General features: G+C 36.4%; 1 protein-coding gene across 1 annotated transcript; it reads left to right on the forward strand.

Moving 5' to 3' along the window:
- Positions 1 to 2,091: 2,091 nt before the first annotated feature.
- On the forward strand, positions 2,092 to 59,988 carry LOC145673857 (uncharacterized). Its single transcript, XM_081743635.1, has 4 exons — positions 2,092 to 2,223; positions 34,432 to 34,493; positions 50,868 to 52,795; positions 59,725 to 59,988. The coding sequence occupies exons 1-3, from the start codon at positions 2,206 to 2,208 to the stop codon at positions 52,774 to 52,776; spliced, it is 1,989 nt and encodes a 662-aa protein (XP_081599761.1). The 5' UTR covers positions 2,092 to 2,205; the 3' UTR covers positions 52,777 to 52,795; positions 59,725 to 59,988.
- The last annotated feature ends 12,101 nt before the right edge of the window (positions 59,989 to 72,089 follow it).

Here is a 72,089-nt window from a genome sequence, read left to right on the forward strand (position 1 = left end):
GATCATACAAATTATAAGATTGCATTTTCTCATTCTTTTTTTTCCTTTAGGGCACACCAAAGTACGTTTCAAACTTTCGCTTAACAGCCGAATTTTTTTTTTTTTTTTTTTTTTTTTTTTTTTTTTTTTTTTTAGTAAATGCAGAAAAGCAAACACAAAAATACATACAATACATTTTGTAATTGTTATGGAACGACTATGATATACAAATCCCACGAGCAAATTACGTAAGACTCTTGAATAGAAACATATTAACATGAAAGAAACTTATGACCCTTAAGTAGAAATATGAGAAATAAATATTACCATAGGAACTATAAGAAGACATTAAATTTAAAAGTAGTCAGATGTTTTTCCCTGGCGATTTTTGCAAAACATATCTATCCTGCTGAAAACCTCTTGATAGACATTATCTCATGTTCAGTGTTTCTGTCCAAAGAAGATGAACAGTGCTAAAAGCAAATTTTCCAGCTTTGAACTTGGAACACAAGGGTGAAATCAAATCGATTGGTGATAAATTTGTATTTTCTTTGCGGAAGATCTTAGAAAACAAAATAATCTGACGACACACCTAACATGTATTCGCGACACACCAGTGTGCATGCGCTGCAAAAAGATTGCCATCGCCAAAAACGAAATATGCGTGGGGGTGACGGAGAGGACGGTACAGGATAATAATAATAATAATAATAATAATAATAATAATAATAATAATAATAATAATAATAATAATAATATCAATAATATTAATACTAGGATTTAGGAATGAATTTCTGTGGTTTCGGCACCAATAACCATGTTAGCCCCTCACATATGAGGGATGACTCTCCCGGCGATTACATTATCCGATGAAAGGGAACGAAGAAAAGATTGGGGAAGGAAGGAAGCGGCCTAGGACTTATATGTTAGATATCATCCCGGCATTTGCCTGGTGTAAATGAGGAAAACCCAAGAAAACCTCGCTCAGGATGACTGACCCAAAGAAGCTATTTCACTTTCTCGACCGAGTGTCCCCACCGGGAATCGAACTCTGGGCCGCAATAATAGTAATAGTGTTGTAGGTTGGATATGAACCCGTGTTTATGGTGTCTTTTACTCAATAGCCCTGGGTTTAATACCTCTCAGTTATGCATATTAGCATTTGATTTAAATAGGTAACAGAGCTATACCCTTTGTGATAATTGGTTGGGCTGAAGATTAGCTCTGAAACTATAAGTCCTAACCACCGTAATACGTTTTAAAACATTTTTCAAGGTTTTACCACCCGAAATCAATTTCAAGACTCCATACGTCAAAGGTGTGCACGCTTGCTACAAGACCAGCATGAAAGCAAAAAGATATATGATGGATGAAAGTAAAATAATTGGAGGAAACCAGAGAACCACAAAGAAACCCACAGACACGGTGTTGTAAACCACAATCTCACATGAGCTGGGATCGAACCCGAAGCCTCTCACACTAGAGAAGATCCCTCGATTAATGAGCCACAGTGTTTCGTATTTTTTTAATTAAATACATTGGAATATTTACTACTGCGTTTTTGATTCTTGCGGAAGTATTTCTCAATACATTACATACTCTTATCTTCCAAATTTAAGACAAAACTTTCTTTTGCCATAATCACGCCATTTTTGAACTTCTCTCAAGATTTTCTTTGAGGTTACTGCGTAACCGTCAAATGCATTAACCTATAATAGGAGGGTCAAGGTTATTTACAATGCAACAATCTAATATTTCATACAAAGCCATTTTGAAGTCTTTTCTCCAGTCTCGGCTGAGATGAGATTAAAGAACACACGCCACTAAAGATGGCTGCCCATGATATAGTGTGTTGTCATGCTGTAATTGCTGGAGAGTAACAACATACAATGAATCTTCTCGTAGGCTCACTACGATTGTCCCTTTTGTTTACATGCCACACGCATCTCAAGGAATGTTGCAGTTTTATGGGTGGTTAATTGTTGTCTTGTCGACAACAATTTCACTGCCTGTTCGCTTCCAGCCGGGTGCCTTCAACTTGAACTTGTAGAGTGAAAGTGCGGATGCTCATCTCGGCGTGGCATCGTCAGCTGAATGTGTTCCATGTATAAAGCTGCATCCACGCTCTAAACCATACCATTTCGTTTCTTTCTTCAAAACTAACAAGTAGTTCGGGATTAGTTTAAGGAAACAATCAAAACGTTGTTAAAAATATCAGTGCCAGCAATGTCCTACAAACTCACGGTGAGTAGATTTTAGTTTTGGATACTTCATCAATACCTTATCCAAATTAATTGATAATCATCGATATTTGTCACAGTGTGATTATTTTCTTTTCTGGTGATGTTGTAATAGTGGTTGAAAATTAAGTGTCTTTGGTTCGATGTACAGTGGGTCCATAGTGAGCAGTCTCGTGACAACGTGGTTAGCATACATTCATTCCGTGCGGGAGACTTGAGTTTGATTCCCAGTTGGATCTCATGTGGTTCAGATTCCATATTATACAGTAAGTTCATGTCTCACACAGCTTCTGCTAAACAGAGACGTTAGTAAACCAATGGGTGTACATATGGTTATGATACCACATTTGATTCCAGCTCGTGCCAAGTAAGTTTTGTGGGGGTCAAACACTGTTTATGAGAGTTTTCTCGGGGTTCTCCCATTTTCTTCCTCTTTCTTCGTTCCATCATTTTGTCCATTTTCATCATCATCGTCTCCTAGCCTCTTAGTACAATCATGAAAAGCTGAACTGAAGATAGGAAAGATAAGTCGATCTTTCACACAACCTAGGTATAAATAATGCACGCTAAATCAAAACAAAAAAAAAAAAAAAAAAAAAAAAAAAAATCACGCGCAAAATCTGATTTATAGTAAAAATGCGTAATTTGAACTACATATCTGAATGTGAAAGCCTAATCTATATACAGGGTGTTAATGAACCGTGCCGACAAACTGTAAGAGGTGACTCCTCTCATCAAAATACGAGAAAAAGTTCATATGGACTTATGGCGAAAAGTGCATAGTTTCAGAGCTAGAGCTGTCCAAAATCTCTAAAATGCTAAATTTCAAGAGGTACTATTTCGAATTCTAGAAACTGTGGATCATGGTACTTATCATTTGCCCACTTTGGACAATTCATAAAGTCAGAGTATATCTCAAAATTCGGTTGATGGCATGTCTGGGAATTTCACCCTGCAAGGAATACTCTGAACGTCCATTGAACATAAATTAAATGTACAGTTTTGGACTGCGTATGCATGACTTCCTTTACGCTGATAAGGACACCATCCATAGTTTTTCGAATTCGAAATAGGACCTCTTGAAATTTTGTCTTTTCGCGATTTTGGACAACCCTAGCTCTGAAACTATGCACTTTATCCCAAAGGTCTATATTAACTTTTTCTCTTATTTTGATGTGAGGAATCACCTCTTACAATTTGTAGGTCAGGTTCATTAACACCCTGTAAATATATAAAAATGAAAGTGATTATGATTGTGACAATAACTCTTGAACCACCAGACCGATCTCAATCAAATCTTCAACATAGATGAGGCTCGATCCTGAGATGTTTTTTTTTTTTTTTTTTATCTTTATCATTTCACTTTGTTGGTACAATTTTGGAGAGGGGGATATACATAATAATGATGGAAAATGACCAATATTAGTGTCAAGTCCATAGTTTACGGGGTCGCTGAGACGAACAGAGACACTTCCAATGATGTTTAAATATAAATTTAGCCCCATTAGTACTCGTACTGGGAAATGGTGACATGTAAAAATAATTGAAAATGGCCGATATGAGTGTCGAATTCATAGTTTTTGGAGTCAGTGTCGGACATTGGTGACAGTGTCGGTGATCTTTATGTCTAAAATGAAGTGTATTCTCCCCGTAAAAGAAAAACACGCATTTTGCTGATCAATAATAATCATAAGCAACCGATCAATTCGTTGGTATTAAATTGTTCTTGTCTAACACATAGCTCGCTGGTGGATACATTGTTAGTGGAAACACTTTCGGCGTGAATGATTCAATCTCTTTCCTCGTAAATGCTCATGTGGTTCAGGTTCCAAGTTAGGCTGTAGATCCACGTCCCATTTAACCTCGGAGCTGAAAGGGTCGATAAACACCAGTTGAAATATACATGTATGATGCCAAACATAGATGTATTTAACCCTTAACGCACAAAGACTAAATCGTCAACGTAGTTTACCAAGCTGGGGTCTTCTAGGGACCCCAAGTATTATTTTCATCTTTCAACTTATTTTTTTGCACGTTTTTAACGAACGTATCAATGACCTGATTATGTAGCAGATATCTCAAAAGGATGCAGGGCACATATAAAAATCGAGAATGAATTGTTTTTTTTATAGTTGCAGCAGTATCACCAAATATCACATTCTGGGGTCCCTATAGGACCCCGCTTGGTGTGTTAATGGTTAAAGCACCACTGAGACAATTAAATTATAATTTGTTTGTAGTTATACTTAATAGCAAGAAAGCCTTCGGCCAGTTGGCGGATGCTTGGATTTTGGCTTCCTACGCTTGCACTTGAAACGCATGCTTTCATACAATCTTCCTTTTGTTGTACTTGCAAAGGGTGCATTAGACCCTTCGTAGAGTGTCATAGCATCACTGGCCGTTTATTGTTTGTTGACTTGACTTGTAAAAAGCTTGAGTCATGTTTGAATGGAACACTCAATGCAGAGTTGCCCCCATGTAACTTCGTTACTGGAATCCATCTTGCGGTACGTTTCCCAATCAAGCTGGATGCAAGCTTGGGCAACTTGCAATTCAGGCTTACAGCAAGTAGTTTCCAAGTTTCCTCTGCTAGTAGGGATCCATAATTAATGCAGTTTGAATTTGCGTTATTCAATTTTAAAAGCTTGAACTGGTCTTTGTCCAATCTTTGATGGAATTGCTTCAAAATTAACGTTAAAAAACAATTAATCGAAGGCACAAAACGTGTCCAATTTGAATTTTGTAATAGTGCTAAATTGAATTCTCAGTTAGAATCATATTATTGGAATAAAGCATTGATTTAAAACTGAACAGAACGTATGTATTGTTCTGGTGGAGTAATTGGACGGTGGTTCAGTACAAGTGAGCAGTATACTAGTGTGAATCAAGAATATTAACATAATTAGTTGCAGAATCAGGCCATTGTTTTATATGTATTTTGTTGTATAACCTAAAGGATAAGTCAAAATTCATAGTGCAAAATTCTAGTTTCAGCTCCCCTTCATTATGGTATTGTATATTGTGTAAGGGCACGGTTGCTTAGTGGTAAAGCTCTTACCACTGGTGTGTGAGGTCCCTGTTTCGATCCCCGCCCAAGTCGCTTTGTGGTGGACAATATCGTGTCCGTGAGTTTTCTTGCAGCACTCCCGTTTCCTCCCACTCTCTCATCCCACCAATTCTTCCATCATCATTCATTTGCCTTACTCCTGTTCTCCCTCAGCCTAAATGGCATAATTTTGGGACGTTAAACTCAAAGCTTTCCTTTCAAAGTTATCGTGTAATACGTAGCATCCTCTGAAACGTATGAGAGTTTACATGGCTCAGTGTTAGAACGTAGAGACCTGCACGGGCCGGGCTTGGGCGGGCCGACTCTGTTATTTCTTTAGGCCGGGCTGGGGCCGATTAATTGCAATAATTATTGACTTTCATTAAACGATAATTAGAATAAAGGCAAACGTTGAAGAAGTGTGCCCGTGAAAAATGTTACAAAATGAAACTTTTAAAATTTATCGGGCCCGGGCCGGGCTTGGGCCAATAATTTTAAAAAATCTATCGGGCTGGGCCGGGCTCGGGCCGAAAATCTCCAAAACTTTTCGGGCCAGGGCTGGACCGGGCCTAGGCACATTCGGGCTGGATTGGGCTCGAGCCGAAACATTCGGCCCGTGCAGGTCTCTATTAGAGCGTTCACCTCCGGTGTGTTGGATCACTGATTCGATTCCAGCTGATGGCAAACGGGTTTTGTAGTGGACAAACACTGTGTGCTTAGGTTTCCTTGGGGCTTTCCGGTTTCCTCTTACTTTCTTCATTGCACTATTCTCATCATCACAGTGTTTTTTTTAGCCTACACTGCACAAGTGTGGGACGTAAAACTAAAAGATTACAGTTAGTTTTATTTCCATGAAATGTTTTTATCAAGTTGATCGTTTTAAAATACAGTTTTTAAAGGTACAGTCTGCGACAAATTTTTTTTCTGTTCGGTAACATTTTGGAGGGAAATAATGGTTGTATGGCTGGAACGTACAGTAAATTACATTCTTTTTAATTTTCTGAAAACAGTACTCAAATTGTGCTTCTATTCTGAAGTTACTTACAGAACAAATTTCATCAAACGGAAATAACTCTTGTCGCTGACTGTACATTATTTTAAACGTGTAGTAGTTACATCACATATTCAATTCTTAAAGCGAGCATTGAATGTTGATCGGTGTTTTACAATGCTTTTCAGGTGCCTCTATTTTAAAATGTATTCTGAAAACGAAAGGTCGATTCAATGTAAAATAGTTAATGGCATCCTCGAAGTTACATGATTTTCTTTGAGTGAGAGTATTCATAAAAATATCGTGATCCAAGAATGAATAAACACTTTCTCAGTGTTTCTTCTTATTTAATATGACAACTTGCCATGAGTAAATAACTTGCGCTTGCATGGGTAATCTTACCCCAGTATTTTGTAGATGCGACTAAGAACATACTGCTTCAAACTCTCGGTTCATTAATCAGAACAAATAATTTTGATATGCCAACTTCGTTGGAGCTTGAGCTTGTTACTGGAAGAATGAAGCACTAATGTAAATACCCTCCTTACTGTAGGTATGTAAACTGCATGAAACTTCAATTCAGATTACAATATTCTCTCCAACAGCTTATTTCTAAAGTTTACGAGTAGTATCGCGTAAGTTATGTGTACTCTCGTTGTGGTTAATTAAAAAAAAAAAAAAAAAAAATGAAATGCATATGTTTGGTTTCTCCTGTCAAATGTACAGTGATCCTTCTTTTCCTTTTTCAACCCTTCACTGGTAAGGTAAAGCAGAGTAGAAAGCTTTCATTTTTACGTCCTACGATTATGCCGGCTAGGCTAAAGGAGACGGTGAAAATGAGAAATGAATGCAATGGTGGAATGAATAAAATTGGAGAAAACGGAAGAACCCCAAGGAAACCCACAAACGTGTTGCTTGTCCACAACAAAACAGGTAAAGCAGATTCTTAGTATGTATATTGTTAAGGGTAATAAATAGAAACTGATTTTTAAGAAAATAGAAATGAAATGAAATGAACTTAAAGTCATTTAGGCTAAGGGAGACGGATGATTAAGGCAAGTGAATGAAAGTGATGGAAGAATTATTGGAATGAAAATGTGGGAGGAAACGGAAGTACCACGAGAAAACCCAGAAAAACGATGTTGTCCACCATAAACTTATTTGGCTGGGGATCGAACCACAAACCCCACGTATCAAAGGTAAGAAATCTACCACTGAGCCACCATCCTCCTTTTAATAAATTAAGGCACAATCAAGTACTGATGTTACAAGTAGAATTTGCATCATGGCTACCGTTAGAAGAAAACTTTCAGTTTAACGTCCCACGATTAGGTCTTTTAGGCTAAGGAAGACGGTCATTAAGGTAAGCAAATGAAGATGAAAGAATTGGTGGAATGAGCAAGTAGAAGGATACCGAAGTACCCTGAGAAAACTCACTTACACGATGTTGCGTTGAAAGAAGAAGAACAGCGATATGATTTGCTAGGTAACAGTGTATTTTTTTTATTATTTTACTTGAAATTCATCGTAATATGGTCCATGATAAACAATTTAACCATTTTATATCGTAAACGTCAGATCTACCGGTATTGTAACACAGTAGCGTTTGAGTGATTGATCATAGAAATTCAAACTCCGACCACTGATAGTTTCACAGCCTTGTTTTATTACAAATGTAAACTCTTTATTCAGTGGAGAGGATGGCGTGGATCGTGGGTCAGAGTTGTTGACGATGGATTTTGATAGATGGGGGTCAGAGTGGGCCATGGTGGCTCTTGGGTCGGAGTGGGTCAGAATGGGTAATGATGGGTCGTGGTGGGCCACAGTGGGTCGCAGCTCAAGATAGGTGGTGGGTCAGTGGGTCATGGGTCAAGTTTTCATTATTGAGATATAAAATAAAATCTATATATGTATTCAAAAGAGGAAGAATGTATATCCTGTTAATATTATGTGTATCAGAATAAAGCTACTCTCCTCGATGTAAAACTATTTGCTTGTTTGCCATTTAATAATCATTAAGAAAAAGTAACTAACCAAACCAAATAACTTGGTATAACAGCCCTTTTTGGACCTGAACTTCTCCAACGCCATCTGTTAGCAACCAGCTTAACCACGTCCAGCCTAGCGAAGAAAGGATGACCAGTGGGCTGAAATGCCAAAAACTGTAGAAAATACAAAAAATTGTTCTTTTTGCATATTATGAATACATAGGTATTGAAGGTCACTGATAACGATTATAAAGTCAGAATTTCAACATTCAAAATGATTACGAAGTAAACTGCAATATAAGAAATTAGCATATTTTTATTATTGCTATTGGTCTGGTGTGAAATTACTAGTAATTGTTACAAACTGGCATTTTTGACATCTATTTGGAAATACGTGCATAAATTTTGCAAGGGCGCTTATTGGATGCTATATTATTATTATTATTATTATTATTATTATTATTATTATTATTATTATTATTATTATTATTATTATTATTAGCTATTTTAAAGTGAATTACGTTAGACTATTGTATTCAATATGTCGTAAAATCAATATATCGAGAAAATTATGTGTAATTCATATGCATAACTGTTTTTATCTGCTTTTTGTTCTTACTTCTTTTCTTTATTTTTCATTAATTGTAATGATAATAATATGTGATAAATTTAATTTCTTTCTCAACATATTTAAATGTCAATTCTGCAACCGTCATCTATTTTATCCATTTTGAGAATCCGAAGAAATGTTGAAAATTCACAAAGTTATGATACTTTAAACATTTATTTATTTATTTATTTATTTATTTATTTATTTATTTATTATGTTGGCATTGACTACATCCGAACGGCCAAATGAAACTTTTCCAATGGCTGCCTGCTCCGCAGGTATAACAAAGGAACGGATATTTTAACGAAATTTGATACTTCAAACGTTCTACTACACTTCCCAAGATTTAAAACTTCTCAAATTGATTTTTTTTTGTTTTAATGTCTAGCTTTTTGGTAATTCAGCCAACTGTCGATCGTGGTGAACACAGAAAGCAAATGGAAAATTAAATGAAATCAAGTTTTACGTTCCATGCTTATGCCGGCTAGGCTAAAGGAGACGGTGATAATGAGAAATAAATGGAAAGTGTGGAATGAAGAAAGTGAGAGGAAACGGGAGAATCCCGAAGAAACCCACGCACACGGTGTTTGTCCACTACAAGGTTTACTTGGAGCGAGTTGGGATCTAACCAAGGACCCCATGTACCACATGTGAACGGCTCTACTAGTGAGCCACCGCGGCCCAGAAAGCAAATGGAAAAGTGATTACTTTTCTTATGAAGTTGCTATAAAAGGTAATAATATCATTACTCTAATACGGTGATCTACAACTAGATGCTATGTGACGTCATAGTTTTTGTTCTCAATAAACTACAAAGACAGAATGAGGAGAAGACAGAAAAACTGGGTAAAAGACTGTGATAAGAAAAATCAAGGCGATATTGAATGTTCTACTGATACGCTTCTCTTAGACTCATGATTGATTGATTGTTCACTTCCAACACTTGTTTTATTCTATAAACCTACTTTGTTCCCTCCCCTTCTTTCGTCAACTTTTCTTCTTTGTCCTGTCTTTGATCGCAAAAGCGCACAAGTATTTTACATATAGGCCAATTGGAAGTGATTACTCTAGGCTATGTCCGAAAGATGCAGGTACAATTCATGGTTTGTATGTTAGTTAAAAACAATAATATCCTCACACGGTACGCACAGTCACTATGAAAATTATTTGTATCGCTCTTCATACTAAGAAATTGACTGATTTTGAATGCAGACAATTCTTTATTAATTAACGTAATTACATTGTCCTATGATTATACCTTTTAAGTTAAAGGACAGAGATGATTAATGAAACTGAATCATATGGAACAATTAGTCAAATCATATATATAACCACTGGCATGACAGCCCATAGAGGGGTGATCCGCTCCAACGCCATCTGTTAGTGACAGGATGAACTGCGTCCAGCCTAGCGACGAACACGTGATCAGCGAACTGCCCTGTCGTTAAGAGTCTTCATCCCGGCGAAATTAAAATACCGCTAATTTTACAGTAATTATGTGATATCTTCAAATAAATAAAAGATAATCGAAATGTGGAGCAAGAGCGCCCTAAACAATATTATTTTGCGTGAGATACCGTTATCACAAGTGACCTAGTGGCTTTCCGTTTTCAGGTGTTTAGAAACGCGAAGATAAATGCCGATTTTCAAAATGGCTCGAAATCGAAAGCAGATAAGTGAGTCGTGATAACAGTATCTCACGTAAAATAATGTTGTCTAGGGCGCTTTTGTTCCACATTTCGATTATCTTTTATCTATTTGAAGATATCACATAATTACTGTAGAATTAGCGGTATTTTAATTTCGCCGGGATGAAGACTCTTAAATGGCGTATCAGGAGCTTTCAACACCTAGTTTGCGGCACGTCGTTTATTCACGTGACTCTCCAATTTGCCTCACGACACTGGGTGAACCCCAAGAATTAAGTGCCGTAACCACTACACTATGGTGGAAATGAAATCTTTAAGTTTTACGTCCCACGATTATGCCGGTTAGGCCAAAGGAGACGGTGGTGATGATAAACGAACGAAATGGTGGAACGAAGAAACTGGGAGGAAACGGGAGAACCCCGAGAAGACCTACGAGCACGGTGTTTGTCCACCACAAAGTCCACACGGTGCAAGCTGGTATCGAACCAAGGACCGGAAGTGAACGCTCTACCACTGAGCCTCCGTGCCCCCTAGACTACGCCGTAAGAACAGGATAACCGTAATAAAAATTGACCATCACAAAATCACAGGTGTTGGAATTAATCTAGGAACCTCTTCTACTACTGCTACCATGGGTACTGCACAGTTCTTACTACGTCAATAATCTCAGATGTGCTAAATTGTTCCGAGTAAGTAACATACCTAGTAATATTTATAGACCTATATCAAGTATGTAGACGAAAATACTTGCTAGGTTGCTGGTACTTCTGCTTAGTGGTAAGTTGTTGCACCTTTCGTTTGCAATTTTGTTCGGAACGTTACAGAACGTTGCCTGATATCGTTACGTTCTTGGCCAAATTTTCATACCTACCACAGACCAGACTATACCTACAACATTGACTATTACAAACTAAAACAGAAATTTTGCGTTGCATTGACGCTAACCGCCACGGAATAAGGCCTCTCTTCATCTAAATTTGCAGATACGTAATTTCGAGTTAGATTTTTCTCGAAACGTAAAATGTGTGTTCATTGAAACAAACTGGCACGGAATGAGACCCCTCTTCTTGTGAATTTTCCGATACATAATTCCGAGTTTGAGTTCTGTCCGAACGCAAAATTTGCGTTGCATTGACACAAACCGCCACAGAATAAGGCCTCACTTCATATGAATTTGGCAGTACATAATTCCCAGTTAGGGTTTTCTCGGAACGCAAATTTTGTGTTGCATGAACACATCCGTCACGGAATAAGGCTCCTCTTCATGCGGATTTGCTGATACATAATTCCGTATCTATGAGTCTTCCTGGAGCTTATACCACTTAACATAAATTTTCCATATTAATTCACTTTCTTTAAATATTACTTTGTTTTGACCTAAAAGACCACATTTCCAAGTAAGATTACCTACAAAACAAGTTTTAAGCTGTTTCGTCTTGATAAGATGCCATGAAAATGATATGTTCTCTCGGAGATTGAATATGTTTCTAATTTAATACTGCCTTGTTTCTATACCTCGACACGAAAATTATTTTTCGTCTCTTGAGCGACTTTTAAGACGACATTTATTATCCGATTGATAAGCATTAATATTTTCAGTTACAGAAGGTTGATGTAAACGGACAAGTTTTGCCGATAGATGTCACTACTGACCTTGTATCTCTCTCATGTATTTCATGAAAATTTACAATTTCTCTTACAAATTTCAACCTACAGACTTAAAATTTTTACAGAAAGAACTTTATAACCTATCGAACGCAACAATCTGTGCCGTTTTTTAAAATTTTATTTAGAATTTCCTTCATTGTTGAAACAGTCCCATTACTAAAGATTTGGGTATTCATTTCAACAGTCAAGCCATTTCAACAATGAAGAAAATTCTAAATAAAATTTAAAAAACGGCACAGATTTTTGCCTTCGATAGGTTATGAAGTTCTTTCTCTAAACATTTGAAGTCTCGAGATTAAAATTTGTAAGAGAAATTGTAAATTTTCGTGAAAGGTTAAAACATACATGAGAGAGAGATAGGAAGAGTGTAATGACATTATCGGCAAAACTTGTCCCTTTAAACCAACCTTATTTCATATATACCCAACTCAACATATTTTGAAGTAAGAGTGTTCTGAATAGTAATTAATTTTGTCTAGAAAAAAATGTCTGAGAAAAATGTATGTAATTAGGAGGTAGAAAGAAGTGTCTTGTATTCTAGTAACCTTGTCTTGTTTCTAAGCTTTTCCGCTCTGATTTCTTTTTTAACGGTGTAATGATCACACCCAGATATTAACCATGCTCCTTTCCCTGTTTATGTCTTTCTATTTTCTCATATTGCAAGAAACTATACAACATGGGCTTGCAAATAACAATAATTCAATAAAATAGAAATACGATTATAATAAGATATAGATTCTCTTATACGTATTTAACTTTTAGCTGTCAGTGAAAATGTATCTTAAGACACTGCTGCTAAAAGAAAGAAAACATTAGTTGAAATCATTAAGTAGGATTTATTATTATTTTGCTTGAATGTGTAATAATGAACATTCTTACATATATTTCCCCTTTTGTTAGATCGTTTTCAAATCCGTACTTGATACCGTCACATGCAACGTCATTGTTACCCCAAAGTCACTCATTACGGCGAATTCAAGAACTTGAAACAATAGTGAAACAACATGTTAAGATACAGTTTATTTTTCCTATTTCACTCGATTGCAATTACGAATACTGTTACCAAATTATTTAGCGTTATCCATACAAATATTGTAGGGCGATGACCTTCCATCACTATCATAGCTAATGACAGGTCAGCTAACGAAAAGCTTATATGGACCATGGCTTTCAGCTAACCTCTTCGTCTTTACGTAGAAATTTACCGTTTATCAACTGTAGCCTCTTTCTCTCCTGGCTACAGTATACCCTCTATTACGATCCTCATGGTAATTTATTTCTCAACCAATGTCTCAACCATTTATGAGTTAGTTTTAAAAGGTAAACAATTCAGGGTTATATCTGAATCAAGGTCAAACTCACACACACACACACACACGCACATAATGTACAAACTCGAAAAATATAAGTAACAGCCCTTTGTGGGCCTGATTCGCTCTAATTCCATCTGTTGCCGGTCGACAGAACTACGTCTAGCCTAAGACAAACACGTGGTCAGTGAACTGCGTCGCCCTGTCTTTAGAATGTGTATCAGGATCTTTCTAAACGTAGCGTTCTTTTATTTACATGACCCCACCCAGTTTGCCTTAAGGCGTTGGGTCGATATCGAAAATTGGGAAGCACCAAAGTGGAATCGAACTTGGGACTACGCGGATTTGAGCTCAAGAAAAATGTTTTAAAAATATCAGAGGACTGGACATCAGAGGAGGACACAGCAATGCATTTGAGTAGACAAGGCAATTTGAAGCATCCTGTACTGTAATTGCTGAACTCCATAATCAAATTCCCTAAATTCTGATTTTAAGTTCTCTCGAAGAGAAACATTGAAATTAGGCTAGCCATCTTTAAAATCGTTAGATATATTAAATTGTCTAACCACTCCGGAATCTGCCCTGCCCTTCCAACCCTTGTTTAGATTCCTTTCAGTAAGACTTGTATATTCAATACCTAATCATGTGTTTCAAGTTATTTGAAAGGTATCTCGGTTGTTCCAACCTTCTAATTATTTCAAATCTCGTAACTTGGTATTGACGCCTATTACTGCCAGAGATTCCATCAGGGGGTTTCCTTTCTCTCTTTAAAGTAAAGGAAAACAAACGTTCGAGGGAAAGCGCTCCACGATAAAGACTTATTTTATGTATTTGAGATTAGATAGAAATACTGTTCTACAGGCTTTCCGTAGATTTTTCTCTATTAGTTGAATTGCACGGCATTCTTGGCTGTTTTGTTTATTCATTTTAAATATGATCATCTTTTAAAAGTAACACTTAATTTGCGATTGTTTTCAAATAATTGATTATTGTCAAATACGTATTGTTTGTCATTATGTTAAAAAAAAAAAAAAACAGTTTCTGCAGGAAAATAAAATAAAAATGAATTGAAATGTAATTTTTGAGTTTTACATCCCATGGTTGTGTCGGCTAGACTAAAGGAGGCGGTGAAGAGAAATGAATGAAATGGTGGAATGAAGAAAGAGGAAGGAAACAGGAGAACCCCGAGGAAACCCACGCACACGGTGTTGTCCACCACAAAGTTACTTATGCTTGCATAGTTAGGAAGTAATTTTCATGAATTACTGATTTTTGTTATTGCAGTAGTTTAACTTTAAACTGTAACTTTGACTCCATATTAATAGAACATTATTTAAATGAATTAGTTATTAATATTTTTGTATTACAATCTGTGACTGATTTTGCAACCTTGAGCAAGCTCATTTTTTTTTTTTTTTTTTAGATGAAAAGCCACATCTTTTTCTTAGGAAAAAAATTCTGATATTCACGAACGGGATATCATCACGAAGGGAAATAACCACAATGCCAAACAGTTAATTAGTTGAGAAAAAGTAACAAGTTTATTATTTATAATTCAATCTTGGCATTTTCAGTATTTAGAAATGAAGAAACATTATTTTTAAGACATTTTCATGACTGTGTATTATTAATATGTGAATTGGTTGTGTTGTGAATTGGATACCATCATTGATATATAAAGTCACGTTGGCTTAATTTAACTTATTTTAGGTATAAAATACTTAGGATAGGTTAGATTAGATACTTAACTTGATCATTAATCTTTCAAACTACTTTCGCATTAAACCTCTCAAGTTGACAGAACAACCCTGATTATAATTGCAAGTATTGTCTTCCTAAAAAAAAAAAAAAAAAAATGAAAACATGCATAATGTTTTAAGTAAAAACACGGGAACACGTGAAATAACTGTCGCATGTCCCATCTATACCACGCGTGTGTTTGTAGATCAAAAGACAAAATTATTTGTTATAGGAGTAGCTTTTAACAAGAGAAAGTAAATACTTTTTGTATGTGAGTGTTTGTAAATACATTTCGTACAGGATTTGTCATGCTTTCTACAAGAATTGTGGTCTCAATAAATTGGACATGTTGTTCCTATGGTAGAATTGCAGATATTTTCACGGAAATTTAGATGTTTCTCAATATATGTTTTTTCTGAGTATCTAACAATTAAACGAATATTTCCTGGTTCACTCTTCGGAACTTGTAAGAGCGTTATACTGATAAAAAGAAAATAACTGGTATATCTTCTTTATTTTCAGAAAGTCCATGTATCTTTCATTACGTTCCAATTGGCTTACAGAGAGCTGTTATAATCATAAATTTGCGGTGTAATGTTACGCAGGATAACTCTTGGCATCCTTTCAATTCTATGAATTAGAGTTTATAGTACTTAAAGTTTACAGTCCTGGAAACACAGTCCAATGTTGACCAAAGTTAACCGAGTTTGTGAAAACGCCAGGTTATTGGGAATGGGGTTAAAAAAGAAGTACGAGTGTTTCCTCAAAAAATACAATACTGTACTTGTATGTATTCGTTGATTGAAAACACAACAGAGTAAGGATGGCCACATTTTTTTCGAAAAATACTTTTTCGAAAAATGAATTTTTCGAAAACGAAAAATGAAAAAAATTTTTTTTCGAAAACCGAAAAAACGGAAAACGAAAAACGATTTTTTCGAAAAAACAAACAACGAATTTTTTTTTCGAAAAACGTAAAACGAAAAGCGAAAAAAAATCAAAAGACGAAAAACGAAAAATTTTTCGAAAAAGCGTAAAAGGAACAAAACGAAAAATGAAATTTCCGAAAATCGAAAAACAGATTTTTCGAAAAAGACCATCCCTACAACAGAGAATAAATTGCCCATTTACCCTTAAATAAAGGTAAAGTACGTACTTTATAAAGGCATAAATAATTTACTATACATTAAAACGAAAAGTAATGAATGTAAATTGTACAGTTATTTATCTCATAAGACGGACCTCAGAAAACTACTGGGCAATGACCTTGAACGGGTCTGAGCGAGGTTCTTTTTTGACCTGTCAGGGTGTGATCGAATTATTTGGACTACTGTATTATCGAGGGCCAAGTTTTAGGGACTCTGCTGTAAAATATTACAGTTTTTTTTTCGGGGGTTTAAGACTTATCTAAGTAAAACAGTGAAGCAATGAACGTTAAAAATTAAAAATCTATAGTAATCCAAAAATTGCTTTTTGAGTATTGTATGGTAAGTACTACAAGAGAAGCTTAATAAATTTTATTAGCTGACATATTTTGTGTTTCAAAAGTTATTTTTTTGCTGTTGTTGTAAATCTAAATGATTTGTAAGGAATGTCTGCATAGTCATGGAAAATACTTGTTCGTACTGGATGCCCTGATCATTCATCGTTCAATTAGGCCTATTCAACTTATAGATCATAGCTTGTAGCACACTGTAGCACCAGGATTGTAGCACCATTTGTTTCAAATATTCTGAAGAAGAGCCCACGAAGTATTGCAAACCACTACTATTCTTTTAGACTTCTGCTTATTTTTATGCCTATAAAAATATTAATGTTAGACTTTACAAAACAATTCATGCCGTGTATATAGCAATTTTCTTCTAAAACAATGTAACTGCTTTGTTTTCTTTTTTTTAAAAAAAAAAAACAAACAAGATGATGACATCATTGCGTAAAGAATTGCATTTTTGTTAGTAATGAGACCACAGACCACGAAGTGATACCTCAACAATTCAAACCAAATCTAAAACACACAAACACACAAATACATGTAGTAAAGAAACACTGACTTCTTTTCGAAAATTTTAAGTAATTAAGAGACAAAAACAATGCTCTTAAATCTTCAAAACTCCAAAACAAACTCAGAAAGAATTGTCAACAAAATATCTATACAGAAACAATGCGAAAGACTATTCGTCACTGATGCTTAAGGTGCACCAGATCATGTTTGGAATTTCCGGTAGGAGAGTACCGAACACAATACAGTGGTTTGTTTGTTTTATCTCGTTTCGTTTCTGACATAGGAACCAAAGACAAATCAGTCAAATACTCAAAATATAAATAAATAAATAAATAAATAAAATAATAAAATAAAGTAAAATAAAATACAGTAAAACAATGTAAGCTGATAAATCTTCAAGTTCTAATTGTTTATTAACAAAATACATTAACCGAAGTTGGTAATCATAGCTTTCTAAATATAATGTAATTTACTCTAATAAGGCATAAGCTTCGAACATCTCCACTACCAGGTACACTGTGCTTACGTTCAAAATCATCATAATATCCGCCATGTTAGTACGATTATTGTTCATGTACGTTACTATCTTTTACGAATGTATTAAGATTAATTTATTAAGAGGCTGTGTTACAGAATAGGATGATTTGTACTGAGTATTGGTAAAATGGTATAACCATAGAGAAATGACTTGGTAGACATTGAAATGGCTATCTAATGTGTAATTGATTTGACATGATTGTGTGTGCTATGTCTTTACAACCCCTTACACATGTGGACAATATCCGCCTTATGCAGAGTCCTTTTGACGTATGATTAGCGTCATACTAAAGGCATGACTACTGCAGGAAACATATGTTAGTAGAACACTTTAGCATGGCACTAATCGATCGTCACTAATCTGCATAAGGCCCTATGTTTTTAGTTTCTTACTTAATCGCTCTTTAATGTGATCGACCGAGCCGCACACGAGAAATCTGATTTGTCGTCTACTTACTCCAAACATTTTACTCCTCAAGGAACCTTGACCTCAAACTGCTTATGCCAAACACAAAAATTCTTCCATTTAGCATGCACGACTAATCTGGTTGGTCATCTACCTACTTATTTCCTTCATATTTGACTGACAATAGATTGACCTTGAACTCAAACTACGTATGAGGTGCATCAGAGAATCGCCCAGCTACTTCCTGATCACTTGTCTCAGGGAGTGTTGACCTCAAACTACCTATCAGAGATAAAGATTGTCGCAGGTCAACACACATGGGCAATCTGATTGGTAATTTGCTTGTTCCCTGGACACTTGGCTCAAGGAGCGTTGACTTCAAATTACTTATGTTAGAGCTAACCACTCTCCCAGATCACGTTCGCGGGCAATTTGGTTGGTAGTGTTCCTGCTTCTTAGACACTCGTCCGTGTGTTATCGCCATAGAGTACTGTTATCGGCTCTATGTCGTGTTAGAGGTTAATGTTTAATCCCAAAAGACTTCAATATCGTAACAGTTTTGAGTATTCACTTAGTGGTATAGGTCGTTTCTTCAACCGAAGTGTAGTTCGTCCATAAAAAATGCCGCTTTCTACGTGTGGTGGCTCGTGCGATAAATAAGTCATTGTCCGAGAGATATTGTGGGAATAACCCCCGATAACTAAATGGCCAACCAGAATTTCAAGAAATTGACAGTGGCTTATCAATTCCATGTCGTTTTAATTACCACAGTTCCAAAGGCTGCCCTTAACGTTAGTGCTTGATTTCTTGTTCCTAAGACCACCTTCCTTATTCTTGCATTGTCTAATATATGTTTCATATAAGCCATAGTATTGGAAAGAAATAAGCACAGTGGGTGTTAAGACATTGCAATACCGTAAATGCGGTCAAAAGAGGGATGGAGGGAGGAAGAGATGCGGTTGTAAAAATCAGCATGAGAACTTGAAAGAAATTTGCCGAACTGCACTTCTGGTGAGTAAACGTACTACCCTAACTAGAACTACATAAACTGACATAAATTAAAAGCGGTACTTCCAGTTGACATGTATAGTTGAAATGATTATAGCTTTTCGGGACTAACCGACAGGAAAATTTCGAGAAGTGAATATAGATGGTGATCAGAAAAATGGAAACACCTGTAGTTGGCAGTGGTGTCGTGGCGCCCGCAGCGCCAGACCGCTGGTTGTAGTGTGTTAGGTTGGTCTCCATACTACGTCAGGCGCAGTGGAACAGCAGCGTCCAGTGGCTGCATCAGACGGAGGTAGTGTAAAATGGGAGACCTCACAGATTTTCAAAGATGGCAAATTGTTAGTGCACGGTTATGTGGAGAGAGTGTGACGGCAGTGGCTACTGTGTTAGGTGTGTCGCGTGGGACAGTGTCGAAGGTGATGACGGCCTACACAACACACGGGAAAACCACATACGGGAAGTGGAATAGTGGGCGGAAGAAACTCATGAGTGACAGGTCACGCCGTATACTAAAGCGCATTGTCACGCAGAACTGTCATGCTACTGCGGAGCAAGTGGCGGATGAACTCAATCAGAACCTCCCCCACCCTGTTTCAACAATTTACAGTCCGCCGCGAATTACATGACATGAACTTACGGGGTCGTGTTGCACGAACCAAACCGCTCATCAGGGACCATAACGCTTTCGCACGCCGCAAATGGTGCCGCGACCATGCAACTTGGACCGTTGAGGACTGGAAACGTGTGATATGGTCGGATGAATCATCCTTCACCCTATTTCCAACCACGGGCCGTGTTTATGTGTGGAGAACGCCCAAAGAAGTTTATGATCTGCAGTGTCTCCGCCCAACTGTGAAACTTGGCCCCGGCTCGGTGATCCTGTGGGCCGCCATATCATGGTTTTCATTGTGTTCTGTGGTCACACTTAGCGGACGAATCACTGCCAACAATTATGTCGCAATTTTAGGAGACCACTTGTATCCTATGGTCCGGATGTTGTTCCCGGACAATGACGCCATCTTCCAATAAGATAATGCACTCATTCACACAGCTGGCGTTGTTGCAGCGTGGTTTGAGGAACATCGGGATGAAGTTAAACACCTCCCCTGGCCCGCCCAATCCCCAGATCTCAACATAATTGAACTTCTGTGGTCCGTCTTGGAAACACGACTCCGGCGACGATTTCCACCTCCAACCTCTCTCACAGAACTGGCCAATGCCCTGCACGAGGAATGGTGTAAAATTCCACTTACTAGCATTCACGATCTCTATGCCTCCATCCCACTTCGCATCAAGGCTGTTCTGAAGGCGAAAGGTGGCCCGACACCATATTAATCTGGTAAGTTGCAATTTCGTTCAAGTGTTTCCATTTTTCTGATCACCAACTATATATATATATATAGATGGTGATCAGAAAAATATATATTTCTGGGGTTTGAAAGAGGGACGAAGAAATTCCCCATGTTCTTTAAATGAGTTTTTTTTTTTTTTTACATATAATCTCCTGTATTAGGAACTTGAAACTGGAATGAGAACTTGAAATTCGGTATGCTTGTATGCTTTCGTTAGCATTACCGGTACCTAAGGAAATCAGCAAAAAAAAAAAAAAAAAATCTTTAGAGTGGTTTTATGGAGAACTGAAAAATCTTTGCCATGTTATTTATATGGGACACCCCAAAATTATTGGGCACTTCCTGTAGAGATATAAGGCCTTATTCAGAGTATTTTTTCACTTATGATTAGCGTCATACTAAAGGCCTCACTACTGCAGGAAACATATGTTAATCGAACTCTTTAGTATGACACTAATCACGCGTCAGAAAGACCCTACATAAGGCCCATAATGATTAAATTTGACATGCTTTTAGCTTTTCGTGACTAGGCAACAGAAAAATTGCCCAAAGTGAATATTTTTGGTTTTGAGGGGGTCTAAAGTTGAGATTAAAAAAAAATCAACATGTTATCTGAAAGGGATTTTTTTACCTATACATATAATATATTTTAGGTACTTGGAATTGGAATACAAACTTGAAATTCAGTATGCTTGTACGTTTTCGTTAGCGTTATACCTAAGCAAATCAGTGAAAATAAAAATTTTCAACTTTAGAGTGGTTTTATGGGGAACTGAAAAATCTTTTCCATGTTATTTATATGATACTTCTTCTACGTCCAAAAATGTTTGGGCACTTCCGGCGGGATTATAATAATGAAATTTCACGTGATTGTAGCCTTCCGGAACTAACCGATAGGAAAATTGCCAAACGTGAATATTTCTAATTTAGAGGGTCTAAAGAGGTATGAAGTAATTCGCATGTTATTTAAATCGACGTTTTGTTGGGAACCAAAATCTTATCTTTTAGATAGTTTGAAATAGGAAAAGAAACTTGAAATTCGATAGAATTGTGGGTTTAAGAGGTACGAGGCCGTAAGCTGAGCAAGAGCGGAGGTCTGGGGGCGGAGCCCCCAACTAGACAAATCCTAACTATATATAAAACTGTAGCGGCAGTCTTGTTACCAAGTAATCCACTACCTATGAAAGGGTATTTTAGGATTCCCCTTAATGCGGAGTAGGTTGGGCAAGTAATCCTTTTTGTGAAAATTATAAATATACTTCAACTCGAACAATTTATTGTATAATTTCTTCAACATTTAAATAAATTCAACAATAACAATATAACTGCGCTAACACAAAACAACATTGCTCAATATTAACTTGAACCCTTTCCCAATTTGAATAGTAGTCCGGAAATTTTTATACATTCGCATTCCACTACTTTATATTCTAAATTAATTTTACTGGTTGTACTTTTGACAGGTTTCATATATCAAATATCTACACAAATTAAATTTAATCCCCAAATATAACAATATATATTAAATTAGTGACCATAGACATACACTCACCAAAAAGTTGTAACAGTTGGGCCGAAATGGAAAGAAAAAAAAATAGATTAAAATTTTGTACTTACAATTTCCTGACGAGCTGCATATCAATGGCACTTACATACATTTACACTTAATTAATCCGGCTACTTTCTGTGTAGGAGCATTATTATCTAAACACTATTCCGAAATCACATTTAACTAGTTATCAATTTAACGGACACAATTTCTAAGCTCCTACCCCTGCTTACCTCATGTTTCAATCTAAAGAAAACGTAATAGGTACGGGTAGAATACAAAAGATAGATGGCGTTTTAGTCACTTCGAACAAACGAATATCAGAACCATGACATTGACCTACAGAGCCAATGTTTCCATATACAAGTTTATTTATCTAATCAGCTGATCGAGAGTTTTCAAGTTCTTTTTTTTTTTTTTTTTTTTTCAACTCGAACTTCTTTGAAATGTCCCATATTAAATTTCCCCCCTCTCCGGGTGATTTAATTAAACAAACTGTTATTTAACATTTCGAAGTAAGTTCATCTTCCATGCACGGCATGCAGTAAAGAATAATGGAACGAACTCACCGATGGAAATTCTTCACAAACAAATCGTTAGTTGTTTCGGAGCTCCTTTTAGTTCATTGTCCAATCGACGAAGCACGCACCATTACTGCAGAAAGATAACAGGATTGATGACGGTATTGTTCTTGCCTATCCATCTGATGGTCCTGATTTAGATCCATTCTTCTATGGGAAGGTTCTCTCGGACAAACACAGCAAACACAGCGAACACAGCCCTGGCCAGAAACACCCAATTCCGAACCTGCAGAATTGTACAACAGAGCACAGTACACAAATATATATAACACATAACATATATTAATAGTGAAGTGGATTACAATTCTTACAGAATCTGTACATATTTTCTTAATTTCCATTATTATTTTCATTATTATTTTCTCTTGCTGGATAAAATTTCTTTATGAAACTGACATGACGTTTAATCTTTACTTTCTTATCAGCTACAAGTTGTAACCACACTGTGTTCTTTGTTGGATAGCTCATAATTTCGAACGGACCCTGATATTGGCTATCTAATTTAGGTTGATAACGTTTTTCCAAAGAAGATTTAGTTACTTTCTTAACCAATACTTTTTCTCCAATAGGTAAATCTATATCTCTATGTTTTCTAGAATACAATTTCTCTTTCCTTTTCCAGGCCAATTCAATATTATCTACAATAGTTTTACTCATCTCAGCTTTATCTGGAGTACTTTCAAGAATTCCTAGATCTAAAATCCAGTTTACATCTAAAGGATTAAACATCTTTCTTCCTAAGTATACCTCACTTGGAGTTTTACGAGTTACAGAATTTTCACTACTATTTAATGTGTACTGGACTTGATAAATATACTTAGACCACTTAGTTTGATTTTTATAAATATAGGTTTTCAAAATTAATTTTATATTTTTATTTTGTCTTTCTGTTAAATTGCTTGACATGGAATAAGGAGTAGTACAAATGTTTTTAATGCCTAAACTAAATAGATAATGTTTGAAATAATCGCTTTGCAAATATCCAGCATTGTCATGAATCACCTTATTTGGAAATCCGTAAGAATAAAATATTTTATCTAGTTTCAAACATATAGACTTTGAATTCAAATTCCTAAGAGGTTCGATAATGACAAATCTAGAAAAACCATCGGTTAAGACTAATACATATTTAAACCCATTACTGATAGGCCAAGGCCCCATTACATCTAAAAATAGAGAATTATTAGGATATTTCTCTTTCTGAGTATAGTAGGTACCATAAGGAAGTCTATTCCTATCCCTACATAGCTGACAAGTCGTACATCTCTGAACAAAATCTCTAATTTCTTGGAATAAATTAGGAAAAGTATAACGTATAGCTACTTTTGCTATCGTTCGTTGGACCCCACTATGTCCTCCACCTACAGGGTCTTGATGATGAAATTTAATCACACTATACTTAAGAGACTCTGGTACAACAGCTCTTAAACCTCCATATTGTTTACCTTTAGTTTTCTTCAGAAGGATACCATTTTTAAGAACATAAGGTTCCTTTACCTGTCCCCTTTCTAATTCTTGTATTATAGTATTTAAACTAGGGTCCTCTCGTTGATGATCTCCTAATGGCTTATGAAAGAAAGGATTATTCCAGAAATTAACAAAATTCAAGTGTACTTCTTTATCATCCACCTTATCAATTTCCACTATATCTGATGAAGGAGGTGTATAATCGATATAATTATGCATCCTAGTTAGAAAATCTGCCATATTGCGCTCACTCCGCAAGTGAATAATATCAAATTGATATCGACTCACCTTTTCAATAAGAGAGCCGTATTTTCTTTGACGTTTATGATTTTTAAGTATCCACGTCAAGGCTGAATTATCACAATAAATTGTGAATTTCTTATGAAGATACATGTCAAATTTATCAAGCGCATGAACTAAACTAGAAAGTTCAAGATCAAAAACGCTTTTCGACCAATCTGATGGAGGAACTCGTTTACTCAAAAAGTAAACAGGTCTAAGTTTTCCATCACCATCGTACTGGCTTAATATAGCACCATAATTTTTGGTGGAAGCATCGACATGTATAACGAAGGGCGCATTCATATCTGGCACTTTAAGAACAATATGATTAATAATAGCTTCCTTAATTTTCTCCAATAAATCATCTTCCTCCTTCCCCCAGATAAATGGAACCGTAGGTGATCTCATAGCATATAATGGACTCAAAAGTTCTGAATAATCTTTTACATATCTAAGATAATAATTAAGAAATCCCAACATTCTGTTTAAGGCACGTTTATTTTTCGGTCTGGGTATTTCTTTAATCGCTCTTACTCTCTCATCATCTATTCTCATTTGACCATTAGAGAATTCATATCCTAATATTTTCACTTTTGATTTCATAAACTGAGCTTTATGTGGACTAATAGTAATCCCCCAATCTTTCAACCTTTTTAACACTTTTTCTAAAATTTCTTTATGTTTTTCTACACTATCCGAGTGAATTATTAAATCATCACAGTAAATATCCAAATAATCCCCTTCTATATCACGAAAGATCTTATGCATTAAACTGGACAAAACGAATGGTGAAACTGCCATCCCCATCGGTAGGCGACAATACTGTAATAATCTATTTGGTGTAGCAAATGCTGTTATATTCCTACACTCAGGTTTAATCTCCAATTGATGAAATGCGGATCGGACATCAATTAATGTATACAGATGGTGTTTACCTATATTAGATATAATAGATTCTAAGTTCGGACTCGGAAATCCAGTCAATAACAATTTAGAATTAATTTGACCATAATTGATCACTAATCTCTTGGATTGATCTCGATTAGTAACGAGGAAACAGGGTGAAATGTATGGGCTACTATTTATTTCTTCAATAACACCCTGTTCTATTAATTTATCTAAAAACAAATCAAGTTCTTTCATTTTATATTTAGGAATCATATATGGTTGAGTAATGCTTGGTGAAGGATCTGTTAATTGAATTTCATATAAATAATCACGAACATGCCCTAACTTATCGGTTATTACTTCTTTGTAATCATTAAGTAATTGTTTAACATACGGTATCAAATTTTCATCATAAATATTTTCAAAATTTACACTACCTTTTAATGCTTCTTCTCCATCTCCCTCTTTATCTGCCTCCTTATATAATGGATTAAAGATTCTAGTGCCAGGTGGAACATCTTCATAAACAGCAGTATCAGTATTCTCAAGTGCAACTGTCTCCTTGGTCTTTGCCTTAGTACGGTTCTCCGCCCTACTCCTGGATTCGCCTACGCCACTGGTTGTCTGCTTGGTCTGGTTGCCATAACGTCGAGGCCTCCTTGGAAACTGCTTAGCCTTGCTGGTTTGGGTTGGTGATGTCAGGTTACAGGAATAAGAACTGCCACCATATTGTAAAGCTGCACCTTCAGACCTAGTCCCCTCGAATCGATCACAAACTCTGGCGCCAAGGTGTCTGGGATCTCTCCGAGTAGGCCTGAAATGATATTGGAAAGCGCACAGATCACTGTTCATACCAACTGGGTTATTCTCAAAAGGTTGTAACTTTACTTGCATTTTCAATTTCTCAAAAAGAAGTTCTCGAGCGTTTATATTTATATGGGCGTAATTATCCCGTAAAAAGTCTAAACCCAATAATAATTTTAATTTTGGATGGTTAACAACTCCAAACCACGCCGTAAAACGGACACCGTGAATAAAGAAAATAAGTTGCACCAACTCACGCACTAACAACTCATTCCCTTGCATGATGGTCACAGAATAGTTTACTTGTTTTATTTTAGGCTTGCATTTCGTACGGATTTCTTCTAAAACACTGTTTTCAATTAAGCATAGAGTCGAGCCAGTATCTATTATACAGGGATATAAAGTATGGCATATACTGATGGGCAATTGTAATAAGCTTCCATGATCTTCCCTTGCACTATGAGAGTACGCACTATGAACTCCGGTTTTATTTTCATTTAAATTTTGATAACTCAGTCTATTCTGTCTATTAATAGGTGATGGCAAATAATTTGTCCTGGCACTTCTAAGAGGAGTTTTTACCCGTGGTAAACAAACCTTTTCACTTTTAACTACATTTTTATAATCTTGTTTATATTTGTCATTAATTTCATAACTTTCCGCAAAATCTACATATTCATTTACCGTTTTTGGAACACTAAGTATCAACAACAGGTTACGAATTTCGGGAGTAACTAAATTACTTATTAATTTACAAATTTCATCTTCAGGCATGTTAATTTCTAAAACATTTAATGTACTTAATTTCTCTTGTAAAAAGTTTAATAAATTTTCATTTTCTTGCATTACTCTATATAATGATACCTTCATAAATTCCGTATTAATCAAGGGTGTGACAAATTTTAATAATAATGAATGACAAATATGACCCCAATCTGTAGTTATTGTTAACAAGCGCTGTAACTCTTCATAAGCTTGCTTCCTACACCTCTGTAAACTCGATACTAAAATCGCCTCTACGGGAGCAATTTCCTTTACTATTAACATATCAAGTTTCAAAAGAAAATGACATACTAACATACCATCTGTTCCATCTATTACCGGTATATCATATATTTGCTTTTCTAAAGAATTAAAAATACTTTGCGAAAATTGTTTTTGAAAGTTACAGGTTATGGGAGCTCGCAACACTGCTTGTCTATTTTCATGAACAGGTGCATGTGGGAACGACAAGAAATTCCCCCCTCTCTGATTTTCCTGCCCTTCACACCTACGACCTTCTATCTCATCGTCAAATGAAATAAGGGGAGGGTCAGCTACTGCGACTCTGTTATTACGTAACATACTACCCCTAGCTTCATATGCCGCTTGCCAATGACTCATTTTTTTTTTTTCTAATGGTACCAATAACCGAAAGATTTATATACTTAATGAAATTAATTTCTTTCCTTTTATCCAGCTTACAAATAGTAGACTAATACAAATTTTATTTTCGTTTTTCTTGTTTTTAATCACACCCAGATTCGAAATCCACTTTTTATTTCCCTCACGCATTAAGGTTTAAGTTCCGAGATTGAAACATGAGGTAATTTATATTTATATGTAGCGGCAGTCTTGTTACCAAGTAATCCACTACCTATGAAAGGGTATTTTAGGATTCCCCTTAATGCGGAGTAGGTTGGGCAAGTAATCCTTTTTGTGAAAATTATAAATATACTTCAACTCGAACAATTTATTGTATAATTTCTTCAACATTTAAATAAATTCAACAATAACAATATAACTGCGCTAACACAAAACAACATTGCTCAATATTAACTTGAACCCTTTCCCAATTTGAATAGTAGTCCGGAAATTTTTATACATTCGCATTCCACTACTTTATATTCTAAATTAATTTTACTGGTTGTACTTTTGACAGGTTTCATATATCAAATATCTACACAAATTAAATTTAATCCCCAAATATAACAATATATATTAAATTAGTGACCATAGACATACACTCACCAAAAAGTTGTAACAGTTGGGCCGAAATGGAAAGAAAAAAAAATAGATTAAAATTTTGTACTTACAATTTCCTGACGAGCTGCATATCAATGGCACTTACATACATTTACACTTAATTAATCCGGCTACTTTCTGTGTAGGAGCATTATTATCTAAACACTATTCCGAAATCACATTTAACTAGTTATCAATTTAACGGACACAATTTCTAAGCTCCTACCCCTGCTTACCTCATGTTTCAATCTAAAGAAAACGTAATAGGTACGGGTAGAATACAAAAGATAGATGGCGTTTTAGTCACTTCGAACAAACGAATATCAGAACCATGACATTGACCTACAGAGCCAATGTTTCCATATACAAGTTTATTTATCTAATCAGCTGATCGAGAGTTTTCAAGTTCTTTTTTTTTTTTTTTTTTCAACTCGAACTTCTTTGAAATGTCCCAAAACTACATGAGCTGACATAAATTATTGAGCACTTCCTGTAGGGCTACAATGATTAAATTTGGCATGATTGTAGCTTTCCGGAACTAATCCACAGGAAAATTGTCAAAAGTGAATATTTTTAATTTTTAGGGGGTCTAAAGAGGGGATGAAAAATTTCCCCATGTTATTTAAATGGACCTTTTTTTGGACTTATAATCTCATGTTTTAGGTACTTAGAATTGGAATAGAAACTTGAAATTCGGTATGCTTACACATTTTCGTTAGCACTACCTAAGTAAATCAGTAAAAGTAAAAAGTTCCGACCTTAGAGTGGTTTTATAGGGAACTGAAAAATCTTTCCCATGTTATTTATATGGGACACCTTTTACACCCTCAAATTATTGAGCACTTCCTGCAGGGCTACAATGATTAAATTTGACATGATTATAGCTTTTCGGGAAAAACCCACAGGAAAATTGCCAAAATTGAATATTTTTAATTTTTAGGGGGTCTAAAGAGGGGATGAAGAATTTTCCCATGTTATTTAAATGAGACTTTTTCTGGACCTATAATCTCATGTTTTAGGTACTTAGAATTGGAATAAAAACTTCAAATTCGGTATGCTTGTACGTTTTTGTTAGCTTTACCTAAGTGAATCATCACAAATAAAAATTTCTAACCGTAAAGTGGTTTTATGGGGAACTGAAAAATCTTTCCAATGTTATTTATATGGGACGTCTTCTATACCCCAAAATGTTTAGACACTTCCGGCAAGATTAGAATGATGAAATTTGGCATGATTGTAGCCTTCAAGGACTAACCGACAGAAAAATTGCCAAAAGTAAAAAATTCCAACTTTAGAGTGGTTTTATAGGGAACTGAAAAATCTTTCCAATGTTATTTATATGGGACACCTTTTACACCCTCAAATTATTGAGCACTTCCTGCAGGGCTACAATGATTAAATTTGACATGATTATAGCTCTTCGGGACAAACCCACAGGAAAATTGCCAAAAGTGAATATTTTTAATTTTTAGGGGGTCTAAAGAGGGGATGAAGAATTTTCCCATGTTATTTAAATGAGACTTTTTCTGGACCTATAATCTCATGTTTTAGGTACTTAGAATTGGAATAAAAACTTCAAATTCGGTATGCTTGTACGTTTTTGTTAGCTTTACCTAAGTGAATCATCACAAATAAAAATTTCTAAACGTAAAGTGGTTTTATGGGGAACTGAAAAATCTTTCCAATGTTATTTATATGGGACGTCTTCTATACCCCAAAATGTTTAGACACTTCCGGCAAGATTAGAATGATGAAATTTGGCATGATTGTAGCCTTCCCGGACTAACCGACAGAAAAATTGCCAAAAGTAAAAAATTCCAACTTTAGAGTGGTTTTATAGGGAACTGAAAAATCTTTCCAATGTTATTTATATGGGACACCTTTTACACCCTCAAATTATTGAGCACTTCCTGCAGGGCTACAATGATTAAATTTGACATGATTATAGCTTTTCGAGACAAACCCACAGGAAAATTGCCAAAAGTGAATATTTTTAATTTGTAGGGGGTCTAAAAAGGGGATGAAGAATTTCCCCATGTTATTTAAATGAGACTTTTTCTGGACCTATAATTTCATGTTTTAGGTACTTAGAATTGGAATAAAAACTTCAAATTCGGCGTGCTTGTACGTTTTCCTTAGCTTTACTTAACTGAATCATCACAAATAAAAATTTCTAAACGTAAAGTGGTTTTATGGGGAACTGAAAAATCTTTCCAATGTTATTTATATGGGACGTCTTCTATACCCCAAAATGTTTAGACACTTCCGGCAAGATTAGAATGATGAAATTTGGCATGATTGTAGCCTTCCCGGACTAACCGACAGAAAAATTGCCAAAAGTAAAAAATTCCAACTTTAGAGTGTTTTTATAGGGAACTGAAAAATCTTTTCAATGTTATTTATATGGGACACCTTTTACACCCTCAAATTATTGAGCACTTCCTGCAGGGCTACAATGATTAAATTTGACATGATTATAGCTTTTCGGGACAAACCCACAGGAAAATTGCTAAAAGTGAATATTTTTAATTTTTAGGGGGTCTAAAGACGGGATATAGAATTTCCCCATGTTATTTAAATGAGACTTTTTCTGGACCTATAATCTCATGTTTTAGGTTCTTAGAATTGGAATAAAAACTTCAAATTCGGTATGCTTGTACGTTTTTGTTAGCTTTACCCAAGTGAATCATCAGACATGAAAATTTCTAACCGTAAAGTGGTTTCATGGGGAACTGAAAAATCTTTCCAATGTTATTTATATGGGACGTCTTCTATACCCCAAAATGTTTAGGCACTTCTGGCAAGATTAGAATGATGAAATTTGGCATGATTGTAGCCTTCAAGGACTAACCGACAGAAAAATTGCCAAAAGTAAAAAATTCCAACTTTAGAGTGTTTTTATAGGGAACTGAAAAATCTTTTCAATGTTATTTATATTTGACACCTTTTACACCCTCAAATTATTGAGCACTTCCTGCAGGGCTACAATGATTAAATTTGACATGATTATAGCCTTTTGAGACAAACCCACAGGAAAATTGCCAAAAGTGAATATTTTTAATTTTTAGGGGGTCTAAAGAGGGGATGAAGAATTTCCCCAAGTTATTTAAATGAGACTTTTTCTGGAACTATAATCTCATGTTTTAGGTACTTAGAATTGGAATAAAAACTTCAAATTCGGTATGCTTGTACGTTTTGTTAGATTTACGTAAGTGAATCATCAGAAATGAAAATTTCTAACCGTAAAGTGGTTTCATGGGGAACTGAAAAATCTTTCCAATGTTACTTCCAATGTTATTTATATGGGACGTCTTCTGAGTGACGTATTCGCTCACGGCCAACTGTACGTCGCACTTGGACGTGTCCGATCAAGGGATTCAGTTATGTTACTGGTTCTGAAAGAGTAACTGAAAAAACCGCTTTTGTAAAGAATGTTGTATACCCACAACTTCTACGATAGTTCCTTTTAGTGAGTGACAGCTATGGAATTACCCAGGGAACAACACCGTTGGACTTTCATTTCGAAGTATGATACATGTCTGCTGCAAAAATTCCTTTTCACTTATACTTGATAGTAACATAAGAGTCTACACAAAAAGAAATCCCTTTAAGCTTCTTTATGGAGAATCCTTGGTGCCTGTGCAAATACAAATCATATTGAACTTCATTTTCACACTATGATACGAACCTTCCCAGACACAAATACCACTTACGTTCCAGTTTTTTTAGTATAGGAAAGACATGACGAAGCAAAAGCTTCCATTCAAAGGAGTATGCGTGTAGCAGGATACCACAGGGTTGGTGTGGAAATACTACAAAGTTACAAGAAAAAGAATCGACTTTTGTCTTACAAATATGCAAGAGTTATGGTCGAACAAAAATCCCAGATTTCTTTTTTGAAAATTATAAATAAGAAAAAAACCTCTGAAAATGAGAATCCAACATCATCATTCATTATATAATAAGTCGATAAATTGTGGTTGACAAAACAAAGGTTGCTATAAAAAAATAAACTGTGAGTTATTAAGCAGAGTATTAAGGAGCAAAGGATGATAAATATGAGATCTGGGGATGTTGGGCCGATTTAAGGAAACATTAAGAATAAATGCACGAACACATGACATGCGAGGCCGTAGGCCAAGCAAACACGGGGGTGTGGGGGCGAAGCCCCCAGCTGGCCAAAGGCTAGTCTATCTTATAAAATTGAAAGTGTCTATGTTTGTGACTCTTAATCTCTTGAACTGCCTGATCGATCTCGATCAAATTTTTGACACAGTTGAGTTTTGAACCTGAGAAGTTTTTTTTTTTTTTTTTTCGTTTCACTTTGAGGGTAGATCTTAGGGTTGGAGGAGAGGAAATAAATGAAAATGAATGAAACTTAACTCTTGAACCACCAGACCGATCTCGATCAACTTAGTTAAACTTTCAACATATATAAGGTTCGGACCTGGGATGTTTTCTTCATTTCGCTTTTACAGTGAAACAGGGTAGGGGAAGGGGGAGATATATGTAAAAAGAAAAGTAAAATTAAAAGTGACTGTCTTTGTGACTTCATCACGCTTAAACCACACAACCGATCTTAACCAAACTTTCAACATAGATGAGGTTCATGCATGAGGTGGTTTTTAATAAATCATATCACTTTAACGGTAGAAGTTAGGGGCGGGGAGGGAAGAGACCTATACTAATAAATAAAATTTAATACCTCTTGAACCACCCGAACGATCTCGATCAAATTTTCAGCATAGATGAGGTTCGGGGCTGGAAAGTTTTATATATATATATATATATATATATATATTCACTTTGACGGTAGAACCTAGGGAGGGAAGGGGAATATTTATATACAAAAATAAATAAAACTTAACTCTTGAATCATCCAACCAATCTCGATAAATTTTCAACATGGATGACGTTCGGAGGTGAGATAATTTTTGTCATTTAACTTTGACAGTGCAACGTAGAGGACGTGGAAAGGTATATGTATAGAAGAAAGTGACTGTATTTATGACTTCATCACTCTTGAAAGAACTGACCGATCTCGATCAAATTTACAACCTAAATGAAGTTTAAACCTGAGAATTTTTGTCATATCACTTTGACGTTGTGACTTAAAGGTGGAGAGAGAAGATGCATTTAAAAATGGTCGATAATGACCGATATTAATTTCCAATTCATAGTTTTCGTGGTCATTGGGATGAACAGTTACACTTTTGATGCCGTTAAATCCGAATTCCTCCCCGCAACTTGGGGAGGAGGAATATATATAAAAATGTTCGAAATGACCAATATCAGTTTCGAATTCATAGTTTTCGGGGTCGCTGTGACTGATGCCGTGCCCCGCAACATGGGGAAGAGACAAGGGTATATAAAAATGATCGAAAATTACCGATATCAAAGAGCTCTTTAGTAGTCATAAAAAGTGACTCACTAACGGAACATATTACTATTTTTTTTATTATTATTAATTTAACCCAGTGAAGTCGGTAACTGATGCTAGTACATACTGAATTCAGTTTACTTTTCAATTTCGAACCCAATTAGCTAACACACAAGACAGCTATGACATCTTTCCATCTTCAGGATTAAAACCCCTCTTTTGCAATGTAAGGAGTTATATTACCGCCACATACTAAGTAACACAAGTTACAACCTATTTATGTACGAATAACATCACAAAACTTAAATTGGTAGTATTCATACTAAATTAGGGGTATATTCAAGTAAAAATGTTTCATTTTGGAGGTATAAGCTAGCGAAAATACGAAAAGAAAAAAATATGTAGCATCCCAGTTAGAAAAGGAAAAAAAACTACTTTCAGATAGTATTAAATAAATATACATTTTGTCTTATTGTCATTCATTTGTTTGTGTATTTTTAGAATCTTGTGAGGCTTTTGTAACAAATTTTACGAGTCTTAAGAAATTCCTCAAGGATGTAAGAATTTAAAGGAGAAGAGTAATTTTGTGTAAATTTTTCATGATTCACAAATACGGTTGATTAGGTAGAACTTTAACTAGTTCTTTTATAATTTCTGAAATTTCAGAAGTCTCATAATTTTCAAGCTCGAATGTTTCAAAAACTAATTTTTCGAACTTACCTTACCTTACCACAAATAGCACGTTCGAAAGGATAGTTTTTAATTCAATATTAATTATATAATTATTTATCCTTTCATCTTAGATATAGATTCGTTTTCAGAAGTTGGTGGTTAATTTAATATGGGATGTATATTGTGTACTAGAAGTTAAATTTGATTTTTTTAAGGGGGAAAAATATTATCACTTATTAGAAAAGAAAAAAACAATAATTTATTATTTTTCTTCTCAGATTCTTCTTCTTCTGTTCCTGGTGTTAGTTCTTGAAACAGAGGCGGATGATAAGCAAAAAGGGTAAGGAACATTTGCTATACTATTTCAGAATTACAGGTATTAATCTCTTCCATAGTATGTTGCTAAATACATGTAAAGGAAAAACTGGGAATATTTTCCAATAGTAAGACCTTCTGTGAAACGGGAAAGAAAAATAATTGAATCGTTGAGTTCGAAAACCAGTCATCTCCATCGAAGCTAATTTTGAGAAGAGTGACAAACAAACCTAAATTAGTCAATATATATCTGACATATAGGGTTATTTTCATTTTTGAAAAGTAGACAAACGTCAGTTCTACGGTCCGAAAATGAAAACAGCGTTATATGCCAGATGCATATTGACTAATTTAGTTTTGTTTGTCACTCTTCTCAAATTAGCTCCGATAGAGATGACTGGTTTTCGAACTCAATGATTCAGTTAATCATTCAAGCAGTTGTGATATGTTAATATGTCATATGGTACGAAACACAGTGAGTTCGACGTATGTGGTCGTCCGACGTAGCTAAATTTTCACTTAACTCTCGTGATATCTTCTCAGTTTTTATTGGTGTGATTTTGAAGAATTTTAAAATTTGAGTGGACTGAAGGAGACATTTAGATACGATAAACAAACAAAGAAAACAAGCACTTGAGTGGTAAATGTATTGTATACACATTTCAAATGTATTCAACACTTTTTACTCGTTTATTTAGTGTTTTTTCTTTCTCTTTTAAACATAAAAGGTTACATTTTTTGAAATTCTTGCTTAAATTTTTCTGTTGTAAATAACAATGGGAATTATTTTTATATTCTATTCGATACAATAGATAACATTTCGAAATAGTTCTTGGAATTTTCTCACGCTTTGGGTTTAATTAAAGAAGTATAAATACAAATCCGTATCAATTTAATTGAAACGCCTGAAGCTGAAATCACATTAGGTTAACAAGTACGGTAATTGTTACAAGACACATTAGACTCCCCACTCCTACCTGCTAAGGATGGGCACGAGCCAGTTCGAGTGAGTTTTCTTTGATTCTCGACTCGATTCGAAACATACATCTTTAAGCTCAACCGGAAAACTCGACTAGGAAAAAATCTTCCAACTCGACTCGGATTAGGGTCGAGTTTCAAGTCGAGTGGAGCCAAAACGAGCCATATACTGTGAGTAATTTCAAGTATTCTATATGGACAATATAATTATTATCAATAATACTACTACAACTTTATTATTATTATTATTATTATTATTATTATTATTATTATTATTATTATTATTATTATTATTATTATTATTATTATTATTATTATTATTATTATTATTATAACAATGTATATAAACATGAAAGATAGGCGGCTTGTTTTTGAATACTAAAAGCTAGTTGACTGCCGACTTCGGTAGTCATGAACTCTAGGAAGCAAGGATCACGAGGTTCTGTATTTGGGATCCGGAAGAATAAGTATTCGGGCTTCAGCCAAAAACTTAAAAGCTATAGGGCGCCGGCCTAACATTTCAAAACTGCTCGGACCGGGTTTAGGGTTGTTGGCCCGAGTGAGCCGTTCTAAGCCGATGGTTCATCCCAACCTAGGCGAACAGAGCTAATGGCTCACCTTAAACGATCCGGCTGCAGCCATCGACTCAATTGGGGATCATCGATGGCTCATCCCAACCATGCCGGCTCGAGCTGTTTCCTCAGTTGAACCGAGTCGAGCAGGTTGACATCAATACTCGGGTTGAGCTGCTTTCGCTCAAAAATTCGACCGTGCAGGTCTCAGTCTTGATGATAAGAACTACAGTAATACTTATATTGGTGCCCACGAGATTTGAGGCTGTCTCGTAATGAAAATCTATTGTCGTCTCGTTATCTAAACGAGACGAGATGCGAGTAGTGTCCCCTCTCGTGAGCAACAATAACAGAATTCTACAATACTACTTACATTTCTCATGACTTTTGCTTTGCAATCTAATCAGGCCATGATTTTAAAACGAGCTAAACAAGTTAGCCATTTATCAAACTTGACTCGACTCGAAACTCGACCTCAAAAACAGTGACTCGACTCGAGAAAATTAAATTTGACTCGACTGGGAACTCGACTCGTGCCCATCTCTACTCCCAACCTAAACTTCTGGCCTACAGCTTAAGATGGCATCCAAACCGGATGAAATTCCAGCAGGAATGGAAACCGCATACGCAAACCACGTAGAATCACGGGAGCTCCACGCATACACACACAATTACAGAAAGACAGACATATAGAGTAGATCAATTCTACAGAAATCCCTTTGAATTTTGAAACTAGGGTATAGTTGTACAGCGGGGGACACTTCTAAATGGTACACCTTAGCCGTAAATCTCCATATGGCTGTACCATTTAGAAGTGTCCCCCGCTGTACATGTAGGTGTGTATTTTTCAACCAGAAGTATTGTTGCAGCTGTCATACGGAAAATTGAACATTGATCTTTACTGAATTGAGAAATGTCATTTAAAGGAAAGTTAGGAAGATTTTTCAACGTTCAATAATAAGCTAATATTCATTTCCTTCTAGAGTCAATTGCGTTACTATTTATGACCGGAAGACTTTTTTTTTTTTTAAGTCCTGCTTCTTTGCAAAAGTTAAAATACAAGACTGGAGTATGATGCATTCGTGCGATACTCGTAGTAGTAAATATTCGCCACCAGAGGCGCTGTAAAGCAAGAAGCTGCATTGCACATCCTCTGACGGGAAGGTTAGAAACTACGTAATGAAGCGTATTCTTAATACATTTTATACGGATTAAACCTGATAACTTCCAGCAAATCGAGATTTTTTCTTGGTATGTGTTCCACTAGCAACTCCAGAGTACTTCTATAGGTGGAAAGTAATATCTGCAATGACGGTGAAAATGACCTCTAGGCCTCTCCAAATAAGTTTGTGGTGGACAACATCGTGCCTGTAGGTTTTCTCAGGGTACTTCCGTTTCCTCCCGGATTCTCATTCCACCAACGCTCGTCAGTCGCTTGCCTGAGTTATCAGTCCTCCTCAGCCTAGCGGGCCTAACGGGCATAGAGAAGTGTACGTCACTTACTTTATGAGTTATTTTGTATCACAACATACTTTAGGGTAGTATGCTTATAATTTAGTAGTGAATTCCTGAAGAGATCTGAAACTTCTATCTTGTTCGTGCAACTTCAGAAGCATAAATACTTCGGTGTTCTCCCATTGAAATAATTAAGAAAATAGTCTGAAATCGATTGTAAAATGAGGTGAAGTGACTATCCAAAAGCGAACTATTCACTAATTTATAGGGATGAACACGAGCGAGTTCGAGCGAGTTTTCTTTAAAACTCGACCCGAAAAGAAAAAGACATTTTTTTAGTTCGACTCGAGAACTCGGCTGGAAAAAAAAATCCTCCAACTCGAGTCGAAACTCGACTCCAATTCAGGTCGAGTTTCAAATGGAGTCGAGTCAAAAACGAGCCAAATCGAGCCAAATCCTGTGTATAGTTTCAAGTATTCTACATAAACAATATAATTGTTATCAATGATGCTACTACTACTCTACTACTACAACTAATTATATTATTATTATTATTATTATTATTATTATTATTATTATTATTATTATTATTATTATTATTATTATTAAAAACATGAATGATAGGCGGTTGTACCTGAATACTAAAAACTAGTTGACTGCCGACCTCGGTAGTCGTGAAGTTTAGGAATGAAGAAAATCATTCACTAAGTTGGGGGTTTGAGTTTCGGATGAACAAGTATTCGGGCTCGAGCCAAATGTTAAAGGTTATAGGGCGCCGGTCAAACATGTTCAAAACTGCTCGGCCCGGGTTTACGCTTGTCAACAACTCGAGTGGCTCTGCTCACAGCTCATTCACAATAGAGCCGGCTTGAGCCGATGACTTACCTGAGACAAACCGAAACGAGCTGATGGGCAACCAAAACCGAGCAGGCTCGAGCCGGGGGCTCAGTTGAACACAGTCGAGCCGAGTCGATTGACTCGTTTCAACCAAGTCGATGGCTCATCCCAACCGAGCCAGCTCAAGCCATCGGCTAAATTGAGCCGAGCCCATTTGCTCATACCAATCGATCCGGCTCGAGCTGTTCGCTCAGTTGAACTGAGCCAAGTCTTTTTACATCACTACCCGTGTTGGGCTTCTGTTTGGGCTCAAGAATACGACCGTGTAGGTCTCAACCCTGATAGCAAGAACTATATACTTAGATTGGTGCTCACGACATTTGATGCTGTCTCGTTATGAAAATCTACTGTTGTCTCGTTATAGAGACGAGACGAGATGCGAGCAATGCCCCATGTCGTGTGCAACACAAAAAATATTCCACATTACTGCTTGCTTACATTTGTCATGGCTTTCGCTTTGCAGTCTAATTAGGCCATGATTTCAAAGCCAGCTGAACGAGCGAGCCATTTATCGAACTCGACTCGACTCGAAACACTACCTCAAAAACAGTGAGTCGGCTCGGAACTCGAATCGAGAAAATTACCTTTCACTTGACTCGAAACTCGAGTCGAGTTTTTAGCTCGACTCGTGCCCATCAACACTAATTTCATAATTTTCGAGGAGAGCACGGCGCCTAAATGATAAAGCGCTTAGTCCTAGTGCGTAGGGTCTGTAGTTCGATCCCCGGTCAAGAAAGTTTTTGGTGGACAACATCGTTTCCGAAGTTTTTCGCTGGATATTCGTGTTTCCTCCCACATTCTCATTCCTCCAATTATTCGATCATCATACACTTCCTTCAATTGTCATCTCCCTTAGCATAAGTGGTAGAGCGTTCACCTCTGGTGCTTGGGGTCCCGTGTTCAATCCCAGCCGCCGCCAAGTGAACTTTGTGGTGGACAAACACCGTGTGCGTGCGTTTCATCGGGGTTCCCCCCTTTCCTCCCACTTTCTTCATTCTACCATATGATTCATTACTCATCATTACCGTCTCCTTTTGCCTAACCGGCATAACCGTGGGACGTAAAACTCAAAGATTTCATTTCAGTTTTCCCTTAGGATAAAAAGAATAATTTAAGAGATGTAGAAGAAAAATCAAGTAATAAACATAAAAGAGCTGATATTGCTAACTTATTTATTCAAGCTCGATATTGAATTTTATAAAAAGGATTACCATCTTCCAGGGGCGTAAATAAGGGCCCCGCCGACCCCGCATTGCGGGGGGACCTCAAGACGTCAGCCACCCCCCAAATCGTGAAGTTGGACGTAGAGAAGGGGCCCCGTTCCACGCTGTCTGCGTGAGGGCCCCCAAGCCTTTAGTTACACCACTGCCATTTTCCATCTGCAAGTGCATTTGGTCTATCTTTCACTAACATATTAGATTATTATAGGTGTTTAAAGAAAAAAAATAAAGAGAGATAACGATTTTGCATTTGTAGTGTTTAGGTTTTTCTGAGTGCACTTTTCCTACTTTCGTTGTCTATGATGGGGTAGTATACTTCAAACCGTGGCTGTTAAGATTTGTTCTTTCTGGAGAAACGGGGTAGGGTAATGATGGTATTCCACGGGGCGGCAAATTGCCTAGAACCTGCCCTACTCAGAAGGATTACATGTAATCAATTGACTTTAGTTGAGTCCTGAGTGGTAAGCACATTGACTCCGGTAGCAGTGTTTCCGACTCTTTATACAACTTAATTTAGCACCTTTCACATTTTCCTTACAACATTTACCATATACCAGAACTAAAGAAACTACCAAAAGCATACTGAGACACCAGTTACTATTTTGTTTGTTGAAATCAAACATTATGTAAATTTTTCCCGATAAGTTCAGTACTTACAAGTTTTTTGCAGAAGGAAAATGTATGTATTCATAAGATCAATACAACAAATAGAGTAAGGAAGACGTTGACATGGCAAAATTTTTACCCTGGCAAAGTGACTTTTGTCCCCCCCCCCTTCGTACTCCTTTCCGATATTTAACATTTTATTACAGTGATGTTAATATTTAAACCCATTTTAAAATATATATATATATATATATATATATATATATATATATATATATATATATATATATATATATATATATATATTAATACTCAGACGATATAGGTATATTGAGTACTTAAAAAGGTACATATGATATTAATTACATTGTGTTTATTATTATTATTATTATTATTATTATTATTATTATTATTATTATTATTATTATTATTATTATTATTATTATTATTATTATTCATGCACCGATATGTATAAACAAAAACAATGTCGAACAGCATTTATTGAATACTACTTTATTAATTTTTACTTTTGATTGTTATTGAAATCTTGTAGCTGAAGTTATGAAACAATTAAAATTTTTAAAACACGCATCAGCTGATTGTTTTAATTTTCTTCGCACGTCGTGCGTAGAAAATTTAAATCAGCTGGTTAGTGCATCACGCTGAATTTCAGGCGGCAATTACGAACGGCTCAACATTACACGTGTGCTGCTAATTTGTATGCTGTTTCTATAATTCACGATTCAATTAATAATAATAATAATAATAATAATAATAATAATAATAATAATAATAATAATAATAATAATAATAATAATAATACATTTTTGAGGTGGAGTTAAAGTGGGAAACCCTACTTTGGGATCGGCACAGACTGGCATCGGTCGAATTGATTTTAATGAATTCAAATTTTATATTGGGTGAATATAATGCGATAAGTTTACCTCAGTTCATGCAAAATTTACCTTGTCTTTGTATTCGTCAAACAGTAATTCTATACTTGATCTTCCACCCATTCTTTTCTGAATAGGTCGTGGATAATATGTAATGAAATTCCCATGTTATGAGAAATACCATTTTGAAAGAGTAACATATATAAAATCCAATAACATTTATTGCCTGGGAAAAGTTTACAAAGAACATGATCCGCTATGAACAATAGCTTATCCTCCTCTATTCTTTCTTCTACATGCCATGTCTCTATTTCTCGATACGTCCCCTTCCCCCTGGTACTATGAAACTCTTTTCTTCTATGGTGGAATGGAAAATGATGGTGTAATTGCCGCTAAACTAACTAACTCTATGGCCTATGGAACCCGGAGGTTCAATGCCGCGTTCACAAAAGCTCTCCACTGACTTCTATCCTTAGCTAGTTGGATCCAGTTTCTACTTTGTATTCCTACCTCTGCGAGATCCATCTTAATATTATCCTCCCATCTGCGCCTAGGTCTTCCTAATGGTCGTTTTCCTATGGGTCTACCAGTCAAGACTTTGAAAGCGTTTTTACTTTCTTCCATTCTAGCTACATGACCTGCCCACCTAAGCCTCCTAGACTTGACGACCCTAACAATGTTGGGTAAACCGTATAAACTATGTAGTTTCTCGTTATGAAGCTTCCGCCATTCTCCATTCTCGTTCCTCTTGGGTCCGAATATTCTTCTCAGGATCCTGTTCTCAAATACTTTCAGTCTATGTTCTTCCCTCAGAGTAAGCGACCATGTTTCGCAACCATACAGAACAACAGGCATGATTATCGTTTTATATATTTTAAGCTTCAAAGTCCTCGACAGAATTCGCGACGACAAGAGATTTTGAACCAAATAGTAACACGAATTCCCTGCTTTTAGTCGGCATTTAATTTCTTCGTGAATATTGTAATTGCCGCTACTTTACAAAATTATTAATCAAAACAAGTCAGTTGGAAACAGGTTATAAAATTTACTCGTTTTGGCGCCCCCTCACTGTTGCGTGCTGGGCAGTCGCCCGGGTTACCCGGCTCTTGGTTAGCCTCTGGACATTGACAAGATTATTAAACAACGTTTTAAATAATAAAAAAAAAAAAACGACTGATGGTTTTGAGAAATATCTGGAAATTGTATAAATTGTATATCATAGAGTCAGCAAGCCTAGATATAACGCATTCAAGAAGTGTGCAGTTATAGCTGTATTAAACAGAAGTAAACTTGTTCATGTCATTAATTCTACTACGAGGGAGGATCAGAAACTTAGGTTGCAAGGCCGATTTTTCTGGAGTTTCACCTGTTATAGAGGAATGAGGAGTGGGTGGTAAATTTTAATACATGAAGTTGGCAACTGTGCAGAGTTTCAGCTACCTGCCCTTTATCACGCTAGTTATATGTAAACACAAATGGCGACTCGTTTGCAAAACTAGTTTCGCGAAGAGGTCCGCTCAGTTATTCGATTCATATGAGCGAAACATGTAACCGCTGCTGAAATTCACAGCAGCTGAGAGAGGTTTACGGATAGCCTATAACGTATCATAAACATGTCGCAGAATGGTGTTGAAAGGCGCCATCTTTCTTACGTACCCGTACAGTGGCGGCGTAAGGGCGGGGCGAGCGGTGCCACCGCCCCGGGCCCCACTTTGCGGGGGCCCCCGGACGGTAGGTAAAAAATAATTACTAAAGAAACTTGTTAGCGTGAGGTACAAGGGCCGTCAAGGTTTATTATTCACAGCTTCCCTAAAAGTAAAAGTAAATATTGATTAATTGTCAATCAATATTACACCAAATAATAGATGAAACAACAAAAACATCTGTCTAATAAAACTAATCAGTGCCGGATTTCCGTCTAAGCTAAAGAACATATAGGTTAGGACCTCACTCTCTTGGGGACCTGCAAGTTTTATTATCTTGTGGGCTCCCAAAGAAATTTAAAGGAAAAGCTGAATGTAAGTGAAAAAATAATAATACAAACGTTTCACTCTCTTGGGAGCCCCAAAAATAATTAAAGAAAAAATCTGAATGTAGGAGGAAAGTAAGTAAAATCAGTTTCACTGTTGGGGCCCTAAAGAAATTCAAAGGAAAAAAGTATGGATTAAAATATGAATAAAATAAAAATTTCACTCTGTTCAATTACTTCAGAGAAATTTAAAAGAAAAATCTGAGCAGTGACGACGCCAGAGGGGGGCAAGGGGGGCGAGCGCCCCCCCCTGGTGACTACTTCTGCCCCCCTGACTGCCATCTAGACTGCCCCCCCAGACTCTTACAATCATAAATCATTCTACATATAGTATTTTATATCAGTATCATAACCAATTTCATTGACAAATTGTAGTCTACTTTCCATGCATTTACTATGTGGCAGATTAGACCTCAAGGTTTCTTTGAGCGTCTGGTATGAACGCATATTTCTGTTTTCTAATTTAGCGCCTTTTCCGGTAAATTTTAGTTACAGTTCTTTCTTATGAATTTTAATTACTGTGCCTAGCGAACAATAGTAGATTTCGTCGACTTCTTTTCTTCTCATTGGATCAACTTCGATTAGAAACAAAAGAAAGGTAAAACCAATTACATAACATGTTTGTATTTATCCAGTTTTGAAGTTTTCAGTTTCATATTTTGTTTTATTTAAAGGTTTTATACTTCTATTACCTGGAACATTATTCTCGGCTTTCAATATTCGGAGGATGGGCTTATAACAGCTTAATTTGCGACTACCAGGGCTTAATTTTTTGAAGGAAAAAAAAAAGTTGTGTTGTCCCTTCCTCCAAATGATGATAATAATAAATGTATGGAATTAAATCGATTATTTATTTAGCTCCCAATAAAACGTATTTTCAGAGTGTTGATCTTTAGTTAGTAATGGTATGCACTAGTGCTCCCTTACTTATTTTGTTTCAAAGTACTGACATGACGTCTACCATATTGACTAGAAATGTACGTGGAGCTGCTGAAAAATTCGTAGCCCAACCCAGTGCATGTGGAATGGTGAAGTTTTACTTCTTCTACACTTCCCCCGAGAGTCAATATACTACCTTGTACAGTGCTCCAGTTCTGCAGAAGTTTTAAAAATCTGGAGACTTCCTCGCACCACTGTTCGTAACACTACCCTTATCAGATCTAGAGTTCAATCAGATCTAAGTTTAGGAAATAAATACAGGCAATAGTTAGACGGAACTAAATCTGGGGAATAAGGATGATGATCTAGACATTGAAATCCTAGATTATGCAATGCTAATTGTGTTCGCAGGGGTTCGATGGACAGGTGTATTCTCTTAAAGGAACACAATTCCTTTCTTTTCATTTTCCGCGGTGTTGAACTTTGATTTTTTTCTTTCAGTTTTGTGAGTAATGTAGAGATTCTGAATTAAATATCTGGCCGTTGCGGAGGTAGTCTATGAGTACGACTAGAGATGCGCACGAGGCGAGTCGAGACAGGATTTTCCTGACAAAATTCGAGTCGAGACATGGCTCTTCCAATAGAAAAATATACATTTTTCGAGTCGAGACATCACTTTTACAGCACATTTTCGAGACGAGACAGCCATAAATCTTGTCTCGTGCGCATCCCTGTACGACTCTATATTTATCCCAGAAGAATGTTGCAAACTGTTTTTCAACCTACTTCTGTGTCTTGAACTTCTTGCGAGGGAGAAATGAGTGCTACTACTCCATTGACTGTTGTTTATTTTCAGGATCATAGTGGAACAACCATATTTCGTTCATGGTTAATATTCGTGAGCGAAATGATCAGTATTACATTCAAATTGGAAGAAGACTTCTCTTAATGCCGTCACTCTTTTATTCTCCTGGCAGATTTTTTGGGAACCCATTGTGTCAAGAACTTGCACATACCCAAGCCATTCTGAATTATACTACAGACGCGTTCCAAAGAAATGCCCACAATCTCTGACACAAGTTTTACTGAGACGGTAAAAACTGGGGAAGGGGGTTGCAGCCAGACCTCAGACTATAATAAGTATATCGTGAGTTTACTATACACTTTAAAAAGTGTATAAATAATAGCTTAAATTCTTTTTATCAGTCAAAAACTAGGGTGGCGTAGGAACCCCGGCCCCAGGTTATATCTACCATTGGCTGAAATGCTTCAATTTTCAAGAATAATGTCACAAATTGCATGCATGATTTCGGGAACAGTCACTGGATGTGAAGTCATCCTGGATGTAAAGCATAATTTGTTGAGAAACCGCAACGTTTGAACTAAGCCATTACTTCTTCACCACTGTATATAATGGAGGGGAGTCCCGTAGTGTTTCACTGATTTTCTCATTAATTTACTTTGGTGACTATCGTTGGTGGAACAAAAATGTTATAATAGTTGTGATCTGGATGTTCGTGAAATTCGCTGTTTGGGCACACATAATCACTTCAGAGGCCTGAGAAAGCAATAAGAATTTCATTATTATGAAAATTTGTTTTCATTATTAATATGAAAATTTGTTGAAAACTTGTTTTTCAAAACTACAGTTTCATCTTTCTACCTAGTACCTACACTCCTTCTGGGTTGGATTACGAGATTTTCAGCAGCATATAGTACCAGACGAATTTGTTACTTGTAGCAAACGCGAAAGTAATTCAATTTAGGTTTCAAAAGTTGCATTGAAAAATATTTCATGTGCAGACGTTACTTATTTGTTAGTTACAAATTTTACTTGAAATAAGTTTATCATATAGGCCTAATATAAAAACAACAACGAAATACACAATGTAAAGTAAGTCAAACATAATAAATGTCATTTTTGGTGTGGAAAATAGCCGCCTCCCCGAAAATGTATCTGCCCCTCCTTTGCCCCCCTAGGAACTTACAGCTGGCGTCGTCACTGAATCTGAGTGTAGATTAAAATATAGTAAAAGAAAAGTCGAAGTATAGGGGAGAGGGGGGCATTGGTACACGGGGCACATTTGTACGAGTTAGATATTTTTCCACTGTGAAGAGGTAAATGGACAACAGTTTGGTGTTGGCAACATTGGTGAAAAACGAACATCGTGAGGCACAGTTGTTGGATCAACATCCTTGTGTTGGATGGACGCAGCGTTATTTTCTCTGTGCAGAAAAAAAAAACTTGATTTCTTAGAGCAAAAGTAAGTTTTCACTTTTGTCTTTGTAAGCTTATATTTGTAATAAGCACTGGATTTTTGAAAACTTACTTATGTCGCATGAAAGTGTAATTCTTTACAAATAATTTCATTTATGTTAAATTGCCCTGCCTGGAGTAATTTTTCAGTTATAGGAATTAATGATCCTGAAGTTCAGTTGGGGCACAGTAGTACACATGCATGTGGGGTGGATTGGTACGGGCCAACGTGCCCCCACTGCTCTGTACCAATCTACCCCTTCCATTTGTAACTATAAAAGTAGACTACTCTTTGTGCATTTCTCACGTATCACAATTTTCATTGTGATTAACATCAAGTAGAAAAAGTTACTAATAATAAAAGGCACATGCCTAACAAAATCAACCTCAAATATATATTTGTAGATGGATGCTAAAAGCCAGCGTATAGCACGCGTCATATTTATTCGACTTTCAGCAACCTATTTGAAAGTTATTCATCGAAATTCTTGAAACTTTAATATTATAAAGGTAACCAAGAAAGTTCTGTCGCTTTTTGTGGAGGTCTGTGTTCAATTCGCCCTCACACCGTGAGTTGAATACGAATGGAGATAAGGCGAAGGTCAGTTGTTGGTGTGGATATACCCAATATACTACCTGATTGTGGCAGTTCAGTTACACAATGAACTTGCGCAAGGACAGAGTGAAAATGGGACCTCCACAGACAGCCCTAAGGGCGAGAATGGTGTACAAGTTCAAACTGGGGTCAAATGCCGCTGTAGCAAGGCAGAAGATATGATAGGCCTTTGGTGAGAGTGTCGTGACTACGTGGACAGTGCAAAGGCGGTTTAACAAGTTTAAAGACGATGACGAAACACTGGAAGACGCACCACGCGCCAAAAGAACAACACATGTACAAAATGAAAATTTTCAAGCAGCAATCAAGGCGAACAGTGGCCAGACGTGTGAGGAATTGAAACTACAATTCCGTGTGAGTGAAGAATTAGCCGTTCGGCAACACGTCCATCAACTTGGGAGGTACTACAAGTTGGGTCGATGGGTACCATATGAATGGATCCGGGCCAGAAGGCAACGCGAGCAGATACCTGTGTTTCTTTGCTGGCTTGTTTGAAGAAAAAGCCATTTCTGGACAGGATGTTGACATATGATGAAAAATGGGTCCTGTACGAAGCTCCACGGCGCCATCATAATTGGTTAGTATCCCATGAACCGGTTCAAAAACAGCCGAAACCAGCACTGCACCAGAAGAAGGTCCTCCCGTGTGTTTGGTAGACAGTTCGCTTTATCGTGCATCGTGAAATGCTATCAGCTGTTCAAAGCATCAATACAACTGTGTACTGTCAGCAGTTGAGCAGCGTTTAAGAAAAACTCAAAACTCTGGAGAAAGCACTTCTGAATCGCAAAGGTTTTCTCCTTGTTACAGGACAACGCTAAGCTTCACATGGCTAGGATGACCCAGACACCATTCTACGCCTTGGATGGAAAACAAGTATTTCATCCGCCACACTGCCCGGACATTGGATCGTCCGATTATTACTTTACTTGTTCCATTCCTTGGACAATCACCTTAGAGGACGCAGTTCAAATCCCTAGTAGAGGTGCAAAATGCACTTGATACCTTCTTTGCTTCACGGCCCACCAAGTTCTATCGCGAGAGAATCCATTGCCTTCCAGAACGTTGGCAGAAGGTCATCCATGCTGATGGGGATTATTTTTGATTTTCCAGGTACGTCTTAGGTGACATATCAATGTTCAGTGTGGTTGGTGAAAAAGTGACAGAACTTTCTTGGTTACCTTTATATTAGGGTACTAGCATTCTGTTCCTAACTAAAAGCTCTTTGGTGCAGACGCTATAGTTGCTGATTTGCTTGTTTTCCTTCTGTCATTTTTCTTTTGTCCTTTACAAGTCGAATTTACAGCGAGCGAAACTCTTTTGCTTAGCTGGTTTCTCCCTTTTTGCTCTTGGCGTACAAATTTACACTTCAGCCCACAAATTTAGAGTGAATAAGATGTTCAATAAGAAAACAAGTGTTCAAATGTTCAAAAGAAAAAATGTGAATTATGTTATATTGCTTCCTTCTGTATTTAGATAGAAATAAAATAAAATTGAACTATTTTCTTACTTTGCCAACTTCGTGCAGGAGCTAAATGATGAGAGCGAGAAAAGGTTAAAAGCATGTTTGTTGCTCTGATTTGGCTTTGTTCTAACCGAATGACCTGGATGGCATAGAATTGTTTATATATTATCCGTTCACTAAGGTGTGCTTAGAATCCTAAAGAACAACTTGACTTTTCCCCACAAGGTATAGTGAAATATGTATTTTCAATGGGGCTTGAAGCTTACAAAAGTTTGGCAACCGCTCTTCAGATTTTGATAACACTACCCGTATCTGTCGCATCATTTGAAAGGTCTTTCAGCAAAATGAAGCTTATAAGATCATACTTACGCTCCACTATGAGTCAAGAAAGACACGAATCTGGACATTCTTTCTATCGATAATGGAATAGCATCTACTTTGAATTTTGATAATATAGTTGATACTTTCGCAGCTACTAAAGCAAGGAAGGTAGCATTCTGAATGCTGGCGGAACACAGACTAATAAGGTAGTGGAACTATTGTCGAAAGTAGTTTCATGTTTCAACTTAAGACAATAAAAATACAAAAGTACCAAAAGAATAATAAAAAGCCGTCAAGATCTGTCAATCGACTGGTATGGGTGGTAAAGAAAAGTAGGATGGTACACAACCCATAATAGAATTCTGTGCTCACACATGATGTAGCCCTATCACATTCAGGATTTTTTGTTACAGTATATTCTAATACTAAGTGTGTTAGTAAGTGGTAATGGAAACAGTCATAAGTGGCAGAATATAAATATGACTGAATTATTAAATACAAAAAATAATGGAATCATAAAACAAGGGTGAAATCTGGAAACATGAGAGAAAGATTCTAATGCTTAACTATTTATTGATATTTCGGCAAAAGCAGTGGCACTAAATAGATCGTATATTATCACTGGGGAGAAACCTAGTAAAAGATAAATGAAGAAGACACGCAGGAAAGAAATCTGTTCTAGCCATGATTTACTATTTCGGTAAAAAAAAAAAAAAAGTGTTTAAGTATCATATATTATCACTGGAGAAAAAACGAATGTTAAAGTGAATGGGGCTAATTGTATGAGAAAAATCTAATCAAATAAAACTCATGTAGCGTAAACTCAGACAGGTGAGAGACTATGAATAAACTTATCATATGAGAAATTGCACAGGACAAACACCAACCGAACAAGAAAATTCTATAGAAAACTGAGAACTTACATTTAGAAATCGCATCGGTTATATTATTATTTGCATATTTTTCAATATCAGCTCATTGTTACATTTTGTACGTAAATTTGTCTCTAAATGTATTATTAGGAGCATTACTTAAGTCATGGGTTGTAGTTTCCGTTACACTTGTATCCCTAATCCTTTTTCTGTCATGTCCCTTGTTTAAAAATGAATATATATATATATATATATATATATATATATATATATATATATATATGCTGAATGTCATCCCATTTATTTAACATATTCCAAATTAAAATGGTTCAAACACACACACACACCAACGGGTAAGGGGGAGGAGGAGTAAACAGAAAGAATAAGTATGCAAATGAATGTCAAAAATAGCAATGCATAAATCATCAATGTTCGAGAAGGGGCCCCGATCTACTTCACTGGCCCCGGGCCCCAGTTTGCCTTACGCCGCCACTGTACCCGTATACAGCCCAGAAGACTACCGTACTGTTGAAGCAGTTTCACTGGGACATTATCGACCACCCTTCCTACAGTCTGGACCTTTTCTCCAAGCGACTTTCACCTGTTTCCGCACTCGAATGAGCACGTAGGAGGCCGTCACTTTGGTTTAGACGAGGAAGTGAAACACTTCGTGACAACATGGCTGAACATGCTAGGGTAGAATTTTTACCAGGAGGGAATCTTCAAACTCATTCCACAATGCGACAAATAACTCAACTGGTATGGAGTTTATGTAAAAAAAAAAAATAATAATAAAATAAAATAAAATAATAATAATTTAATGTATGTACTCTTTGTTGGCTGTATAAAATAATATGCACGTTTCACTGCAGGTTTTGTAACTTTACTTTCTGATAGCTCCACGTATTTAAAGTATTTCAATTTTTTATAGTATCAAACAAGAAGCTAAATCGTTAACATATCTTCTTTGTTGTATAAAATAATCCAATTTCAGTATCATCAAATTATATTCACTTAGGTTCATTACAAGGTGAGGTAAAAATAAGATGCCTAAATAAATATGGATGTATCAGGTTCCTTCAATATTTCACACAAAAAAATTGAGATCATTAACATTTCTGATTAGTTTCAATTTAGTTTAATTTTTTGTATCAAAGTACGCAACCATATGAATTGTTATTTTGTCTGGTTAATCACAAATAGTACCAATTTCCCTAGTTGGAAGACAAGAACAGAATTATATACAATTGAAACAATATTTTATTTTGTTAATTATATTTCGGTTTGTACGATTTCATTGTAGTTTTCTCTGAAACTTAATATCATGTTCACTGTTTTCTAGGAAGAAGGTCAAGATAAAAGTTAAAGAAGTACATGTGCCACACCTGGTTCACTACAATCACCACTACTTCACTAAACATACTCATCACCACCACCATCATCATCGCCACGTTAGGCTTGATACACACTCCTATGAAGATGGTAGCGATTCAACACCAGAAGGCTCCCACGACCATGATCATTATGCTAGTGCCTCAACGAAACATAAGAGGTACAGATCGACGAGATATGGATCAAAGGGAAAATCACCGGCAGACTACGTTCCAGGTGAAGGACGTGGCTATAGTAGATATAGAAATACTACCTATGGACGTACGTATAGGAGCCATAGTCATAAAGATAAGAGAAAACGTTATCATCATAGATACGCAAAAGGATACTCCAATTACAAGAGACATCCATCAAGCAGCCGGAAACGTAAACCATATCGAGATGAAGATCAAGATTTGTTAGGAAGTAATTTATATCACCAGATATATCCTGACCACGAGGAACATGGTCACCCTCACCACTATGAATTGCATCCTGATGACCTTACTAATCCAAGATATTTGAATCGGTATAAAGTCCCTGAGCACAGGCCATCTCATATTGCTGTTCCTGATCACAGACCATCTCCTACTACCATACACGAGCACAGACCATCTCATACTTCTATCCCTGAGCACAAGCCACCTCATGTTGCTCATACTGGAATGCACAATCATCATCATCCAGATGTCTTTTCTCATCACTTGCAATCTGATTTTGGTCACGAAGAAGAAAAGGCCACAGATGACGTTCAGCAACAACTGAAGTATAGCGAAGCAGTTGCTGAACAACTTGCAAAGGCAATTTTCGAAGAAAATCTGCAGAAACAACTAAAAACTCAAAACAAATATAATGGAAGCCGTCGAAGAGCACTACAAGACAAATATGGAATGAGGCATCCAATGAGCAAGGCCAGTGAAGGTGTGTTTGCAGAAGAAAAAGTTCCACATCACCCACCTGGAAGACATGACGTTCATAGTCAAATCACAGATAATCAAGCACATCTGAAAGGTCAACCAGAATACATGCCAGAAGGACCTGTATCTCACACATATAGAACAAGAGGCTCCCATATTGGTACTAGTCATACACCTTTTCGACCATCCCCGGAGCAACCTAGTCACTGGGATAATTACGCAGTTGATGATAATATAGAACAACAGTCTCAAATTAGAGAAACTATAGTTCCTGTGCAGGGAAGCGTGTTTCACGAGGCTTCTCAACATATTCAAAGCCACTTACGCAGTTCAACTACTACAGATCATCCCCCACTTTCTTACAAGGAAAGTTTGGCTGAGTATAGTGAACATAGAACCTCGAAGCGAGTGCCTATTCCATATAGAAGGCCGCGAAAAACTTTGAAAAATGATGATCGAAGTAAGGAACTACCAACTCATCGGTATGGGGATCAAAGATCTGATTTCCATTACCCAGGAACTGTGGCAAATTCTGACTTACATTCTGATAGTGAGCAAACACCAGACAATAATTATGATAAAAACTATGCTCAATCTTTTAGTCATCAGGACCATTGGCAACACAATTTTGATGATGCACGTGAACCTATTAATACTCATTACCGTTCAATTGAAGACGACCAGAAATATATGGAAGGAAAATCTAGACCTTTGCAGCAGACTTCAGAATATGAGTTTGGTTCAAAATTACGATTGCATGGTGAACATGAAGATAGGAGAGGAGATCCTGAGGAGAAGTACTTCAGTGAACGATCATTGCTTCAAAGAAGAAGTGACAACAATGACACTATTACAATTTCAGATGATGTTGAGCTAATGCAAGGGTCGGAAGATATACCAACTGGACATCCTCTATTATGGAATGCTGACGACTTTAAGAAAATGATTGGAAACCGAAGATAGGATCAGTGGAAGTGGTAAGGTTCGTATTGCTTTTGCTTTTGTTTCATTGGTTTTCAATGACTTATACTCTACGAGCTTGCATAAGCAAATGCAAGTATTAAAATGTATTAGAATTACAAAATATCATGAAACTCTCAATGAGGAGCCAAGACAAGCAATGGCTCTAGAAACAAGTTTTCAGAAGGAATCAGTTTATCTACAAGGAAAAATATACTTTAATATACTTTAAATACTTTAAAATTTACTTTATAGTTTATACTTTAAATTTTCACTTTATATACTTTAAAATTTCAATGTCATATAACACGACTTGTAATAAACTTAGAGAAACAAAATAAAGTTTGTGTGATACACAACTCAAGAAGTTCCGTTATGTAAGACAATGAATAAATGTTTCGCATTTCCAGGTGACAGGAGCAACATAAGTATATATATACATATTTTGTTTCTGTGCCGTGGTAAATGCCTGATGCACTAACCAATTTTTTTTTTTAATGTAAAGCACTCTGCATTCAGTATCTTTATTAACTTTTCATGTGTGTGGGAAAGTTAATAAACATAACGAACGCATCTAGATCTCTACTAAATCCATATTCTGTAAATAAGGTGATGCTTGACAGTCTGAAAGTTCATGTTTGGAGGGTACATGTTAGCCTTTCGCATTATAAGGTAGTTCATTTTCGCCCAAGAAACATTGAATTCCTCAAATTGTTTGGACATGTTTGAACTATACTTCATGCGACAATTGCATAGCTGGCAACCACATTTCCTATTCCAGTAAGATGGTGTACATCCTTGGCCAGTGAAACGTCTCCTTAACAGGATTGGAAGAGATGGTCAGACTTCGATCCCCTGACATTACATCTGTAGGCTTCTTTCATGGGGTTATGTCAAGGACCTAGTGTACTGTTTGCTCGTGCATGACATTGCTGTTTTTAAGGTAATAGTAGCGGCAGTTGTTAAGACAGTTGACGTTGACATGTTAGAAAGGGTTTCGACCGAGTTGAAATATTGACTAAATACTGTACGTGTCACCAGGGGCGTGCATGTAGAACTTCATTAAAAAAAACAGAATAAACTATTTTTTGTGTTGGTGCATCAGACTAACTTAACTGTGTTTCTCTAAGTGAATCACAAGTCGAGTTATATGACAAAGTTGTAAAGTGCCTTTTGGGACACCCTGTATTATTGTCTGTGTAGTAAAATTGAGTCACCATATTCAACTGGGATAGTATTCATTTTATTATATTTCCATCATTATTCGCAGAAATAAAACTAAACTTGAACATATTGATCAGCCTAACATCTTTGATCGATATTTTTCTGTTGTTTGTGTATGGTCTCCAAATGCGAATTATAACATTGCTTATTTTGAATTATATAAATAAAAGCAGATGAACCATAACAAATTTTCTTCTGGACTTTCATCAGTTTGCTTGGTTTTCAAGAAAAAAAGTATCAGTTCTGATCAGACATGGTACCATTAGCTTAGCGCAAATATAATCACAAATATACTAAGGTACTCCAAACAAACAAATATTTTCAAAATCTAAGTTATGCAATATTAATAACATGTAGAGAATCGCCATTACACATCTAAAAGTATATGCTGATGTACACTTATGTCCAAAATTATTGTCCCATGTCTACAAATATGTTTTTATAGGAATATAATTTGATAGCGAATTCGCCCGGTGTTTCTTGTAACGTTAGTATGTGTATAATCGGCAAAGACAGGTATGTGGCAAGTTTCATGTCAAAGCAGCAGTAAACAAGAACAATAAAACGAAAATAAAGCTTTCTTGTTCATTTAGCAACATTTTGTTTTACTCATTCTAATTTTCGTATTTATAATTCTTTTCCTATGAAATTTACAACAAATATAAATTTTCCGATTATACACATAGTACAGCGGTGGACACTTCTAAATGGTACACCTTAGCCGTAAATCTCCATATGGCTGTACCATTTAGAAGTGTCCACCGCTGTACAAGTATCAAAGGTACCCTCCAAAATCATTATCAAATTATATTCTTACAAGAAGACAGTTATAGATATGCGACAATCATTTTGGACATGAGTGTACATTATTACAAGTTTAAAAGGATGTATTCTGATATTGACATATATCTAATGTTGCTGATACTTAATTCAACATTTTTTTTAGAAAATGAATAAGACGAGAGGGTGATTCAGAAAGTAATGCCTCTAAGGTGATATCTTTATTTGTGTTTGGCAGATAGCACTCATCAAGATATCAGTGCAAAGCTTACGATTTCAGCTACAAATGATGACATCATTTTTCAGCATAGTCCCGATCACAGGCAATACACTTGAGCACACGTGAAACAAGGTTTCTCATTCTTCAGTGAAGAATTGTGGTGGCTTCTTTCACCTCCGAGTCACAACTGTAGCGTTGTCCCTTAAGATGCCTCATCCCGGCGAAATTAAAGTACCACTAATTTTACAGTAATTATATGATATCTTCAAATAGATAAGAGATAATTGAAATGTGGAACAAGAGCGCCCTAGACAATATTATTTTGCATGAGGTACCGTTATCACAAGTCACCTAGTGGCTTTCCGTTTTCAGCCGTTTAGAAACGCGAAAATAAATCCCAATTTTCAAAATGGCTCGAAATCGAAAGCAGATAAGTGAGTCGTGATAACGGCATCTCATGTAAAATGACATTGTCTAGGGCGCTCTTGTTCCACATTTCGATTATATTTTATCTATTTGAAGCTAGCACATAATTACTGTAAAATTAGTGGCATTTTAATTTCGCCTTGATGAAGCCTCTTAAGGTGATCCTTAAGGTTGGGGAAGAGCCAAAAGTTGTAGAGCGCAAGAGCCGGACTATAGTCAGGATAAGGTAGAATGTCAACACATGGGACAACTATGAATTTTATAGGCGAAGGAGAGGACGTGTGGCGGTACTCCAAAGACTGATGCTTTGTTTCTATGTCGTAATGGTATATTCACGACTCATCTCCGGCGATGAATGTTCTTGGCGCACAACCTACCGCAATCAGAAATTCAATGACAGCTCGCTGTTTCAACCGGACGTTATCAGTGGAAGCTGTTGATTGCTCCATTATTCTGGAACGAGAAGAGATAGGAAGATGAAACAAGTGACATGCTATAGCTTAAACATCAGTGCATTAATGATAAAAAAAGTTCAGAACGTTTGCAGTACTATTAGTCAAGTAGTGAGCTTGGAGGCATTACTTTCTGAATCACCCCCGTGTATTGCTCATTATTTACATAAATACTAAACTTAGGCAACAAGTTTAATCTAGTAGTATTAGAAGTCGTTTGAGAAAAAAAAATATTGCTTCTGAGATGCAGTAAACTTCTGTAAACTTCTCCTTCAGTAAACTTCTCTATGTCTAATTACATCTTTGGTTGCTATCATTCCGTGATCTCTCAATATTTGGAAATGATTACATATATAATAATCACAATATATAATCATATATAATATATATACGAGGAACGATCAAAAAGTTCCTGGAAGTTTGTTTTCGCTCTTTATTACCACAATATAAGTACACGTTTACTAAATTGCCTTCAAAGGAGACACCTTCGGAACACACACGCACACTTGTTTCAACGATTGCCGGAAACACCGATGAAAGTCTTCTTATCTTCCGAAGTTTGTTTCGCGTTGGTTTTGAACTTTTCTACGGTGGCGAGACGGAAAAGTCCCATTATTAACCTTGGGAAAAGCCAAATATCCGTTGGTGCTAAACTGTTTTTAAGGCTAGCAAACGCTCTCAAGCAGATTTTCCTCAATTTACATATGAATTTGATTGCCTGTTTGTATGTGGCTCGATTTATGAAATTGCGCTGTTGGACCCTGTATGTAATACAGGAAGCAATTTGCAAGTCGTAAGACGCCATTACCGTTCACCCTCTTTCCAATAAATGCTCTTATGTCGCAAACTGCATTTGTTTTGACTTCATCATTCTGATGGGCACCCAAGGAAACTCCCTAATATCAAAAATGAAACGTCTATTTCAAAAAATGGTTACTTCAAACTTTCTGTATAATCTGATATATATATATATATATATATATATATATATATATATATATATATATATATATATATATATATATATATATATATGTATATATGTGTATATATATAACGCTCGTAATCCAAACACGCTTGCGATCGAGGATTTCTCCGTTTGCGTAACTGTTTTGTATGTAAGAAGGAGTCGATTAAGCATACTATCGCTATGAAGTTAGAGTAACACCACGCAACCTTCCCTAGTAAGATTTCGTTCAATAAAGAAAAAAATACAACTTGTATATAATAACTTTTGTTAATTTGTATTTTCACATTGAAATTTTTAAATAATAATTTATGTTCTGATTTACTGTATTTAATCCTATAACTTCCTGATTTCCTCGCCCAAGTTCGAGTCATATGAGTGTGTCTGGAATTCATGTTGATTATATTATTTTGTGGTATCATATATTCAGTATATAATATGCAGGGTGTTTCAAAACAACACCGACAACCTTTGGGAGGTGATTCCTGACACCAAGATAAGACAAAAAGTATTCTATAGACCAATCTGGGTGCACAAATGCTTCTTTTCGGAGTTATAAGCTGCCGAAAACATGAAAAAATGAAGTTTAAACATCCATAGCTACAAAACTATGGGACCTACCGTAGTCGGGTCAAGACTTCACTTAGGAAGTAGTATGTGTGCTATCCAAATATCCAAGTCTTAGAATCGTGCGGTACTTCCGAAACAATTTTTATAGAGGTAGTTGGTGAGTACTTCAAATTATATGCTCGTAGCCAAACTCCCTCTATAAAAATTGTTGAGTGAATACCTTAGGATTCTGAAAGATAAATTTTTGGATAGGGCTCGTGTTAGTTCCTAAGTGAAGTCTTGATCGGACTACAGTAGCCTCCATGGCTTTGGAGCTGTGGGCCTTTGAAGTTCATTTTTTTTTCATATTTGCGGCAGCCTAAACTCCGAAAGGAAGCATTTGTGCACCCAGGTTGGTTTATACATTTTGTCTTATGTTGGTGTCAGAAATCACCTCACAAACATTGACGCTATTGTTTTGTAACACCCTGTATACTACGGCTAACATTTCGTTATGTTTATTTATTTGTCTAATGGAACATGTCCTGATTTTATTACTAAGAATTGTTTATTTCTACTCTTTTACTTCAGGTAACTCTATGTATGACGTTCCATTGAATCTTTAAGTTTATGTTTCAATCCCTCTAATGCGTGTTGACTACAAAGCTATTGACAGTTCAAGATAGTCATATAAAACTCAATTCTATTTCAAGATTGCTTGCCTCTTTTTTAATGCTGAGGGACGGTGGCTTGGTGGTAAAACACCTTCCTCTGGTTGGTAGAGTCCCTAGTTCGATACCCACCCAAGTAAGCTTGTGGCGGACAATATCGTGTCCGTAGGTTTTCTCGGTTTACTCCCATTTCCCCCCACTTTCTCATTCCACCAATTCATCAATCATCATTCATTTGCTTTAATCATCGTCTCCCTTAACCTAATGGGCATAGAAGTAGGATGTTAAAATAAAAGATTTCATTTCTTTGTTTAAGTTGTTTTAGCTGCCTACGGTCCTAACACAGCTTAGCATCCGGATTAGACGTTATGCACTATTTTCACTCATAGCTTCTTCCATTCTATTAATCTTTCAGTAATACAAGAATTCTGGAGAAAACCTATTTGGACCTGTTTACAGAGCATGTGCGCCATATGGTATGTGTCAGTATATTTAGAAATTACATACACACAATTTGCTTACCGAGCACGTGTGCTAGTGGTCCTTGTGCAATGAGCCTGGATCCGCCTTTCTAGGTTAAAAAAAGAAACTCTGTATTTGTTTCCAATATTTTGGATAATTGCTCTGACTTAGTTGATAAGATTTCACCTATCAATTAATAACCTGACATTTCCGGTGGAAGTGGGATATATCATTAATTTCTACTCACTTCCAAGTGCAAATCAGAGGTTCATGTATATTTAAAATTGATTAACAATGATAAAACACTCTGACGTTAAATTTGCTTATCTAATAATAGCATTGCCTGCACAAATAATGCGTGGAACACGAGTTTACTACGAGTTTTTAGAAAATGTTAGTGGTGCTTGAGAAACCATTGATACTAAGATTTAAAAAAATGAAATCTTTGAGTTTTACGTCCCACGATTATGCAGGCTAGACTAAAGGAGACAGTCATGATTAAAAATGAATGTAATAGTGGAATGAAAAAAAGTAGAAAGAAAGGAAAAAATCCGAGGAAACCCACACACACGGTATTTGTCCACCGCGAGCTGGGATCGAACAAAGAACCGCATGCAGAAAACGTGAACGTTCTACCACTCATTCACCGCGGACTAAGATTAACTGTTCAAATTTAACGAAACAAGTATTAGCTGACATAAAATTTAATAGTATATGCAGTTAAATGTAATAATGCGATTGATAGTTAGGAATGCGCAAGAGAAGCATCGAGTAGAAATTAATACTGTCTCGTCTCGTCTAGAGAAAATGATGTCTCGACTCGACGGGTTGTGTCTGCACTCGTCTCGAAATTCGAGTCAAGTCATATCGAATTTTGGGACGAGACAAAATATACCATATAAAACATAGAAGTAAAAAAATAAATAAATAAAAATGCAGATAATCCATATTCTAATTAATGTGCAACAAATCACATAATTGTGACAAGAAGTGACTGACACTTGGCCAAGAAAACATAACAGTACTATCCAATGGAATGATCCAATTGAAAGTGAATTTTAAAACAAACTTACCAATATTTATCTTGGTGCTTGCAAAAAGTTATTTTTTCTCAAATGCAAATTTCCAATATATATCCTATTTCTGGTGTAACATCCTACATTTATGAAACAATAATTTAAATTCTAAATTTCCTTGCAGGTTAATTTGACGTAAGGGAGTGATTCTCTGGGCCAGTAGAGATTCATAGACTGGAGAACACTTTTCAACAGGACATCACTTTTGTCTTTGGTGGTCTTTCATATGGGACGCCCTCGGTGAGTCTATTGCATCGATGAATTGTGGGCGATACATCAGCGTTCAAAATGTAGATTATTTTTGTTGTTGTTATTGTTGGTTATGGCTTTAGCATATGCCATAGAATTATGCTGACATTGTTGATAATGTTATTGATTTGTTATTTGCTCAATCTTTGAACAATAAAGAAATATTATTGATTACATTTGTTCATTTTACTTCAGTGAAACATTGAAAACTTTTAAGTCGTAAAAGATAATAACGTTTCATTTTACACGTACCTCATATTTATCACATAAGCCTCGTGCTTCTTTACTATTACTACAAGCAAGTAGACGACAGGTATCGTTATCAGCATGTGATCCGGAAAAGGACGAACGTCATAACGAAGTTCTACGAGGACCCAGGAATATACGGTATATAAGAAGTCACAACACCTTCAAAAGCGTCAGTCTCCTCTGGGACTTGTCACCTTATCTACCTTCTCTTGGATGCACTAGGTCTTGGGAACTACCTTATCCTTCTCCAGCTGCAACCTTATCCTTATCCTTCACCTCTCTCCAGTTGCTACGGGCAGAAGAATTTCCTAACTACCAACAACCAAATTAAAATACTTATTTTTAGTCTTCGGACCACCTTTATATTATACTGTAACATAGTGATGGTTTATAATAAAACAGTTGTGGTAGAAATTCCAATCCCGTGTTCATTATTGCCCTACCATATATGTTTTAACAGAATATTTTTTTACAATAATATAAGCCTGTCATTTATAAATGGGAATATACATTAATGAAGAATTATTTTCAAAAGACAATTCTGTATGCGATATATTGTTTAAGGTTCTTGAAGATGGCGCTCCAAATTTCCTATAAATGTTATATCTGTCAAGGTTATTTCAATTTTTGTAAAACTACAGCACACATAGACAGGTGTTTAAGATAGTAATAATGCATTCATTTGCTCTTGTTTTGCATAATAAACGCACAGTTGAGTAAAATTGTCAGATCCACCACTCCCACATGTCTCTATTTGATAGGAAAACACTGTATCCTAATGTTAACTTGATTGGCTTAGTCATTTTCCGTAAACGATATACCTTATTATACAGTGTGTCAGTTCTTTACTAAGGTTTACGAGGGTATTTGAAACGGCTTTCGATCTGCCACTGAAATATTACACTATTTGTAATAAGCCGTTCATTGTGCATAGTGCCATCTATGAAAGAAATAGTGTATTAGTTTCAACTGTATAAAAGTGTTAGTTCTTTAAAGGCATACACTTGAGTCAGACGATTTGATGAGTTGATTTTGATGTTACGTCCCTTTTACCAGCGAGGCTATATGAGACGGGATCTACTGATCAAAGTGGAATCTGAACCACTTAAGCTCCGCCGGGAATTGAACCCGAGTCTCCCACGCCAAAGTTGAATCAGTCTATATGCGTTTAGCTCGAATGCAACATGGCAATACCTCAATCGACACATACGTTGTTCCTGAGGCTGCGGTACTAAATCTGAATTGTAAGGTGAGGATATAAATCTCCACAAAGGCAGAGTATTTCATAGCAGCCTTGGCGACAACAAAACGCGTGGACTGGAGCATTGTCATGCAATACGAGAACTCAACGCACGGCGTTGCCTTCAACGATCCAACTAGACACATGTAATTGATACACTATTTCTTTCATAAATGGCACTATTTGCAAGGAATGGCTTATTACCTATGGATTGATACTTCAATATCAGACCGGAAACTTTTGGAAATACTCTCGTTAATTATCGGCAATTAATACTAGTTAAACAACAATAAACGTGTATTGATACTAGCATATATTGAAAATATTGTTAATAAATGATAAATTCTCTTTCAAAGGGGACAATTGTATTGTTGTTCGTAGAATATTATGACAAAGTAGTCCTTATTTTTATAAAGTTTGAAAAATGCTACTTTAAAGGGTATGGTGTGAATTGTAAATTAAGAACTATACTTAAGTTAAATATATTAAAACAGCATGCACTAGTCAAGGTTGTTTGAATTTTAGAAACGCTTCATCACCCAGAAAAAAAAATCAACTTTTAATTCTTATCGACATTTAAAGTTTATTCAATAAATAACTGGAAAAGTTGTATAAACAATACAAAACTTTGACAAAGTTTGTGCTTCTTTGTTATTTCTTGGTGGTGTCCTAGAACTATTATCGGATAGGCCTGGCGCCCCTGCCTCGCGAACAGGATGCTGGGAATCAGTGAAACAAGATGGTGGCACCTTTGCAGCTTTGGATCAACGTGGAGCAGCGAAGTGTCATTAGGTTTATTTTAGCTGAAGTGTTGAAATGAATCGAAATTCACCGTCGCACAGTGCAGTGGTCGGAAACTTGAAAAAAAGCGGACAAAAATAGTTTATTCCAAAACTATGGAAGTTGATGGACGTCTTTCTATCGTTCTATACATAATTGTCCTTTCTAAATCGATTGCAACTACTGCGAAATTGATTAGAAGAACCCCTGCTGCAATACGTGCAGTTATATATACAGGATGGTCCGAAAGTGTGGAAACCGCTCGCATAAATGTCAAATACTGCAAAATATAACGAAAGGAACAATGTAGGGGAATAATAAAAGTAAGGAGAAATTGTGGAGGACACAGAACAATGAAAGCCGCCATCTTGAAATCCACAATCGTGAATCATACATATAGTTTATAAATTGAAAACGTAACGTGTTGACGCATTATGTGAATTGGACGTCGCTAGCAAGTACGAAGTTATGACAGGTCTTAATATGCATTCAAGAAGCGGTTACAGGTTCAATGTGCTCTCCCTCTGATTGTATTTGCAGCTAATAAATAGACGGTGTAAAACAAATGTGTGTTTGGCCTTAGGATACAAATTTAAAATTCGCCGTTTTGCACTCGCACCATCTTCGAAAAAACACTAATACTTACTGGAAAGTAATTTAGTTCAGGATTACGTTGTTCCGGTAATATTATAAAAGATTCAGCATAGAATCTTGTATAATACTGCACTGACGAGTAATATACAACAACTCCATATGACTGATAATTTATCACTACAATATGTATGATGGCTTTCACTACAACTTTGATTCAGGGATGAAGGGCAATCCAAATTACGTACCTGACAATATGCCTTTTCGCTTTGTAAGGCTCAGATAGCATATCTCGATTGCGACCACAACAACATTGATAATCACGCATTTCCAGTTAGATAGGGCAGAGTCCTCCAGGTGCATTCGGGTGCAGCTATTTCCAATGCATGACCTTTGTACTACTCATGGACAACTCAACAAACCCTATTTTACAGATGAGGAAGGATAAACTTAAACTGCAGAGCTAGTAATATCAGCGTATATGTAACTTCTAGGTAACACTAACAAATCTATCATATTAATGATAGGACAATATACAATAAATAAAACTCTTCACTAAACACAAGTATTTGAGTCTAATGTACTATCCGACCTCTTTCGTCGACCTCTGAAACGATATAAATGATTAAAACATATCATATTGTTTGGTTAATATTTTACTCATTTTTCGGCACTTTTATTTGTTCATGTTTACATGCATTTTATAGACAGCGAAAATATACCTATGTCCTGAAGCTCCGGATTTGGAAGCAGGAGATATTCTTATAATCAAATATCAATACCGATTTCATAAGAGGTGAAATCGACAAAATCGATTTTTGACCGCTTTTTCTCAGTTTCCGACCACTGTGCGTCGGATGACAGTACAAATGTTGAAGATTCGCCACGACCAGGACGTTCTGTCTCTGCATTCACGGAGACAACATTGCGGGAGTTAATGAGTTATATTCGGGAAAACAAGCATATTATGGTGAGTGATACTGCAGCAAAGTTGAACATTAGTATCGGATCAGCCCACCATATTGTTCATGACGTACTGATGTTCAAGAAAGTGTATGCGACGTAGATTCCAAAACATTTGGAAGTAGTGCATTACTGGTTATGCACAATCCCCCAAAATTCTTTGCACGTAGAGCTGAGAAGCTTGTCCAGAGCTGGCTTAAGTCTATAGAATGTAAAGGGGATTACGTTGAAAAATAAATAAGTGTTCTATTCCATTCTTGCAATAGATTCTTTAAAAAATCCGATTCTATTGAATAACCCTTATAGGTATATACAGGGTGTTTCAAAATCACACTGACAACGTTTGGGAGGTGATTTCTAACACCAAGATAAGATAAAAAGTATAGACTAAAATGGATGGACAAATGCTTCACAAATGCTTTCTTTCGGAGTTATAGGCTGTCAAAAACATGAAAATAATGAACTTTAAAAGGTCCATAGCTCCAAAACTATGGGTCCTACCGTAGTCGGGTCAAGACTTTACATAGGAATTAATATGTGCCCTATCCAAATATCCAAGTTTCAGAATTCTGCGGTACTTCTGCAATATATATATATATATATATATATATATATATATATATATATATATATATATATATATATAGAGAGAGAGAGAGAGAGAGAGGAAGTTGGTGAATACTTCAAATTACATGAACGCAGTCAAACTATCTCTATAAAAATGTTGCGTGAGTACCTTAGGATTCTGGAACATGTATTTCTGGATAGCGCACATATTAGTTCCTAAGTGAAGTCTTGACCCAACTACAGTAGGTCCCATAGTATTTGAGCTATGGATCTTTAAATTTGATTTTTTTTTTCATGTTTTCGGCAGCCTATAACTGCGAAAGGAAGCATTTGTGCATCCAGGTCGGTCTATACCTTTTGTCTTATCTTGGTGTCAGGAATCACCTCCCAAACGTTGTCGGTGTTGTTTTGAAACATCCTGTATAGCTTGCCATCTGTTGAATAGTGATTAGAATAACTAAAATAACATACAATTTTCCAAACAATATGCACTCATTGATCGCAATTTATTGTAATTTGTATACAACAAAGTAAAGAAATTTTTTAATGCTCTCAATCAAAACAATGCAAGATTCATGTGACACATTCTATCAAGCTACACTTACTTCTAGCACTTGTTACCGCATAAATCACATTTTCGTATATTTGTTTGCTAATTGATGTAATAGATTATTTGCGTTCGCACACTTACCTCTGGGATGTTGTTTTTGAGCGTGGTCAGGGGCACGGTTCTAATGAAGACTCATTGATCCTTCTCGATTATTTGCATCTTCCTCATTAGAACCGTGCTCCTGACCACGCTCAAAAACAACGTCCCAGAGGTAAGTGTCCTTCTTTAAAGTTTTGCAGAGTAACACAGTCGCTAAAACAAACGCAACCAAGAAGATGATTAAAATTCCGAATCCAACCACAGGAGTCACACTGCTGTCCTCTTCGTGTGCAGGAGTTAAAGATGAGTCGGGTGAAGTCAGCGTCGCGTTTGTTCTCAGCCAAGGGGTGGCGTCGGTGCGTAATTGTGGAGAGACCATGAGGAAATTTTCCTACTTTGCCTCGTTGTATTAGAGTAGTAATGGCTGTAAGTAATAAAAAAAAGAGCAAAAATTAAATGATAATAAATTATGCACAATTATCCAGTTTCAACATACACCGTCCGACAATTGCGTAACGAGACTGATTTTATTGTGACCAAAAAAAGATAATGTAATACAACCTGTTTATTTTTCAAAATTCGTCCCTCCTGTTTCAACACAGGGAGTGGCACGATCACGCAAGAAGTAGAATGACTTCTGCAACTCAGTTTGTGGTATGTTCCGTAATGCCGTCGCCACAGCTGCTTGGGTATCTTCAACATTGTCAAAACTTCGTCTTTTGATGGCAACTTTAGATTAGGGAACAAGAAATAGTCGTAGAAGAACACGACGAATTCTCTTAAGGGTCTTCACTACAGATAAATTAAATTTCCGCTAATTTTAGAGTTTTTCTGTAATATCTTCAAAACAAATAAAAATATTCGAAAAGCAGAAACGTAATGAAGTAGACAATACGATTTTGCATGTGATACCTTTACCACAATTCACCTATCTGCTTTTGGTATGCCGCTATTTACAGAACCCGCAAAAAATGTTAAATCTATCTTTAGTTCCAAATCGAAAGCGGATAGGTGAGTTGTGATAACGATATCACATGCATGATCGTATTGTCTAGTTCACTACGTTTCTGCTTTTCGAATATTTTTATTTGTTTTGAAGATATTACAGAAAAAACTCTAAAATTAGCGGAAATTTAATTTCGCTGTAGTGAAGACCCTTAATGAAACGCTCGAAAACACTTAAATAAAATTGGGCATTCACTGTGTGACCTTCTGGTACGAATTCATGATGAATGATACCTTTCCCCATCAGAATTCTGCCGCCTATAGTCGGACAATTTGTCCATGCCGACCAGATGCCGCGGTCAGATTGCCGGCGCCGGACGCCGGCATCTTTTCAGCGCGATTTTCGACCGCGACGAATAGTTGTCTTGGCGAGCAGTCGGCAAACAGCCGGAAATGAGCATTAAATGCGCCGGCACCGCCGTCGGAAAGTTGTCTTGCCGAGCAGTCGGCAAACAACCGTAAAGGCGCAGTAAATGCACCGGCGCCGCCGTCGAAAAGAGGCCGCCATAAGGAGTCGGCAGAGGATCGGATAGAGGCCTTTCCGATTGTTTTGCCGGCTCTGACGGTCGGCAACAGTCGGCAAAGAGTCGGCAAAGGGAATTTTACTTGACGACTTTCGACCGCTTGCCGCCTCGGCAAAAGGTTGGCAACTTTGAACAAGTAGATCGTCGTGCCGCCGCGGACGGGTGCCAGCTGCCTCCGGCGGCCCGCCACCGTCGACGGCGGCAATCCCTCTTTCCGACCGCGACTTCCTGATGGGGTTACTGTCGTAGAAACGCGGGAGCATTGTTTTCACTTTTCATTTCTGAAGTCGAAGTTTCTCCGTATTTCCACATTCCCATACACTCTGCGCATCCAATCAATAGTCTGTGTGGCAATTTTACCCAGTCTAACACACAATTTGATATTCGTTGTCTGCTCCATGCTGCTAGCGTGACGAGAGCCTCTCAGTAACTGCTGGTAATGGCGTCATATTTCGCGTGCGACAATGCGGTGTTGCCAGATTGTAGATTAGGAAAATCTCTTTTGAATGCACATATTGTTTTATGAATTGCATTCACTGTCTTGTCACAATAAAATCAGTTTCGTTTCTTAGTTGTCGGATGGTGTATGAAAATAAGAGTCATATGCAACAATTATTAAAATAAAAATATGGATCACTGAATTATATTCTCTCCCTTATATTTCTTAAACTAAATTATGTCATGCCGGAATTGTTACGTGTATATTACTAGCATCAATTACCCGCTTTGCTGGGTTAAATTAAGAAAAAATAATAATATGTTTCGTTAGTCAGTCACTTTTTACTATTACTAAAGCGCTCCTTGTTACATATATCATCCTTCCCTCCCACAATTTTTGCGGGGCTTAATTTGGTTTTAATGGATCAGATCTGGATTTTGGATCAAATGGATTTTGGATCAAATGGATTTTGGATCAAATGGATTTTGGATCAGAACTGTCACTGTTTATCTTAGCGACCTCAAAAACTATAGATTCGACACTAATATCGGTCATTTTTGATCATTTGTAATGTCTTTCCCCTCCTTCAAGTTACATCGTCAAAGTGATATGACAAAAATCATCTCATGTTCGAACTTCAGTCTAGGTTGAAAATTTGAAAGAGATCTGTCAGGCGGTTTTCAAGAGCTATTAAGTTTTATTTATTTTTATATATCTCCCCCCGCCTAAGTTCTATCGTCAAAATGAATAGATAAATATCATCCCAGGCACGAACCTCATCTATGTTGAAAATTTGATCAATATCGGTCAGATGTTTCAAGGGTGAAGTCACATAGACTGTCACTTTCATTTTTATTTTCACATATATCTCCGCCTCCCCATCCCCTACGTTGCACCGTCAAAGTTAAATTAAAAAAATATCCCAAGCCCTAACGTCATCTATGTTGAAAATTTGATAGAAGGGAGTTGGGTGGTTCAAAAGTTATTAAGTTTTATTTACTTTTATATATATATATATATATATATATATATATATATATATATATATATATATATATATATATATATATATATATATATATATACGAGGGTCATTCGGAAAGTAAAGAACGTTTTTGTATAAACACTTTAATAACTGATATACAGAGGCGAAATTTATGTTACATACTATGTGATACTTACGTTACTTTTCGACATAGTCGCCGTGTAAATTTAAACACTTGTCATACCGTGGTACAAGTTTTTCTATGCCTTCGGCATACACAGTTGCCGCCAAACTGTTGAACCAATCACTAGCAGCTTCCTTAAGTTCATCATCAATTTTTTTGTAACCAAGTTCACCACTGACAATTTCGTACAACAAAGTTCTTGAAATTTCAGGAAAGAATTCGTGCATCCCATCAATAGTGAATCGCCTATCCTCTTGAATTGTCCGCTCAATTCTTCCTTTGAGTTCGTCAGTCACAACAGAAGGCCGGCCCGAGCGTTCCTCATCGTGCACATTCGTCCGTCCGTCATTACACATAATGCACCACTTACGAACAGATGCTTCATTCATTACATTTCCATACACCTCAGTGATTTGTCTATAAATTTCTATCGGACGCCCTTTTCTTGCATTCAAAAATCTTATCACACTACGAACCTCACACTTGGCGGGATCAGTAATTGTATCGCACATTTTACAGTCGCACAGCGAAGCAATAACGGACCGTAGCGAATCTCAGCTGGTGCCAGACTGAGGCTAAAGCATGCCCAGGTCAATAACCCAGCGGCAGCGGGGGTGGGGGAATAAGCGCACGCGCTAGCGCAAAACGTTCTTTACTTTCCGAATGACCCTCGTATATGTCCTCTCCCCTCCCATTCCTCTAAGTTCTACCGTCAAAGTGATATGATAAAAACCACCTCAGGTCCGAACTTCATCTATGTTGATTTTTTAAGATCGGTCGGATTTAAGCGTGATGAAGTCACAAAGACAGTCAGTTTTATTTTTATTTTTTAACATATATCTCCCCCTTCCCCTTCATTACACTGTAAACATGAAATGAAGAAAACATTCTACGCCCGAACCTTATGTATGTTGATAGTTTGATCGAGATCGGTTGGGTGGTTCAAGAGTTATTGGGCCTTATGCAGAGTCGTTCTGACCCATGATTAGTGCCATATTAAAGAGTTCGACTAACATATGTTTCCTGCGGCAGTCAGGCATTTAGTATGACACTAATCAAACGTCAAAGTGACTCTGCATAAGGCACATTAAGTTTTATTGATTTTCATGTATTTCCCCTCCTCCTATCCCCCTCTCCTAAGATCTGCTGTTAAAATTAAATGATAAAAAACTTTCCAGGTTTGAACTTCATATATGTTGAAAATTTTCATTGAGATCGATCGGGTGGTTCAAAAGTAAATAATTCACGAACATAGTCACTTTTATTTTTATATTTATTGCTTTTTGTATATCTCTCCCTCCAACCCCTTCCCTACGTTGCTCCGTTAAAGTGAAATGATAAAAATCATTCCAGTCCCAAAACTCATCTACATTGAAAATTTGATCAACATCGGTCGGGTGGTTCAAGAGTTATTAAGTTTTATTTATTTTTTCTGTCCCTCTCCTCCCCCTCTCCTAAGTTCTACCGTCAAAGTAAATAGCTAAAACACTCCCAGGCGAGAACCACATTTACGTTGAAAATTTGATCGAGATCGGTCGGGCGATTCAAGAGATTAAGAGTCACAAACATAGTCACTTTCAATTGTATAATGTAGACTAGCCTTTGGCTAGCTGGGGGCTCCACCCCCAGACCTCCGAATTTTCCTGGATACAGCCTCGCATTTCATATTTATCGCCCTTTGCATCAACAGTGAATTTCGTGAACTTGCTCTTCATATTTCCTGAATCTGCCCATCCGGGGGCTTCGACCCCACACACAGTCTTTGCTCGGCCTACGGCCTCGCACCTCTTAAATCCACAATTCTATCGTTTCTTTTCCTATTTCAACTGTCTAAAATATAAGATTTTGTATTCCAAGAAAACGACCATTTAAATAACATGGGGATTACTTCATTCCCCTTAGACCCCTAAAAATTAAAAATATTCACTTTTGGCAATGTTCCTGTCGGTTAGTCCTGGAAGCCTACAATCATGTAATATTTCATCATTCTAATCTTGCCGGAAGTGCCTAAACATTTTGGGGTGTAGAAGACGTCCCATATAAATAACATGGGAAAGATTTTTCTGTTCCCCATAAAACCTCTAAAGTTGAAAATTTTTATTTCTGATGATTCACTTAGGTAACACTAACGAAAACGTACATGCATACCGAATTTCAAATTTTTATTCCAATTCTAAGTACATAAAACATGAGATTATAAGTCAAAAAAGGCCCATTTTAAATAACACGGGGAAGTTCTTCATTCCCTCTTTAGACCCACTAAAAATTAAAAATATTCACTTTTGGCAATGTTTCTGTCGGTTAGTCCTGGAAGCCTACAATCATGTAATATTTCATCATTCTAATCTTGCCGGAAGTGCCTAAACATTTTGGGGTGTAGAAGACGTCCCATATAAATAACATGGGAAAGATTTTTCTGTTCCCCATAAAACCTCTAAAGTTGAAAATTTTTATTTCTGATGATTCACTTAGGTAACACTAACGAAAACGTACATGCATACCGAATTTCAAGTTTTTATTCTAAGTACCTAAAACATGAGATTATAAGTAAAAAAAAAGGCCCATTTTAAATAACATGGGGAAATTCTTCATTCCCCCTTTAGACCCACTAAAAATTAAAAATATTAACTTTTGGCAATTTTCCTGTCGGTTAGCTCCGGAAAGCTACAATCATGCTAAATTTAATCTTTGTCGCCCTACAGGAAGTGCTGAATAATTTATGTCAGATCACGTAGTTTTATATATGGTTAGGATTACTGAAATACCAACATAATTGGGGGCGCGGTGGCTCAGTGGTAGAGCGTTCACCTACATTGCTTGGGGTCCCAAGTTCGACACCCAACTTGCGTCGTGTGGACTTTGTGGTGGATAAACACCTTGCTCGTGGGTTTTCTCGGGGTTCTCCCGTTTCCTCCGGCTTTCTTCATTCCACCATTTCATTCATTTCTCATCACCGTCTCCCTTAGCCTAATCGGCATAAGGGTGGGACGTAAAACTAAAAGTTTCATTTCATTTCATTTGTTCAACATAATTTTAATAGTCATTTCAAGATAATTTTGTGTGAAGGAAACTCTTTTTTACGATTATTTCACGAGAAAGGATTTATGCCATCTTGTATGGATTTAGCGACATTTAGTTATGAATTATCATTGGAGAATCTAGCCTGGGGGAGGGAGGCTAACCTCCAGTTTTACGAACGACAAAAATAATTGAAGTTTTTGGTTATATAGTTTTGAAAGTTTATATTAAGAGTAGTCATTTATTATTTATTGAAAAATGTTTGAAATATTAGATACAGTTCCAGTTTCGCTTTTTCTATTATGCAAGATGTAAAACAATACTTGAGGTCCACAATGTCAATGCCTAACCTAACCTAACCTAACCAAACCTAACCTTACCAAACCAAACCAAACCAAACCAAACCAAACCAAACCAAACCAAACCAAACCAAACCTAACCTAACCTAACCTAACCAAACCTAACCTAACCAAACCAAACCAAACCTAACCAAACCAAACCAAACCAAACCTAACCTAACCTAACCTAACCAAACCTAACCAAACCAAACCTAACCTAACCTAACCTAACCTAACCTAACCTAACCAAACCAAACCAAACCAAACCTAACCTAACCTAACCTAACCAAACCTAACCAAACCAAACCAAACCTAACCTAACCTAACCTAACGTAACCAAACCTAACCTAACCAAACCAAACCAAACCTAACCTAACCTAACCTAACCAAACCTAACCTAGTCGTAATATTCGTTTGGTAGATAGTTGGAAACTTCTGCAGGACCCATGGAAAATTATATTCTTATGATAATCTATCATAATCCTAGTTCTTGCTGCACGCTAGTTTTTACTTTCTAGACCCCCAACTGTGAACTATGAATAAAATTTTCTAAGTTGATTGTAATTAAATTGTTCGAAATAAATTTACCGTTCAGAATAAGCTGGTCCTTATGATTTTGTGTCTTTTCAGGAAAATGACTTCTTAATATAATAAATGTAACTGAAATCTTCATTTGCGAAATGTAAACAAAATCTTTGAGATCACTTT

The sequence above is a fragment of the Thermobia domestica genome, chromosome 17 (assembly GCF_964235325.1).
Source record: "Thermobia domestica chromosome 17, izTheDome1.hap1.1, whole genome shotgun sequence".
In the NCBI taxonomy this organism is placed as follows: domain Eukaryota; kingdom Metazoa; phylum Arthropoda; class Insecta; order Zygentoma; family Lepismatidae; genus Thermobia; species Thermobia domestica.

Bases quoted from the DNA above. Each gene is read 5' to 3' on its own strand.
- LOC145673857 (XM_081743635.1), top strand. The intron at 34,494-50,867 runs GTAAGGAACATT...ACTGTTTTCTAG, and splicing joins GCGGATGATAAGCAAAAAGG to GAAGAAGGTCAAGATAAAAG.